The sequence below is a fragment of the Chiloscyllium punctatum genome, chromosome 16 (assembly GCF_047496795.1).
Source record: "Chiloscyllium punctatum isolate Juve2018m chromosome 16, sChiPun1.3, whole genome shotgun sequence".
Taxonomy (NCBI): domain Eukaryota; kingdom Metazoa; phylum Chordata; class Chondrichthyes; order Orectolobiformes; family Hemiscylliidae; genus Chiloscyllium; species Chiloscyllium punctatum.
The window spans coordinates 94,093,404-94,165,492 of record NC_092754.1 but is presented as its reverse complement, the minus strand read 5'-3'; positions in this window follow the sequence as shown (position 1 = coordinate 94,165,492).

The window sequence follows — 72,089 nt, the reverse complement described above, 5'->3', positions numbered from 1 at the left end:
GCTGTGTTTGCTGTCCAACTCCACGCTGAGGACATTTCCCCGCTCTGGTGTCATCAGGCTGGGATCAGGGTCCGCACACTCCAGGTCTCTCTCTGACCGCGGGGCTGTCAGAGGATCGCTGCAACCAGTTATCTGGGGTTGTGGGGCGGTGTGTATACCTCCTGGTTCTCACTGGGTGGGGGTTGGTCTTTACCAGACCCCAAAGAGGGTTCGTCTTTTACTGTTTGGGGGGGTGCTGCCCTCTTTTCTACCCACAGCGCTTTGTCTCTTCTTCTGGTGACTACTCTCCTTACACCCGTCCTCACCATTCGAAGAACTGCCCATATCCTCCTCTTGCAGGTTTCGTTTCCCCTTTGCTGGGTGTTTTTGGAGTCCTGGAGGGTTTTCCACTTCCTTTTTTTACAGGAATCCACTCCTTGCCCACCTCGCTTCCCTCCTCTTTCATTACCTCTGCCTGACCTGTAGGAGCTTGGATTGGCTGCTGCACCTCCCCGCTGGCTGCGCCCTACTATGCTCCAGCCTATCTTTCCTTCTGTGTTCCACCAGACACTGTTCCCTTGCTGGTTTGTGGTGCCTTTCTGATCTTTTGCCGTCCACCTCCAGCCATCTGTGCGTACATGGCGTCCGCTCATCTTGGGCAGGCCTTGTACATATGTTCTGCCTCTCAGCACAATTACAGTTCTTGTCCTCTTTGCATTCCTTGGTTGGGTGACCCTCCTGCTTGCAGTTTCGACAGATAGTCACCTGACAGTCTGCCGCCATGTTTCCTGACCTTCTGCAAGTTTGGCATACTTTCGGCTGCCCTTCCTAAATCATGTAACCTCGGCTCCCTCTGATTACAAAGCTGGAGTGTGGGTGGACGATGTTCCCACTTGCATCGACCCTCAGTGTTACGCTGACCTGCCGCTTGCTGGTCAAGATCCGGAAATGGTCGACCACATCAGTGCTTTCTCCCTCGACCTGGATATATCTTGTCAGGAAGGTCAGAACATCAGCTGCTGGGACGTGGGGCTTGTACATATGAATTATAACAACCTTACTCATCTGTGCAGGAAGCACATACAATGGGACCACCCACCAGATGGAGAACAGAGCCCCCCCCACCCCTTTCCTTCTCTTTAAACACCTTCTGGAGCTGCTCGCAATGCTTCACGCTCCCGAAGGTCACTTTGAAATAGCCTGCCCAAGGTAAAGCCAGCAGGCAGTACATGTTTGCTGCATCAAAACCGCAGCACTCGAGCAAAATCTTCTTGAGGGATACAGTCTGATCGACCGGTGTACATTCCTCCACCTTCTTTACAGTAACCCTGACTGTGCTGTGAATGCCCTGGCCTGGGCTGTGAGCGGTTGCTGAGGCCATAGCTCCTAGGTTGTCAGGTCCCTGATATGGTGTTCGGCTGAAACCAGCATGAGGAACCATCAAGAGCAAGTCAGCACAACCAAACGGTCCTCCAATCACAATCCAGCTATGATCTCAACTCGCTCTGACGATTCGCAACTCGACACACATTCTAATAAGAACAGACACTGATCCTAGACTCGTCTTTGGAAGTGCAACGTTATTGATCATGTCATCTTCCCTGCCAGGGAAGGAGGGAAACCAGTGATGGAATATTTAGGCCTTATGCACTCCTTGACACCAGGTTCATGCGTGCCCATGGAGGATGTTTTGCTGAGGTCTTGCCTCAGGTAGTGTTGACTGCACTGATGCAAATCTTCACCCTGATAGCCAATCGGCATTGTCGCATTCCTCTGGTCTTTGCTGTCGTTCTAATAAGAACAGATGTCACCCTTATTTAAAAATCTGCGCATCTCAGCCTTAAAGATATTTAGTGATCCAGCCAAAACAGCCGTCACGATTTTGCGCAATGGTTTCCCTTCCATTGATGTGAGACTTGGTGATCTTTAGTCCCCATGGATTTTTTCTTGCACTCTTCATTAGATTTTGTCCTGTTCAATCACACCTCCTCTGTGGCCAGAGGCAAAACAAAAAAAAGAACCACAAAATTTAAGAGCCTGTAATCTCCTCCGTCATCTTCCACATTAGTCTAATTTGTAGTTCATCCGGATCTAGGGATTAGCCCACTTTTATTCCTGCATCAACTTCCGATTCTTCCTCAGCATCTGTGTCAATCTGCTCAAAGACACACTGTCAGAAACTGACAGTGAATCCAGGAACTGCTTCTCCAAAGCAAAGACCGATATGTCTTACATGTTTAACATATTCTCTGGCTCTGTACACAGGCTGTTCCTCGGTCCCTAATACACCCCATTCTTTGTCTTGTTACTCTCTTACCCTTAATACACCGATAAAATGTCATTTAATTCTTGAAAGTTTTCCCAGCTAATGTTTTTATCACTACCATTTTTGCTCTTCTACTTACTTTCTTTAGTTTATCCCGATACATTCACTACTCTTCTGGGACCTCCATTGACCTGCTCACTTTAGAAGTGTTTTAAGCATATCTATAATTATTAATTCCATTCTGAATATTTGTAGACATTCAAGGTTCTCCTGTCTTGTTTTCCTAAATTTCATCTTCAGTGTAACATGTTGTGGTGACACTGGCATGGATTCTATTTTGAGAATGTGACCCCCCCCCCCCCCCCACCCCCCGACGCTCTTTTGCTACGGTTTCACCCAGAAGTAACTGTACTATGGCCAGATTATGATTTATTTTTAATACATCTGCCTCAGCAGTCCAAAGATCTTTTATTTTTCGGAGCTTTTTCATTTGAACTTTTCCTGAACAAGCTAAAAATGCATGAGTAACAGTCACTGGTGCTACAATGCTTTCCCAATCCTGCCTGCAATAAGTAACTGGCTTCGTTCCCCACAGTGATGCCCAGCACTATACCGCCCATTGGTGTATATGCTCCATGTTGATATAGGAAGCTGTCTGGATTAAATTTCAAGACATCTTCCACGCCTTAAAAAGTTATCCCTGCCCTAATGAATACTTGGAAATGAAATGCCTGAATATAATGATCCTATTGTTATATATACACACCTCAGTAAATTGGTTTTATCTCTGCTCCTGTATTTTCTTTTATGTGGGGTTCCATAATATATCCCAACTGTGTTTCTGTCATGCTTATGATACTGAGCTATACACACAAAGCGTCATTAGAAGATCCTTCCAAGGTGTTGTCCCTCCTTCCTGCAGTCATTGACTCCATAATTAACAATGCAATCCCACCTCCTCTTTTTACCCTCTCCTGCCCTGCCTCTCGTTCTTGTACCACAGAATATTGAGTTGTCAGCCCTGACCTTCCTCAGACACGTCTCTGTAATGGCAAAAATGTAACACTTCCACATGTCACCTTGTTCCATTATCACATCTGTCTATCTGATAATATTCCCAGCATTATGGTAAAGAACATCCAGCCTGGAATATTACACGTGGAATACACTGTAACTTGGAGTTCATCAATCGTTTACTGTTTGTTATCAAGCTGCATAATCCATGAAACAAACTGTAACTCTGGAACTGTGGAATTGTAATTTATTTTTTAATTATTGTATTCATCAAATGCAACATTCTAGTACTGAGCAGTCAGCTCCACATATAATGAATCCCTGGTGATTAATTCCCTGTTCAGTGTGCAGAGGAGTCAGTCCTCAATGATGGAGAAGTGAGGACTGCAGTTGCTGGAGATCAGAGTCGAAAAGTGCGGCGTTGGTCAAACAACAGCATCCCGAGGAGCTGGAGAGTGAAAACTATGTGCAGAAGACCTTCATCAGGAAGTTATTGGTGCCTTCACATTTTTTCCATTCCGTGATTCGCAGGATATTGTGAACTGTATTTGATCGGGAGGGCAGCCCTGAAATGAAAATCAGTCAAACAGTCAATTGGTTGGGCAGGGAGTAGACAATGTGAGGTGAAGTGCAGATTGATTGAAGTGCATATATAAGGATAGATAAAACCCCTGGGCCAGACAGGAAACACCCGAGGTTATCACAGGAAGTGGCGCCTTTGGCGATGATCTTTGCATCCTTACTGTCCGCTGAAGTACTGCCAGATGATTGGGGGGCGACAAATGTTAATCCCTTGTTCAGGAAAGGGAATAGGAATAATCCTGGGAATTACAGCTTTGGGCAAAGTATTGGAGAGGATGCTGAGTGTGGAGTCATGCGGTTAAGACAATTGGAATGACTAAGCAAATACGTAGTAGATGGAGAGCAATGAGAGAGATGAGGTGTTGTGCACTTTGATGGGAACAATAGAATGGCAGCCTATCATTTGCAAAGGGAATAGTGGAAAAATGTTGATCTAGAAAGGAATATTAGCTGCATTTCTGTTTTATTTCTGCGCAGCCCTCTGACTCCATGTAAGGCAGTGAGTTCTGAAGCCAGAAGTTAATACTGGGAATAGCTTTGGCAAACTGAACAGTGTATATAGACTCAACAAGTGCGGAGCTGTAACATTGAAAACGATCTGTATCTCCCTGTACCCGAATCAATGAAAGTAATATTGCAGGAGCAGAAAGCAGGTCGTCAGATAAATGGTGTATTCACCTTCATTTCAGTGGCATTTGAATACAGGAGTAAGGGCCATTTACTGCAGCTGTGCAGGGCATTAGTGGGACCCCATCTCGAACATTGTGCACTATTGTGTGCAGTTTTGGTCTCCTTGCCTAGTAAAGGAGAAACCTGACATTGAGGGAGAGCAGGGGAGGATGCCCAGACTGATATCTGGGATGACAGGCCTGTTGTGGGACCAGAGTATTGGGGTGACTTGGCCTGTATTTTTTAGGGATTAAGTAAATGAGTGGAGATATCATTGAAATATATCAAACTCTGACAGTTTGAGACAGATTGGAAGCAGGATGATAGTTCACTTTATAGAAAACAGTCAAATCGTATTAAATACACAAGTGCTATCAAAGAACCACGTGTATATTGAATAGAGGAGAAAACTTGATGGGCCGAAAGCACTACATTTGTTCTCGGTTTATTTTTCACAATGTTTAAAGGTATTATTGGATATGAACATTGTGTGGGGAAAACTGCATTGAGAAGATGTTCGGCCATGAACTACCATGGGGAAAGCTCACTGTATTGAATGACCTCCTCCTTTCCCAACCGTTTCTGTGCAGTCTGTGGGAAAGCTCTGTAAATGTTGTCACATGCTCTCAGATGTTAGGAAGGAGGTCTCTGCAGGGTCAACAGGACTATGTTTCCCATTCCCTTTTCTGATAACGAGGCTGGTGCCAGGTGTTCTGTCTGGTTATATCCTTTAAGACCTCAGAGCAGTTTGATACAATTGAGTGACTTATTTTGCCGAATCAGGCACTCTGCCTGTGCGTCTGGAGTCACTTTTAGACCAGACCAGGAAAGCACGGGAGATTCAGTTCCTCAAAGTTTATTGGTGTCGGAGGCCGATGTTTACAATCGACATTGGACATAAGATCACTATTAAATTCACCAGATTTTGGTCTCGATATTTTATTAATTATTTTTTAACTTCCACCAGCTGCCTGAGCATTATTCGGGTCTGGTATAGTAATCCAATGGTATTTCCACGACAGCACCATCTCCACATGGGGAACTATTGGAAACCACACTGACCTGATTATTTCGGTGCTACTTGACAGCTGTGTCAAAAAGAATTCTCACCAGTTTGACTGTCGTGATGGGACTGAGGGGGTGGTATTGATCAGATTGTTATTATTCTCCTCTTTGGGAACTGGACAAAGCTGAGTAATTTTCCACATTGCCAGGGAGATGTCAGAGTTGGCGCTGGAATGAAACAGCTTCCCCAGGGGCACGGCTTGTTGTACAGCTCAAGTCTTCAGTCCTATTCCAGGAATAGTGTCAGGACCCACTGCCCTTGTCGTATTTACTCTGTTCAGCTGTTTCTTCATGTCACGTGCAGCGGATCGAATTGCTGGAAGACTAGCATCTGTGGGCATCATGATGATTGTGACTTGGATCATTCACTCAACACTTCTGGCTGAGGATCAGACACCACACCCTTGAAGTTTTTTCACTGATGTACAGAGTTGTTCCGATATTTAGGATAAGGATACTTGTAGAGACCTCTCCTCTAGTAAATTGTTAAATAGCCCATCGACATTTATACTTGGATTTCGGAAGACGACAGATCTTATATCCGATCCGTTAGTCTTGTGACCATTTTCCCCTCTCCATCAGAAGTTAATTCTGCTGTTTGGAATGCAACCAGTCACGTGTGGTAGCTTTAATGGTTTGTCAACAGGTTTAGGTGCACGTGATTCCAACCTTGGCATCAACCCTGTATTCAGTGACCGAACCTGGTTTCTGATGCGGTAACACGTCCATTTTCATATTCTCATTCTGCAGATGGCATCTGCCTGGTGTCACGCCTCCAATTTGTTACTTTAACTCTATCCATTTAAGGTAATAATCTAAATCGTTTCTTTTCCACAATATCAGCTTCTGTATTTGAAGAGAATGTGTTTCTCTCTGTTTTTCTCCCTGACCATGATTCAGAGCTCTGTTGTGTCAGTGATGTCAGTCTTATGCAATTTCAGAGTCAAAGAACTTGTGCACCATGCGTTATTGTTCAGTTCCCAGTGTACGGCGCTCCAGGTTGGACAGGATTTTGAACATCTTTGACATCCTTCTTTGAAAATTGTACAAAAACAGAAATTGCTGAAAAAATTACTGAAAATGTCGCAGCATCCTCTGGAGTGAATGCAGAGTAAAACTTTCACGTCCAGTGACCCTCTACAAAGCTCCCACTTTCTCCGGCAATTTTTGTATTTTTACTTCATTATCCATAGTTATTTGTTTTGTGAAAATTTGTTCTGTTCCTATTCATTTCTGGAGTAACTCAGCAGGTCTGTCAGCATGTGCAGAGACAGAGAAACAACGTTAGCATTTCAAGCCCAGTGTGACACTTCTTCAGAACTGAAAAGGATTGAAAACTCGGATTTTTAGTCCCTTGACAAACGTGGGGATGGGTGACAGGGAAAAGAGGGTGTGGAAAAGATAAACGGGCGTTTAGCAGTAGTGAACGAGTGGATGATGGAAAATGGGTTTAAATTAAGCTGTGAATGGGGAAACGGGTTCTCTCTATTGAATGCAAGATAAAGAAGTCACAACCAAACAAGGTAATAGTGCGGCCAGGAGGGAGAATGTTGACTATGTGGCATTATATAGATCTGGCCATAGATACGTTTTCACTGACGAGATCATCACACCCTTTAGACAAAGCAATTCAGGTGTTTGACTTCTTATTGGCACTAGTAAGCGTTTCATGCTGCCTTAGTATTGTAATATGGAGAAAAACAAATCACCATATGAAGTTTGGGCTGAGTATTATTTACCTGTCATGTCTAATATTGTTTAAATTTGCAGTATTTGTCTTTAAATGCGTGTTCTTGAAGTTTCGTAGCAGATGGAATGTGGGAGGTTGGGTGGCAAAACTGTAAAGTTTACTAAAATCATGAGAGATATGGATAGGTTGAATAGCCAAGATATTTCCAACGGCATGGGGGAGTTCAGCCACAGTCGGCATAGGTTTAAGGTGATAGAGAGAAGATTTAAAAGGAATGAAGGGGCAACATTTTGCACAGAGGATGGTATGGGTATCGAATGAGGGAGAGTGGTAGGTGCATCATGTAAAGCTAAGAGATTTAAAACTCATTTGGACAAACATATGAATGGGAAACATTTAGGGGCATATGGGCCAAATGAAAGTAGATGGGACGAGGTTAATTTGGAAAGCCTGGAAAGCATGGACATTTAGAAAAATTTCACGCAGAGTCAGGGTGGTTTTGTGAAAGGGAAAATATACTTTGCCCTGTAAAAACATGCTAAGTATTTCTGAAGATGTCTGAGAATGTAACAAGCGGACTTGATAAAGGAGATCTGGTAGACACCAGGCTTTCCAGAGATTTTCCACAAGGTGTTATAAAATATAAGTTCTTACACAAGACAGAAGCTCGTAGGATGATGGAGAATGTATTAACATGGGATGATGATTGGTTAGCACATAGAAATCGGAGAGTCAGGATTAATAAATCTTCAAAATAAAGGTGTATCTGCTCGCGTGCAGCAGCTATTAGTCCGATGTCATCAGTTATTTACAATCTGTACTGATAGCCTGAAGGAGAGAGTTGAGTGCAATATACATCTGAGTTTGTGGATGACACTGAGAACCAAAAGGCAGGCCGTTATTTATTGGAGAGGACTTCTAGAAAAGGAGAAGTACAAAAGGATTGGAGTCTTCCTGTGTATGAAACATAAAGTCAGCATGCTGATGCAGCAAGTAACTATGTTGGTTCATTAGGCGGGTTCCTGGGATGAAAGAGCTGATTTATTAAGAATCTCTAAAATGGTGACGCAAATATTCATTGGGGTTTAAATGAATGATGAGCGATACTGCCGAAAAATACAAGACACAGAAAGGGCTTGAGAAGGTAGATATTGAGAAGTTGTTTCCAATCTTGGCCAAAGTGTCGAACTGGAGGAGATAGATACCGAATAAGGAACATCGATTTCAATCTGAGATGCAAACCGATGTCTTCTTTCAGAAGGTGGTGAATTCTGGAATTCTCTGACCCAGAGAGGTGTGGACGGATACAAGGAGTCAGCAAGAAAGTGGAGTTGTGCCCTGGATTAGATCAGCCATGTTCTTATTAAATGATAGGGCGATCTTGATGGGCGGAATGGCCTACTCGTGTTCCTATTTATTCATTTCACATTACGCTTTTGGAAAGTAACGGGTTATTTTCCGAGAAATCATATTGTAAAATGTTGCATTCAGGGAGAGCAGAGGATTTGTTGTTTTAACTCTGGATGGGGCAAGGGGGCTGTATTTCTAGCGTATCTAGGGCTGCAACATGACCCACAGTTGGAGCAGAAGTTACAGAGAGGGGAAGCCTGGAAACAGGGATTAGGGTGGGGGTTCACTTCCGGACCCAGCCTGGATTTTCCAACTAATCTCTCAACCTACACCAAACAATCGGAGTGGCCACGATCTGCCATCACATAGCAGGTCGGAAGGGCTGAATGGAACATCAGAACATAGGGCTGAGGGACACAAGAAGGCCAATCGGCCCTTTCACACGACTTTACCAGTAAATGAGGTCATGGTTCATCTCATTGTGGTCCCAGCTGCACGTTTCTCTCCATGCACTATTATCCCTGATTCACCTGCCTATCGAAAATTAGACAACGACAGCCTCGTTATAATATAAATGTCTGGCCATCCCAAGCTTTTGGGAAAGAGAATTCCCACTTTGTGAATTTCTCCTATATTCCCGAGGTTGGAGGGTATCACTGTTTCATTTTCTAGTCCCACTCCTCCACTACTCACAACAAATTTTAAAAGTAACCAGGTTGGTAATATGGCCGATGATAAAGGTCTCAGACTGGGTCAGTTCAGTGACAGGAACAAATCAGACAGATTTCTTTAATCAGCCACAAATAACTAATAGAACTAATGGACGTGCATGGTGGATCTGTGGTTAGCACTCAATTCCAACCTCGGGCGACCCTCGATGTGGATTTTGAACATTCTCCCCATGTCTGTGTGGGTTTCCTTCCAGATTCCTCCCATAGTCCAAAGGTATGCAGCTTAGAGTGGATTAGCCATGCTAAATTGCCCGTAGTACCCAGGGATGTGTAGGTTAGATAAGTTAGCCATGGGAACTGCAGGGTTACATGGATAGTGTAGGGGGGCAGATCTGAGGTGGCGATCTCAGGTGGCGAGGGTCAATGTGGACATGATGGATGGAATATCTACATCCACACTCTAGAGGTAAAAGTGACAAGAAGTTTGGACTATACAAATACACAGTCGGGGAATGGCAGGAATGTGCAGTGTTGGGGAAAAGCTGACAGTGGTACAAAATCACACTGCTCCAGAACATCCAGGAATATAGTGCAAAATAAAATGATGATATCGATAAAATGTTCAGTGGCAATCCAAGATGGTGGCGATCTGGAAAGTCTGCTTTGCTGGGCTCTGCATCACAGCACGGGCAAAGTGGTTCCCTAACCACTCCATCCCAGCCATTTACTTAAAATTCAACCCTAAAAGAGTGGTAGAATCTTTACTGATCCCGGTTTGTCAAGTGGAAATGACAAAGCACTGGATAGGATCAAGTAAGTCCCAACACACGGTGCACCCGTCAGAAACATCGAGCTTGCCTGAGGCCGCCACTGCAACCCACTCTGCTCGTTCAATAGACCCAGTTACTCACCCGGCCTTGGTCACTGAGTTCACCAAGTTACGTGAAATGATTGAAGGCATGATTAAAGAAAGGTTCAACCGTGGCTACAACCACTGGCACTCTCAGACACGCTCCAAAAACATGAGGAGCAACTTGACAGCCTTGGAAACATAACAGACGATGTCAAACTCCGATCAGCAGTGGCAGAGACCGCGATCGATTCCTCTCAGGAGAGGATCCAAGCCTTTGACAAACAAGTCCGTACCTTAACTGAACATGATGACGACCTTGAGAACAGGGGCAGAATGAAGAATGTTCACATGGTCGGTCTGCTGGCCCAGACAGCAGGTGGTCAGCCAGTGAGTATTTTTTGAGAACTGGCTGCAGCGATTCCTTCACTTCGAAACTGAAGAGAGACGGGTGAAGACTGAGACAGTTCATTCTGTTACGGTGCACATGTCAGACTCGGACCAGTGCTCTCGCCCTGTCCGCGTGCGGTTACATAGGTATGGGATAAAAAAAGACCAATGGAAGCTCCCAGAACTCAGGGAAAAGATCCGATGGCTTTAATTCAAAGGTTCCAGGATTATGTCCTTTCGGGACTTTAAGCAGCTGTGATTCAGAAAAAAAAATTGTTTGATGATATAGAACACAGAACATTACAATGCAGTACAGGCCCTTCGGCCCTCAATGTTGCACCGCCCTGTTATACTAATCTGAAGCCCATCCCACCTACATTATTCCATGTACGCCCATTTGCTTGTCCAATGACGACTTAAATGCACTTAAACTTATCGAATCTACTACCGTTACAGGCAAAGCATTCCATACCCTTACTACTATCTGAGTAAAGAAACTACCTCTGATATCTGTCCTATATCTATCATCCCTCAAATCAAATCTATGCCCCCTCACCGTCACCATTCTTGGAAAAAAGTTCTCCGTGTCCACCCAATCTGACTCTCTGATTATCTTATGTCTCTATTAAGTCACCTTTCAACGTTCTTCTCTCTAACAAAAACAGCCTCAAGTCCCTTAGCCTTTCCTCGTAAGACCTTCCCTCCATACCAGGCAACATCCTAGCAAATCTGCACTGCACCCTTTCCAAAGCTTCCACATCTTCTTTTAATGCAGTGACCAAAACTGTACACAATACTCCAAGTGCGGCCGCACTAGAGTTTTGTACAGCTGTAGCATAACCTCATGGTTCCAGAACCGATCCCTCTATTAACAAAAGCTAAAACACTGTATACATTCTTAACAACCCTGCCAACCTGGTGGTAACTTTCAAGGATCTGTGTACCTGGACACCGAGATCTCTCTGCTCATCAACACTACCAAGAATCTTACCATTAGCCCAGTACTTTGCATTCCAGTTACTCCAACCAAAGTGAATCACCTCACACTTGTCCGCATTAAACACCCTTTGCCACCTCTTAGCCCAGCTCTGCAGCTTATCGATGTCTCTCCGTAACCTATAACATCCTTCATCACTATCCACACCTCCAACGACCTTAGTGTCATCTGCAAATTTACTAACGAACCCTTCTATACCCTCATCCAGGTCGTTTATAAAAATGACGAACAGCAGTGGACCCAATACCGACCATTTCCGTACACCACTGGTAACTAGACTGCAGGATGAATATTTCCCATCAACTATCCCCTCTCTCTTCTTTCAGCAAGCCAATTACTGATCCAAACTGCTCTTTCTCCCACAATCCCATTCCTCCGCATTTTGTAAAATAGCCCACTGTGAGGAACCGGATCGAACGCCTTGCTGAAATCCATATACACCACATCAACCAGTTTAATCACTTCTACCCGTATGGTCACCTTCTCAAAGAACTTAATAAGGTTTGTGAGGCACGCCCTACCCTTCACAGAACCGTGCTGACTATCCCTAATTAAATTATTCTTTTCTAGATAATTATAAATCCTATCTCTTATAACCTTATTGTTGTCTGCAAATTTACTAACCCACCCTTCTATGCCCTCATCCAGGTCTTTTATAAAAATGACGAACAGCAGTGGACCCAACACCGACCCTTGCGGTACACCTCTGTTAACTGGACTCCAGGATGAATATTTTTCATCAACCACCACCCTCTGTCTTCTTTCGGCAAGCCAATTACTGATCCAAACTGCCATTTCTCCCAAAATCCCATTCCTCCGCATTTTGTACAATAGCCAACTTTGGGGAACCTTTTTGAACGCCTTGCTGAAATCCATATACACCACATCAACCGGGTAACTCTCATCTACCTGTTTGGTCACCTTCTCAAATAACTCAATAAGGTTTGTGAGGCATGACCAACGCTTCACAAAACCGTGCTGACTATCCCTAATCAAATTACTCTATTCTAGATGATTATAAATCCGATCTCTTCTAACCATTTCTAACACTTTACCAACAACCGAAGTAAGGCTCACTGGTCTATAATTACCAGGATTGTCTCTACTCCCCTTCTTGAACAGAAGAACCACATTTGCTATCCTTCAGTCTTCTGGCACTATTCCTGGAGACAATGACAATTCAAAGATCAATGCCAAAGTGTGGGCGGTCACCTCCCTGGCTTCCCAGATGATCCGAGGATAAATCCCATCCGGACCAGGGGACTTATCTATTTGAACACTCTGCATGATTTATAATACCTCCTCCTTGTGAACATCAGTCACACCTTGTCTTGTAGCCTTCTGTCTCAGTAATCTCCTCGACAACATTGTCGTTTTCTAGAGTGAATACTGTAGAAAAATATTCATTTAGTGCTTCCCCTATCTCCTCTGATTGCACACACAACTTCCCACTACTATCCTTGGTTGGCCCTAATCTTACTCTCGTTATTCTTTTATTCCTTAAATACCTACTGAAAGCCTTAAGGTTTACTCTGAACCTATCCGCCAACAAATTCTCATGTCTCCTCCTGGCTCTTCTGAGCTCTCTCTTTATGTCTTTCCTGGCTACCTTATAACCCTCAAGCCCCCTAACTGAGCCTTCACATCTTATCCTAACATAAGCCTTCTTCTTCCTCTTGACCAGAGATTCAACTTTCTTCATAAACCACATCTCCCGCGCTCTACAGCTTCCTCCCTGCCTGACAGGTACATACTTATCTCGGACACAGTAACTTTTCCTTCAAGAAGCTCTATATTTCCAACGTGCCTATCGCCTGCAGTTTCCTTCTCCATCCCATACTTCCTAAATCTTGCCCAATCGCACCCTAGTTGCCTTTCACCCCAGCTGTAGTTCTTGTCCAGTGGTATACACCTATCCTTTTCTATCAGTAAAGTAAACATAACAGCATTGTGATCGCTATCACCAAAGTGCTCACCTACTTCCAAGTCTAACACTTATCAAGAGAAGAGTAAGGGGACTCGGGAATCAGTATTCCCTCTGGTACCCAACGGTTCTCCGTACTGCATTTAATAGATTAATGAACCCGTCTGACTGCAGAGAAAGCGAAAACTTTGAGGACATTTTAAATTCCCTAATCGAGTTTGTTTGGTTTTTTTTGGTTTTTTGTATGTTTAGTTTTGGAAAGTTTTGAGAGCTTGTCCTTTGTACTAGTTTTAGTTTGTGTAGTTTTTAAGGCTCTATGAGACTTTGTTTATTCATGATCAGTAATTCGAGTTCCTCCTCTCTCAAATGTTGCTACAGTGTGTTCTGGATAACGATATGTTTAATTGGTGTACCTGGAACATTAAGGGGAGTCATTGCCCAGTCAAGAGGAAAAAATTACTTTCTAGTCTTTGAAAAGATGGGGTGGATGTTGTCCTGTTGCAGGAGATGACCAGGAACATTTGACGCTACAGCAGGGCGGGTTTGATCGGGTTTATTTCTCGTCTTTTAATACTAGGAGTAGGGGAGAAGCTATACTGGATAAGAAGAATCTTCCATTTAAATTACTACATTCTATTTGAAACTCATGGGAGAATCATAATCCCCAAAGCCTCGAATTATGGCAAATAATTCAATATTTTGAATAGTAATTGCGACCCCCCACCCCCCCCCCCCCCACCCCCAACTGCACCTGGCGCACCCTCTTAAAATACTGGTGGATGCATTATCCAAATTCAGTTATCTTGCATCATGGCATATTATCGGATAAGGAGATTTCAACTGCTTATGGACCCCACTGTTGACAGAATGTCCAAAGATCCTCCAATACTCTCGTTGTAATGTAAGCAATTAGTGGATTTGTGTGCAGAACAAGAGCTGCTTGATGTCTGGAGGCAGGTCTACCTCACAACCCGCAGAAATGCCACACGAGGATTTATCTCTTCCCCATCCCCGCAACAATCTTAGATTCGGTGGCATCCTGCACAATTGGGAATATTGCCATTTCTGACCATACTTATTGATTAACATTAAGGGCAATATGACAGATTATAGACACTGGCGAATGTATCCCTTTATTCTTAAGGCTAGTTCGATCATTGAGTATTTTTGTAATGAATTCAGAACTTTCTTAGCCATTAATTCAGATTTAACCGGTAAGCCATCCATTCTATGGGAAATTGTTAAGGCTTATGCCAAGGCAATAATTATTCCTTAGAATACTGCAGAAGCTGGAGCACGAACACTAGCTTGAGGCACAGCTGAGGGCAGCCGAGAGGGCATACTGCGATAGACCCTCAGTGGCTCAGCTGCAGAGGATCACACTGCTTCAGTCTACAGTGAATTCCGCGCACACACAGACAGCCAAGAAGGAACTTACTTTTGCAAATTCAAGATATTTGAACATGGTGATAAGCCAGGCAAGTATTTGGCCTAACCTGCCTGGAAAACGAGCGCCCGTCTCAAGCCATTACCTCAATTAGGGACGGTACTGGGACCCTTACCTTCGATTCCAAAAAGATTGATGCCTCCTGTCCGAGATTTTTCTCCAAATTATTTCAGACTGAACATTTTGAGGATAGATGGATTAAGATGGAGTCATTTTTCAAGAAACTGGGTCTTACAGGAGTAATCCCTGAATAGGTGTTGTGCCTTAATGAACCATTGTCAGCACAGGAGGGTGTGCAGCAGCTTCAGAATGTAAAGGCTCACGATGCTAACGGATTTCCTCGTGAATTTTATCAATAATTTATAAACCTATCGTCAGGGCTGATGATTAACTCGTTCAGTTACTCATACAGTCACGAACCCCTCCCTCCATTCTTAAGAGAGGCTCATATCTCTCTGATACTAAAGAAAGGTAGACCCCGTAGGATTGTGCTTCTTACACGCCAATCTCACTTTTAAATGTTGGTTTCAAAATCCTGTCTGACATTTGTGCATTTAGGCGGGAACCTTTGCTGCCTTCCATTGCCAATGAGGACCAAACATGCTTTATAAGGGGCCGCAGATCTTCCTACAATGTTAAGAGGTTACTCAATATGATCCAAGAGTGTCAACAACAATCTGTGCAGGGATTATTGATCTCTTTAGATGAGAGATGGCATTTGATTGGGTTGAGTGGCTGGATCTCTTCTGCACATTAGAACGGTTTAGTCTATGCAAAGTTTTTATCAAGTGGGTGAGGGTCCTTTACCACGATCCTCTGGCTGTGGTTCTCACTAATGGTGTGCCAACCAGTAATATTAATATTTCTCCAGGCAGCCGACAAGGTTGACACCTTTCACCATTGTTGTTTACGTTGTGGATTGAGCCACTGGAGGAGGTCATCCGTTGGGATGCCAACACATCTGACCGAGAAGTGGGATAGAAGTCACGTGAGATTACATTGTATGCAGATGAGGGTCTTATTTTTTTTGTCAAATCCCGCAATTTTGGTAGTTCACGTGATGCAATGCAATAATTCACTTACTGCCTTTCCGGGCGATAAGATTAATTTTACAACGTTGGCGGCCATGCCTATGGGAGATCTTAGGGAAATACCTGATACTGAGGGCAAATCCTGCTTCCTTTTAAATGGTCCCTGGTGTGGTTTCCCTATTTAAGTATATTCATTGCATCTGTCTTTGATCATTTATTTAATGTAAACTGTGTCCATTTTTTTGACAAAATTAAACAAGACCTTCAAAGATGGGAGGCATTTCCAATATCCTGGCTAGGTCGGATAGCTGTTATTAAAATGAATGCCCTTCCTCATTTCCTAGACCCCATGCGAATGCTTTCTTTGATTTTTCCCAGACAGATACTTAGGAACAGAATGGCTGGTTTAGCTCTTTTATTTGGCACCATAAGCGATTCCTTATCAAACTAACAAAATTGCGACTGCCCCACAGATTGTGGGGGGTAGATCTCCCAGATTAAAAGCACTCAATTAAGCTTGTTTTAATCATCCTATGTTCTTGCCTGGGCCGCTGAGGACTCCGCGTCAATATGGCTAGAAATTGAGCCGACTCAGACAAAGTGAACCCTGTTATTCTTAGATAAATGACAATATTTATGGAGTATTTTCAAAAACTAATGATTATCAATACTGTTAAAACTTGAAGAACAATGCGTCAGATCGAGGGCAATGCAGCCAAAACCATGTTTCTTACCCCTTTAATTGCTATACCAGGTAGTCAACCGGGGATAATGGATTCCAGGTTTAAACTGTGGGCAGCCAGGGGGGTACCTTGCTTGGGTGATTTAGAATTAGTAGAATCCCTAAAGTGTGGATACAAGCCCTTTGGCCCAGCAAATCCACTTCGACCCTCTGACGAGTAACCCACCCAGACCCATTCCACTATGTTTATCCTGACTAATGTCTGAACTTACAGATCCTTGAACACTTTGAGTGATTTATCATTGCCCAATTCAACTAACCTGCACATCTTTGTGACTGTAGGAGGAAACCTACGCAGTCACAGTTGAGAACATACTAACTGCACACAGCCAGTCACCCAAGACTGGAACCAAACCCGTGACCCTGCTGCGGTGAGTGCAAACCACTGAGCCACCACGTGTTACTTGAGGAAGAAACAATTATATCATTTTATCAAATTACTCGTAAGTATGTACTACTTAGTAGAGATTTCCTCTGTTTTTTTTTTCCAGATTAGAGATTTGATTTTAAAAACAGACACCTTTAACAGACTCTTACAGATCCGATACAAAGAAACGGGTGCTTATTGCTAAGAATATATTCTTTGTCAGTACCCTTTATCATTTGTTGAAGTGTGTCCCCTCATACAAGACTGTGCAGATTCGTGACGTCTGTGCGCGAGAGTTGGGGGGTTTAGATCTCTTTGGGGACATGGGAGGATATTTGTGAAAATGCTCGAAGGATTTTGATCTATAATAGGACCCATTCCATGTAGTTGCAAATTCTTCATAGGGTCTATCTGACACCAGATTTTCTCTCAAAATTCAATGTGGGATTATCTTCAGCATGTCCTCAATGCAGAATGAATAGAGGCACTCTTGCTCATTGAATGTGGTCCTGCTGCAGGCTTTGTATATATTGGAGCACTGTGTTAGGTGTGGTAGAGTGGGTCTTGGGGACCGAATTGGAGATGGACACGGTTTATCTCTTCCTGGGCCTGCCCAGAGTATCTTACGCAGTTGCACATAGGAAAAAATATATCCTTACTTTCTGTGCTAGGAAATAATATTCTGTTGTGTTGGATGTCTGACACTTCCAAGATGTGTTGGGTCGTTGTAAGCTGATCATGGAGAATATCCCTTTGGACTTTCTCACCAGAATGGTGGACCAAACAGCAGAGATTACTATAAGTCATAGAGTCATAGAGATGTACAACATGGAAATAGACCCTTTGGTCCACCCGTCTATGCTGACCACATATCCCAATACAATCTCGTCCCACCTGCCAGCACCCGGCCCATAACCCTCCAAACCCATCCTATTCAATATACTCATCCAAATGCCTCTTAAATGTTGCGCTTGTATCAGCCTCCCCCACTTCACCTGGCAGCTCATTACATACACGTAATGCCCTGTAGGTCTCTTTTATATGATACTCCTCTCACCTTAAAATTATGCCTTCCACTTCTGGACTCCCTGACCCCAGGGAAAAGACTTTCCCTATATACCATATCCATGCCCCTTATACTTTTGAAAACCTCGATAATGTCATCCCTCAACTTCCAAAGCTCCAGCGAAAACGGCCCCAGCCTATCCAGCCTCTCTCTATAGGTCAAATCCTCCAATCTTTATAAATCTTTTCTGAACCCTTTCAAGTTTCTCAGCAATTTTCCGATAGGATGGAGAGCAGAATTGCACGCAATATTCCAACAGTGGCCTAACCAATATCCTGTACAGCTGTAACATGACCTCCCAACTCCTGTACTCAATACTCTGACCAATAAAGGAATGCATGCCAAACGCTTTCTTCACTATCGTATCTACTTGCGACTCCACTTTCAAGGAGCTATGAACCTGCCCTCCAAGGTCTCTTTGTTCAGCAAACTCCCTGGGTTCTTACCATTAAGTGTATAAGTCCTGCTATGATTTGCTTTCCCAAAATGCAGCACCTCGCATTCATCTGAATTAAAATCCATCTGCACTTCTCAGCCGATTGGCCCATCTTGTCAAGATCCTGTTGTAATATGAGGTGACCTCTTCGCAGTTCACTGTACGTCCAATTTTGGTGTCATCTGCAAACTTACTAACTCTACCTCTTATGCTCGCATCCAAGTAATTTATGTCAATGAAAAAAGTAGTGAATCCAGCACCAATCCTTGTGGCACTCCACAGGTCAGAGGCCTCCAGACTAAAAAAACAACCGTCCACCACCACCCTCTGTCTTCTACCTTTGACCTAGTTCTGTATCCAAATGGCTAGTTCTCCCTGTATTCCATGAGAACTAATCTTGCTAATCAGTCTCCCAAGGGGAACCTTGTCGAAACCCTTACTGAAGTCCACATGGATCACATCTATCCCTCTGCCCTCATCAATCCTCTTTGATACTTCCTCAAAAAACTCAATCAAGTTTGTGAGACATGATTGCCCACACACAAAGCCATGTTGACTATCCCTAATCAGTCCTTGCCTTTCCAAATACATGCACATCCTGTACCTCAGGATTCCCTCCAATAACTTGACCACAACCAACGTCAGGCTCATTGGTCTATAGTTCCCTGGCTTGTTCTTACCACCCTTCTTAAACAGTGGCACCACGTTAGCCACCTCCAGTCTTCCGGCACCTCACCAGTGACTTTCCATATTACAACCATCTCAGCAAGTGGCCCAGCAAATACTTCTCTAGCTTCCCACAGAGTTCTAGGGTGGACCTGATCAGTTCCTGGGGATTTATCCACCTTTACCCATTTTAAGACACCCAGCACTTCCTCCTCTGTAATATGGACATTTTGCAAGGTGTCACCATCTATTTCCCTGCATGTTATATCTTCCATATGCTTTTCCACAGTAAATACTGATGCAGAATACTCGTTCAGTATCTCCCCCACACTTCCTGTGCTAGGAAAAGTATTCTGTTGTGTTGGATGTCTGAAAGAGCTCCCACACACCCCACCACCCCACCCCCACCCCCCCCCCCCCCACCCCACACACACACCCCCGGGTCTGTTGGCTCGTCTAAAGCTCGTCATGGAGAATATCCCTTTGGACGTTTTCACCTGCATGGTGCACCAGAAAGCAGAGATTTATATAAGGTACAGCAACCTTTTTTGGATGACGATGATTAGGCTTATGTGCCACTCTAAAAGGGGCTTTTATATAGCAATGACGATTAAATCTAATGAATCTAATATGTAAAATTGTGAACATATGAATGTGTGTCCGTTAATGTTCTCGAAGAACAAGAGCTATCGTTTGGTTATTCTGAGCCGTATTATTTATTTATAATGTATTGTTTGTTTTTGTTTTTTCTTCTGTCCTTTTATAGACTTTAACTTGTTTTGTATGTACATGCACATGGGTGAAATATTGTTCAGTTATTTGAGTTGTTTTGTTATTGGTTTAATATAATAATAAAAATCTATTTTTAAGTACAAAAAATTGTTTAAAAAATTAAACTGCTAACATTGATAGAATAGAGTTCCAAAGAACTCTCATTAGATAGACCACTCATGGTGGTTTATCCTGAGGGTCACGACATCTCGGGTGATGGGGTGAGGTTGAGAGAACATCCCCTTCATGGTAACCTCAGTCAGTGTGGGGAATTGAACCTGCGCTAGTGGTCTCCCTCTGCATCAGAAACCAACCATCCAGCCAACTGAGTGGGAGACTGTGTAACTGTTACACACAGAATCAGTCACAGACAAAGGGCAAGAGAAACATTCATGACAAGGTAAAAGGTATATTTGAGATAATCGTCATGGTAACAGCTGAGGATAAAAACGCTCTCTGCTAGAAATTGCATTTTGGCAAGTGTTTGGAAGATTTCTTTGGCTGAATACAATAAGGTGAGACAAGTGAAATAACCAGAATGACTAAAAGTGATTGGATATCAATAACCATAAAATAACTGCATGTTTTTGATTGGTCTGTGGAAAGCATGCAGACAATTGTATGAATTGAATTCAAGAGTCGTGAGGTGATGTTGCAGCTGTACAGGACTTTGGTTAGGCCACATTTGGAGTACTGTGTGCAGTTCTGGTCGCCTCACTTTAGGAAAGATGTGGAAGCTTTGGAGAGGGTGCAGAGAAGATTTACCAGGATGTTGCCTGGAATGGAGAGTAGGTCGTACGAGGATAGGTTGAGAGTTCTCGGCCTTTTCTCGTTGGAACGGCGAAGGATGAGGGGTGACTTGATAGAGGTTTATAAGATGATCAGAGGAATAGATAGAGTAGACAGTCAGAAACTTTTTCCCCGGGTACAACAGAGTGTTACAAGGGGACATAAATTTAAGGTGAAGGGTGGAAGGTATAGGGGAGATGTCAGGGGTGGGTTCTTCACCCAGAGAGTGGTGGGGGCATGGAATGCGCTGCCCGTGGGAGTGGTAGAGTCAGATTCATTGGCGACCTTTAAGCGGCATTTGGATAGGTACATGGATGGGTGCTTAATCTAGGATAGAAGTTCGGCACAACATCGTGGGCCGAAGGGCCTGTTCTGTGCTGTATTGTTCTATGTTCTATGTTCTATGTTCTATGTTCTAATTTATAAAGCAGATGAAATATATTGTTAGGAGAGTCTGTCCCCATGGGAAATGCCTTTGGAACACATGCTAGAAGAAACACGGGGTAAAAAGTTTCTGAGGATCATCTGCTCGCTAACAGGAAGCTGGGGGTTGAATGACTGAAAGTTCCTGTAACGTGGAGCTGAGAAAACCATCAGATCATCTCCAAATGTATTGAATGTTGGAGCATTTGTGAAGTACTGAATGGCCTCATGATGGAATTTAATTGTGTGTGATTTGAAAAACGTACATCTCTACTCATCCTCTTATGCGTCACACACTGGGGCACTGCCGCTTTACTGAAACTGGGAATAAGTTGGAACATGATCTGGAAAATTCCATAATTGTCATTGTCCAGTATATTCTATAACTGTGTGGGGGGCATTAGAGATGCAGAGAGAAAGTGAGGGAAGGTGCTGTATGCAGTAGTGAGAGTGGTAGAGCATGAGCCTTGTTCGGGAACCGGTGCTATACCAGGCATACAGTGAGTATGAGGGAGCAGAGAGAATATGGTGACCCTTATCCTAACAGAGTGCGGAAGGTTATTGAAGCTTGTCCTGTTTTGCTGGACATTTCGTCAGACCGCAGATACTGCACTGAGCTGGGTGGCGAGCTCAGACCATGCTCGGTGTGTCTGGTGGTGTGATCCCTCTGGGAAGAGAATGGTCCCCCTCTGTACTAGCTCATCCACCAGGACCCCCTGTCGACCAACCGTGATGTAATTTCCTCTTATCTGCCATGCTCGGGGTAAACTGTGCAGGGCAGCTCCAAACTGAGAAAGTTCAACCCTGTGCCCCTTGGCCTTTTAAAGATGGCCCCAGTGTCAGGGGTCATGGAATATCCAGGTGCATCCGGGCGATTTTGAGTACCTCCAGTCATGATGGGTGGGAGAATCAGGCTGGCATTGTATGAGAGGGACACCATGGGGTGAGGTGGGTAGTTAATGAGATGAGTTTGGTAAGATAGCATCAGGAAAGTAGTTCAGCCTCGTGCAGACAATCCCTCTGACACACTTAATGAAAATGTCACTGAGGCAGATTTTTGTTAGATTCAACCCAGTGAGGCGAAGACTCTGCTGTCCTCACTCCCAGTTACAAAGCTGCAGAACAAAGGCTCATCCAAAAGTCTCCATCGCCTGAACTCACAGCAATATCCCTTTCACTCACAATTCTTCTTAATATTGACCCGTGTTGCATGATACGATCGAAATGTCTTCATTTCCTCATTCTGAAACCTGTGAACATATCCTTCCATGACATTTTTTCTCAGTTTCGTCTGCATCCACTCCAAAACACACTCATTTACAGTCATATTGCACGAGACTGCCAGTATGACTGGCCTTTTGGCCCAGCTGGTCCATGCCAACCAAAATGTCCATCCACACTCACTACATTTCCCTGCCCTTGCTCTGTATCCCTCTAATCCTTTCCAATCTGTGTATTTGTCCAAATCCCTTTTCAATGTTGTTATTGTACGCACAACAATTACTTCCACTGGCAGCTCAGTCTGTATGCATTCCACACTCTGTGTAAAAAAGTGGCCCCTCAGGCTTCTTTTTTAAATACTTTTTTTCCTTTCCAAACATTAATGGGTGTCCTCTAGTCCTCGATTCCCCAACCTTGGGGAAAAAATTGAAGTATTCACCTCATGCACAACTCTCATGATTTTATAAGAGTTACACTTCTTTAGAACCCTCTCAGTTTCCTATGCTGTAAAGAAATAAGTTCTAACCTGTCCAACTTCGGCCTATAACTTAGAGCCGTTAGTCCAGGAAACATCTTTATAAATTCCTTCTACACTCTTTCTCGTTCAATAATATCCTTTCTAGAGCAAGATGAACAAAACTGATCACAATACTCTAACTGCAGCCTTACCAACATCCTGTACAACTGCAACATAACGTCCCAACTTCTATACTCAATGTGCTGATGAAGACTAGTGTGCCAACATCCTTCTTCACTGTCCTGTGTATCTGTGACTCAAATTTCAGGCAACCGTGCACCTGATGTCCAACGTCCTTTTGTTCCACGACACTCCTTAAGGCCCTCTCATTCATCATTAAACTCCTACCTGGATTTGACTTTCCAAAATGCAAGACGTCACACTTATCTGTATTAAACTCAAATTGCTATTTCTGAGCTCACTTCCTCAGCTGACCAAGGAACTGCTGCAATTTCTGATAATGGTTCTCATTGTAAATTATGCCACCTAATTTAGAGTCATCTGCAAACTTACTAACCTTGCGTTGTGCACTCTGGTCGAAATCATTGGTATAAGATAACGAACAGCAATGGGCCCAGGACCGACCACTGAGGCACTCCACTCGTCACAGGCCTCCAGCCCGACAAGCATACCTCCACCATAGCCATTTGCTTCATAAAGTCAGGCCAATTGTGTCACCAATTTGCCAGTTTACATTGGAGTCCATGCGATCTAACCTTCCAGAGCGGCCTACCATGTGGAACGTTATCAAAGGCATTACTGAAATCCATATAGACTGTGTCCACCACCCTGCCCTTGTCAACCTTTATGGTCACTTCCTCAAAAACTCTAACAAAAATTCTAAGACATGATCTGCCACGCACAAAGCTATGCTGACTGCTCCAAGTCAAATTCTATCTTTCCAAATGTATGCATATCTTATATCTCAGAACCTTCTCAAGTGGTTTACCGAAAACAGATATGAAGCTTACTGGTCTATCTTTCCCAGGCTTTTCTTTGCAACCCTTCTTGAATAAGGGCACATTTGTTATCGCCCAGTCTTCTGGGTCCTTGGCCCCTGAACTGTCTTCTCTCGCCACCGGCAGTGCTCTTAGATATATCTGGTCAGGACCAAGAGATTTATCTGACTTTATGCATTCTAATATGTCCAATAGCACCTCTACTGTGATATGGGACTGTACCAAGATGTCACAACTAACCTCCCAAAGGTCACAGGTCTTCATGTCTTTCATCATGATAAACACAGAGGGGAAATTGAGGACCTCACCCATCTCTTGAGGTTTTACACAGGCATGCCCATTTTGGATTGTAAGGTATCCTATTCTCTCTCTAGTTGCTCTTTTTCTTTACTGTACTGAATTTGGATTCGCACTAATCTGCTCAGCCAAGGCTATCTCATACACCCTTTTCGCCTTGCTGATTTCCTTCTTCAGTAAACTCCTGTATCCCCTGTGGACCTCCAGGGATTCCCTTGGTACCAGCTGCCTGTACCTGAGCCACGCCTCATTTTTTTATTGGTCAGAGCCTCAATATCTCTTGTCATCCAGGGTTCTCTCCTCCAGCCTCACTTTCCCTTCATCCTCACAGGAACATCTAGACCTTGACCCCGAGCTATCTCACTTTTAAAGCCCTCCCATTTGCCTGGGATCGTTTTACCTCGAAACAAACTTTTCCAATCATCCCCTGCAATCCCCTGTCTAATTCCAACAAAATATGCCTTGCACCAACTTAGAACTTGATTCTGTGGACCAATTTTGTCCCTACCATTACTATTTTAAAACTAATACAGCTTTAGTCATTATTCCCAAAATGCTCGCCCACTTTACCTCCATCACCTATCCGAACTTATTTCCCAACAGTAGGTCGAGTTTGTCCCTTCCCCAACAGGAACCTCTCCATATTGCTTGTGGAAGCTCTCCTTAACACACTTAACAAATTACGTTCCGTCTAAGTTCTTAATCAGTCTATGTTAGGAAAATTAAAATCACCTATTATGACAACCCTATTGCTCCTGCAAGTCTCACCAGTCTCCCTGAATATTTGTTCCTCTATTTCCCATTGATTATTTGGAGGCTTATCGTGCAATCACTGTAACATCACCATCCCCCTCTTAATTCTTTGCATCGTTCACAAAACCTCATTGGATATTATCTCAGTTATTTCAACTTTAAATGCTAGACTGATATGCACCTTAATCAGAACTATTGGTATTTAAATCGTTTCCATTTATATCTCTTCCTCACATTGATTTTCACATTCGCAGCACCCCTTGTCAAGGTACAGTGCAGATATGGAGCTGTAAATGGATGGGAACTGAACATCCTGTCACTTCCAGCATTGGTTACATTTTTTCACCACACTGGGCAGTGATCTAACACAGTGTTACCGAACAATGCAACAGCCTGGGGTTATATATGAATGAACCAGTGCGGTCTGCACAGCACCCCTCCCCCCCGGACATTTAGCCCACGATTATAGATCAAGCATTGGTGCGGGCTGCACAGAGTTTCACACTGGACATTGTTGGGTTGCATACAGCTGTACACCAGCCGGATCTACACAGTGCTTCATCCTGAATATGTCATGGATGGGTTGGATATCCGAGTTGGATTGCGAATGTGTGAGTACGAAACATCTGACAATACCTTTATTTTGTGTTTTCATTCTTGTCATTGAACCCTTCAAATCCTGACTTTTCCTGTTAGAGCCATCCTTCTGGATGAGTCATGGTGAGTGTTGTTGCAGCATCTGAGTCTGCAACATGACCAAGAAACGGAGCAGAGGTTGCAGAGAGGGGAGACTCCGTAAAATGGAATGAGGAAATCACAATCAGATCAGCCGCGGTCTTAGTGAATATTGGGGCAGGATTGAATGGACAACTAATGCAACCTATTCATGTATTTCTGTTTGTTCCAAGCAAACTCCCCTTCTCTCCCAGTGTCCCATACTGGTGGGGAGTGAGTCACCTCCTACTGTCGTTGCATAACAGGATGTTGGGCCTCACTAACCTCCAGATTTCCCTGTGCCCCAGTTTCGAGCTCTGAGAGACTCCCTCCTGTCCCTGCGTCACAGTCTCAAACAGTTGAATGACTGCGTCCTGTTATGTGTCCCAATCTTGAGCAGCTGTGTGACTGCCTCCTGATCCAAGGTTTGCGAAAGTAGATGTCCCCCTCCTGCTAGTGACTGACAGGTTCCAATATCTCTGTGCTCACCTGCTGCTCCTGTGGAATGGAGTTGAGGGCCTGAATGGTCTCTTCACATTCCTTACAGCTTCTCTTGACTAAAAGCCTTTCTCCTGTTTTTGTAAAATACCATCAAAATCTGAATGATGTATTTTTGTATTTTACTCTCAGCAATTGAACAAACAAGTTGCCTGACAGAATTCAGAAGCTGAATAGCCTCCTCCTGTTCCTGTGTTATATACTGAAGAGGCAATAGAGTTTCAGAGATGTACAGCACGGAAAATACTTTTCAGTCTGATCGCCCATACCGAACAAATATCCTACATAAATCTCGTCCCCCTTGCCAGCACTTGGCCCATCTCCCTCTAAACACTTCCCATGCATGTATCCATACAAATGCCTTTTTAATGGTGTTGACTCTACCTGCCTCCACCACCTGTTTTGGCTGTTCAATCCATACACGCAGCAGTCTCTGTGTGAAAATGTTGTCCCTCATGTTCCTTTTTAAATCTTTCCACTCTCACCTTAAATCTTTGTCTTCTAATTTTGGACTCGCCTATCCTGGGTAAAAGACGTTGACTGTTTACCTTATCTATGTCTCTCATGATTTTATAAAACTCTTTGACGTCACCCCTCAGCCTGAACACTTGAAAATAGTTCCAGCCTATTCAACCCCTCCCTCTAACTCGAACCCTTCAACACCTGCAACATTATTTTAAGTCTCTTCTGCACCCTTTCAAGTTTGACAACATCTTTCCGACAGCAGGGAGACCAGAATTAAAGGCAATATTACAAGAGTGGCCCAACCAATGTCCTGTACAGATGCAACAGGTCATGAAAATGTTTAGACTCAAAGCACGCACCAAAAAGGGAAGATCACCAAGCACCTTCTTCACTGTGCTGTCTACCTGTGACGGCACTTTCAAGGAACGGAGAACCTGCACCACAAGGTGACACAGTAGCTCAGTGACAAGCATTGCTGCTTCAGAGCACAGCGATCTGGGTTTACTTCCATCCTTGAATGACTGCCTGTGTGGAGTTTGCACATTCTCCCCATGTCTGCATGAGTTTCCTCCGGATGTTATGTTTTCCTCCGACTGTATAAAGATATATAGGTAAGGGTAGATTGGCCATGCAAAATAGCGTAAATAACCCAAGGATGTGTAGGCGAGGTGGATTAGCCAGGAGAAATGAAGGCTTAGAATGATAGAGTAGGGGGTTTGTCCAATGGGATACTTATTAGAGGGTCGTTGTGGCCTCGATGGGGAGAATAGGCTGTTTCCTCACTGTAGGGATTCGATAACATCCATGGAGTTCTCCTAGATTGGATGCTTTCGACACGACCATACCTACATGTCTTGCATGGAGTTGTCTTGCCAAAGTGCAACACCTCACATTTAACTAAAATAAACTCCATCTAACACTCCTCGGTTCACCTAAGCAAAGTCCCATTATAGTCTGAGAGTTCAATCTTCACTGTCAAGTACACCACCAAATCTGGTATTATCTACAAACTTACTGATCATACTTCATATACTCAAATGTAAATGATTTGTATAAGTGACAAAAGACAGTGGACCCACTATTGATTTTTGCGGCACGCCACTGGTCACAGGTCTCCAAGTTTAATGATCAAATGTCCACTGTCACTCCCTGTTTCCAATATTTAAGAAAATTTTGGATCTAACAGGCGAGCTCTGCCTGGATTCCAGGCAGTCTAACCTTATTAACCAGTCTACCATGTAGAACATTTTGGTTTTCTTACTGAATTCCATAAAGACAACATCCACTGTCCTGCCATCATCAGTCATCTTCATCACTTCCTCAAAAATTTCCACCCAGTCAGTGGGATGTGATCTCCAATGTACAAAGCCCTCTTCAGCTCTTGTCTTTCCAAATACATATCAATCTTTTTCCTCGAAATCCCCTCCAACAATTTAGTCACCATTGACGTCAGGCTCACCGATCTATAGTTACCTGTTTTTTTTTTCCTTAATTTCTTAAATAATTACATTATGTTAGCAGCCCTCCAGTCTTTTGACATCTCACCTGTGGAATTCAATGTTACAGATATATCACCAAAATGCTGAGAAATCTCTTTCCTAGCTTCCCACAAACATCTGGGATACAACTGATCAAGTCCCAGGGATTTGTTCACCTTTATGTATTTTAAAATGTCCAACACCTCCTTATAATATCGACACTTTCAAGGTATCACTGTATATTTCTTCATTCTCTCGCTCTTGTAACCTCCTCCACATTAAATACTGAGAAGAAATACTTGTTTAGTATCCTTCCAATCTCCTGTGCTTCCACACATAGGTAGCCTTACTGATCTTTAAGGGGCCCTATTCTCTCCCTAGTTAATCTTTTGACATTGAAGGATTTGTATAATTTCTTCAATACCTCGTTAACCGTATTTCTAAAGCCATCTCTTGTCCACATTTTTCTGGCCCAATTTCTCCATTGACTGTACACTTTCTGCCCTTATAAACCTCTCGGGGTTCACTTGATCCTCAGCTCTGTTTATCTAACATATGCCTCCTTCCTTACCTTGACCACAGCATCAATATATCTAGCCATCCAGCACTCCCTGCACCGACCAGCCTTCCCCATCTCACGAACAGAACACGTTGGCTCTGGACTCTCTGAAACCAAGTTTTGATGGCCTTGCATTTTCCAACCATCCCTTTACCTGTGAATAGGGTATTCCAATCAGCCTTTTACAGGGCTCAAGTAACACTTTCAAAGATAGCCTTGTTCAAAGTTAGAACTTTAATGTTTACATCAGGTCTTTCCTATTCCAAAATTAATTTAAAACTAATATTTATTCGTAACAGACTTGAAAGATACATAAACACTTCCTGTCCCTCCGTAACAGGCTCGAGAGGCTGAATGGGCTCCTCCTGTCCCTCTGTAATAGACTGGAATGGCTGAATGACTTCCTCCTGTCCCTGTGTAACAGACACGAGACATTAAATGATTCAGCAATCCATGGATTACGAGCAGCCATTAAACTGTATCTGATGTCGGTCCAACCTTTCTCAGTTCCAGAAGCACAAACAACACAATGTACTTACTCCAGGCGCCCTCTCAGTAGCACTTCATACAGCTGCAGCGACATATCTCTTCGTTTTGAATGATTATATTGGCATAATGTGCCAATATTTTAGATTTCCATCTTTTCAAGTAGCAACAGGCTAATATGGGCTGAATGGTCTTCTGTATCCCTTTGTAAGAGGCCCATAGGGACAGAATTGCTTTGGCCTGTTGCTCAGCAGCAATCTCAATGCTCTGTCTCAAGGTTATGGAAGGATTGGATAACAGGTCACTTAAAACCAGGAGTAGCCTCACACTGGTCAATAAGTATTATACTTTGGAGTAAGATATCTAGAAACTTGCCCACTCGACTTTTTTTATGCAACTGATCTGTTATTTTATAACTGTCTCCTTTCATAAACAGATTGGAACACAAAGAGACCACTGCAGTGCCTTTTAATACTCTCATATACAAGTTTTTACAAAAAATTCAAAAGATTTAAAGATTTATGGTCCATCCCTCAGCAACCCTCATTCATTCCTTCCAAACCGGGTATATGTTCCCTTTTATAGTGATATATAAAGTGATGTGTGGAACTGGTTAACTGAGCCTGTTTCTTTCGTCATGATTTGGAGATGCTGGTGTTGGCGTGGGGTGCACAAAGTTAAAAATCACACAACACCAGGTTTTCGTCCAACAGGTTAAATTGGAAGCACATTAGCTTTCGGAGCACCGCTCCTTCACCAGGTGATAGTGGAGGACACAGTTCTAAGGCACAGAATTTATCGCAAAAATTTACAGTGTGATGGAACTGAAATTATACATTGAAAAAAACCTTGATTGTCTGTTCAGTCTTTCATCTGTTCGAATACCATGATAGTTTCATTTCTTTCATGTGTAAATTACAAAACCTTTTTCTTTTGAAGTTGCATTCTCAGGATAGCAGAATCAACGAGTGTTAGTTAGACAATATTTTGAAGGTGTTAGCCCCTGTGTTCTTTGTCTATACCATAATGTTTCGATTGATTCTAATCTGAAAAGTGAGATAACAGAATTTTACATGAATTCATGCAGTTTTTGAGCTCAGAGTTCGACATGAATGCATGCAGTTTTTGAGCAAAGTACAATGTAACTCTGCAAGTACAAATTCGCCCCACAAAATATATGCGTGCATGTGGGTCTTTGTCTGTTTGTGGGTGTGTGTTTGTGTTGGTTGGGGGTTGTGAGTGTGAGAGGGAGTGTATATGTGTGTGTAGTGATGTAGAGTGTCTTAAGTCTGTGAGGGGGTGCACGTGTGAGTGTGGGGGTATGTGTGTGTTTGGGATGGGGCTTTGAATATCAGTGAGAGAGAGTGTATATGTGTCTCTGAGCGGATGCCTGTGAGAGTGTGTGTCTGTAAGGGTGTGTGTGTCTGTGTGCATGTCTGTGTACATATGTGTCCGTTTGTACGTGTGTGTGTGTGTGTGTGTAGTGCAAAGGTGGTCACCTGCAATGTGCCATTAACCCAAGGCCCCAGTTGACGCCCTCCCTATGGAAACCGAAATTTGTAATCAGCCTCTGCTCGGCCACATCGCTGCTGCCTGTCCTGAAATCCGCCTTGAAGGATGGTCACCAGAAGGTCCGAGGTTGAATGTCTGGGACCACTGAAGTGTTCCCCAACTGGGAGGGAACCATCCTGTCTGTTGATTGTTGTGCAGTGCCCATTCATCCGTTGTCGTAGCCTTTGCTAATTTTCCCAGTGTTTGTACAGTGACTGTGCTTAATGCCAATCTCCATGGATTCTAATTATCCCAGTGGAGGGTTTCCATCTTTTAACGATAAATGGGCGCCGTTCAATGTGTTATCCCATAACATGAGCGGTAGCATAACTGACAGGGAAGAGCAGACCCAGAGAGAGGGGGAGGAGAGATCAGTATCTGAGAACATTAGACTGGAATGTTCCAAAAATGGATCAGAACCTGAGAACATTAGACTGGAATGTTGCAAAAATGTATCAGAATCTGGGAACATTAGACTGGCATGTTCCAACAATAGACAGGAGTTTTTACATTTATGTTTGGCGTCTTTGTGTACTTTATTGTTTGTCATTATCATCGCAGATCTATTACGCTCTTCTCATTATTCAATATTTTTATTATCCTTTCCTGGCTATCGTTGGTGTTCCTGGTAAGTGTCAACGTCCAGATTTTTTTGATCTATAAACCGGTTATGACTGTATTACTGTTCTTTTATATAGTCTACACTTCTTGTCACTATTAATTTTCTGTTGAAACTCTCAATCCAGATATTCACTCTACAGATCACTACAAACTACATCAATGAATGTGTTCAATGACTGTCTCCCTCTCTGAGCTGGCATTGTTACTCTCCATGTTGACCGACTCAGTTTGAGCGGAGAACGACAATTCACTGTATCATTGCCTTTGTTATTTAAATATTAAGAGCAGGGAGGTCACTCTCCACTGTTCTGGTTACAAACTCCACTTCCTGCCACTGTTTCCATCTCATCCCTGGCGAATATCTGCGACTGAAGCAGACAAGTCACAACTGTGGGAGATCCCTTTTGAGCTGATTCATGACACCATATCCTGACCATTTCTAACTTGAAATGATCACCGCCCCAGAATATATCTCACTGGTTTAGTCCATTTGCTGTTTGAACCTTGAGCTATGAAATACAGTCTTAACAAAGCCAATAATGTGCTGCTGATGCTTCCGGTTTCAAACCTGCCGAAGCAATTCTGATTTGACCTCACACCAAACTCCCATCCATCTGTCATTCATGTGCACGCCGATGTGTATTGCTATTATGTCTGGCAATGCCTTTATTTTAACATTCTCATATACTTTACCTCATCTGTCCATGAACTTCTCTCTGTCTCTCTCTGTCGATTAACATAAAGACTGACAGCTATTCCTATTTAAAATAGTTTCCTCCATGTGCGTTCCTTCTCAAACAATGAGTTTCACACTCAACCACGCCAATCGCTTGCACAAACCCACTCTCTCTCAGTCTTTGATGAACACACACACAACAAATCTTCTCATTGTAAACATTATAGTAATCTGATGTGAGTATAGTTAGCATATGATAGTAAAGTTTGCAAGACTCTCTATGCTGGGCTGATAGTGCAGTTTACTGAGCAACACACGAGCATGCTCTGCACAGCTCTCCATGCTGGGCTGTCATCTTGTCCCAGTTTATGTTGTTTGTGGTGTTCTGTCAAGCAGATTCAGAATTTGATGTAACAAACCATTCCAGCTGATCTGACAAAGCCTTTATTCAATGTTCTCTCATTCTTGTAATTTTACTCTCGAAGATCTCACTTCTCCAGTGAGTCTCACTGCCCTGTCTTTTTCCAAATAATTCCACAACATATTTTCAGTTAATTAACTGTCTCTTTCTTTCTTTAATGTCACTCTTTCTGTCCCTTTTACCTGGCATTTGGTTTTGGCTCCCTAATGTATCGAGTGCTGGCATTGTGAAGCTCAAAAACAGTGAAATGTTGTGTGTCAGGCTGTTGTTCACTTCCTGGTATGTCCCATTTGATGGTCCATGGACAGGCGTGTTTCAGAAATTATGAGATACATCCTTGTAACTTGGTCTGTACCTGAATTTGTCCCTCTCAGGTGATCTTGTGATCGAGGAAGCCCCTTAAGTAAAGGACCAGGCAAATAAAGTGTGTGACAATGCTGTCAAATTTTTAAAAAAAGATTAATTTCTCTTTTTTTCATACAAGAGATCTTAAAGGCAAAACTGTCTACTGAAAACGGCTCAAGTAAATAACTTACGACGCTTTTACAGTTTTTCATAAATAGTTGTAACAACGGCCGAGAACTTATCCCTAGTTGCTACTCTCTCTGAAACCTGACTTGATGCTGTTTCCTCCTGAATTGGAGAAATATATGCAAGAATATATGTCTGAATGTTCCATTTTGCCAAGGGGTGTGTTTAGGGGATGTTGGTGTATTGGAACAGTTCATTTGCAGAAGGTACTGTATCCATTATTCGGTCATGGTTTCCAATAGTTAAATTATTCTAAATTCCTCTTCATTTTGTATGGATTTTCATTAGAGTGTTTGAGTATGTTATGTTTTGCTAATGGTGAGTGGTTTGAATAGTTTGACATCTGGAACATCCAACTCACATCTACCTTTAAAATAAGAAAAGATTGCCATCCAAGCTACCCTCTTAAACTAGTATGAGTCAGTCTAGTTCACCTATAGAAAACTAGGGACTCTTGTCTGGTTCTAAATCGATAATACCAAATTTTGTTCAGAATTACAATCCCAAAAGTATGCAACAGACCATTCGACCCAACAAGTCCACACCGACCCTGCGAGGAGTAACCTACCCAGACCCATTCCTCTATCCTATTATGATACATTTCCCCTTACAAAGGCTCCTAACCCACACATCCTGAAGACTACAAACAATTTAGCATGGCCAATTCACCTGACATGCATATATTTGGGCTGTGGAAGGAACCCAGATAATCCAGAATAAGCCCATGCATACACTGGAGAGCACGCAACGGGAGGCTATTGGTTTCAAAGGTCGCGTATGGTAGCTGTTAGCGTCTTTTGTTCCAGATGTTGAATTCGTTTGGTTTAAACAGTGTTTTGTGCGTTAAGATTCTTTCAGTCACTAAGAGTTCTCTGGGTGTGGAAGAAGTGAAGATGGGGGTTTTACAAAAGGTAATGAAGGCAAAGCTGTAGGAATTGGCAGACAAGCTGGAGTTGGGGTTGCGTTTGTCTGTGAGAAAATGAGAGATAATTAAAGCTATAGCTTGGCAATTGCGTTTTGTGGAAAAACCATCAGACTCTTTGCAAATGGCGAGAATTCAATTTCATGGAGGCACTTTTAACATGAGAAGGAATTGAAAGAGCTTGAATTATGATGAAAAGTAGAATAAAAGAAAAGGAAATTAAGAAAAAGAGAGAACAGGACAGAAGAAAAGCAGAGAGATTCAACTTAGCAGTTAGAGAGGAGAGTTGACATAGAAGGCGGAGATGAAGGTAGACGGTAGGCAGGATGAGGAGGATAGTGAAGTTGAGCAACCCAATTGTAACCAATTCCCGAATGGGGTTCTGTTTAAATACATCCAGGCATTATCTAAATTTGATGAGAAGGATGGAGAAACCTTTGGAATTTCATTTGAGAAAGTGGCTAATGCAGTGGCCAGTAGCCATGTGGATTTAGTTGATCCAAACAAAGCTGATAGGTATTTGCATCCCTATCGGAGGAGGTATCTGGCCAGTATGAGGTGGTGAAGAAAGCCATCTGAAGTGCATATGAGCTTGGTCCAGAAGCCGACAGACAGAATTTCAGGAATCTAAAAAAGGGTCGATGGTTAAACTCACATAGAGTTTGAAAGGATCAAACAAAGTAATTTTGAAAGGTGGGGAAGAGTATTAAAAACAGAGGAAACATATGACACTGTTAGAGAGATTCTTATTTTGGAGAAGTTCAACAATTCACTTCCTGCAGTCGTGAGAACTCGTGTGGAAGAGCAGAGAGAAACAATGGCAAGATTAGAAGCTGCAAGAGCTGATGATGATGATTGAGTTCAGAAATCAAAATTTGGTTTCTGCGAGAGATTCAAAAGAATGTGCGAGATCTTCTTAACACATATACCCGTGAGAATAAGGTTTACTGGCATAGGCCAGGAGTAGCAGGTAAAGAGATTAGAGCATTAAGAGGTACAGAAGTAGTTAACTATTTTATGCTGAGGATTTGGTGACGCAACTCTGGATGGAGCATGGGGACTGTAGTTACAACAACATCTAGGTGTGTAACATGAACTCCAAATGGAGCAGAGGCTGCAGAGAGGGGAAGCTCTGAAGCCACGCAGTGAGTGCGTGTGGTAAAAGGGATCTGCTGTACCCACACCGGATTTTCCAGGAACAGCTTCCCAAGCTTCACTTGACCCAGGAGCAGAGGGGGAGGGGACACTGACTGAACAAGGAGCTGGTCACAGAGCGGTGTCACCTCCTTTAACATGACCTGCAGCTTCACATCAGGAGGAGGTCAGTGTTGCCAGTGGCTGTTAGGGTCACTGTTTCATTCAGTTTCTATGATCCAGAACTTTCCAGGCAGGACTAGATGACATATCCATCAGTTTCCAGTATCTCAACATCAATGTCACTATTCAGTTATGGAGGATATATATGGTGGATGAGGTAAATAGATTGTTTCTCCCTCAGCAGAAAGCTGCCGGGTGTATCCACTATAATGGGATTCCCGATGGCGTACATGCCATCTGCAGAGTTCCCATGTCAATGGGGAGAGGTAGAGGAACTGAAAGAGCTCTCTCTCTATTAATGTTAGAGTGTTCCCATGCACAGTACATCATGTTGGTGAATACCCACTGCCCTGGCAGCAGTCACAGCCTCTTCATTCCGAAGCAGTCAGCCATTCCCATCGTCATCAGGTCTCCACGTAGAAAGAAATGAATATATCTTGCATAAAAGCCGTCCCCATGATGCATGTGTCAAAACACCATCCCCACCACCAATCAACCACATCAAAGTATTCCATGTGTCTGGGAGCTGACGATCAGGGATGGAGCAAAACCTCCCATGTCTGAACGGATCTGAGTGAACCCCCCAGTACACAGTATCTTAAGTCCTGTAATCCCTCTCCATTTCAATAACATACTGCCTTCCATTATTCCTGTAAATGGAATGACAGGTTATATCATGTTTAATTCCACCTGCCAAACATTTATCTATTGTCTTTACCTCTCTGAATATATTTGCAGACTGTCCGCATTCTCTTGATAATTTAACCTCTTGCTTATCACAGCGACATAACAATTATTTGAAGAGATGACAAGTAGATTAGACCAGGGAAACCCAGTGGATGTGGTCTATCTAGATTTCCAAAAGGCCTTTCATAAGGTGAGGGCCCATGGTGTTCGAGGTGAGCTACTGGTATGGATTGTGGATTGGCTGTCTGACAGAAGGCAGAGAGTTGTGATAAAAGGTTCTTTTTCGGAATGGCAGCCGGTGACAAGCGGTGTCCTGCAGGGTTCAGTTTTGGGGCCGCAGCATTTCGCATTATATATTAATCATCTGGATGAAGGGACTGGGGGCATTCTAGCGACGTTTGCCGATGATACGAAGTTAGGTGGACAGGCAGGTAGTACTGAGGTGGGGAGGCTGTAGAAGGAACGAGACAGTTTGGGAGAGTGGTCCAGGAAATGGCTGATGGAAATCAATGTGAGCAAATGCGAGGTCTTGCACTTTGGAAAAATGAATATAAGCATGGACTACTTTCTAAATGGTGAGAAAATTCATAAAGCCAAAGTACAAAGGGATCTGGGAGTGCTAGTCGAGGATTCTCAAAAGGTAAACATGCAGGTTGAGTCCGTGATTAAGAAAGCGAATGCAATGTTGTCATTTATCTCAAAAGGGTTGGAATATAAAAGCAGCGTATTGCTACTGCGACCTTATAAAGCACTGGCTAGGCCCCATTTGGAGTACTGTGTGCAGTTTTTGGCCCCACACCTCAGGAAGGACATACTGGCACTGGAGCGTGTCCAGCGGAGATTCACACAGATAATCCCTGGAATGGTAGGTCTAACATACAAGGAATGGCTGAGGATCCTGGGATTGTATTCATTAGAGTTTAGAAGGTTAAGGGGAGATCTAATAGAAACTTACAAGATAATACATGTTTTGGAAAGGGTGGACGCTAGGACGTTGTTTCTGTTAGGTGAGGAGACTAGGACGCGTGGGCACAGCCTTAGCAGTAGAGGGGGTCAATTCAGAACAGAAATGCGGAGACATCTCTTCAGCCAGAGAGTGGTGGGTCTGTGGAATTCATTGCCGTGGAGTGCAGTTGAGGCCGGGATGCTAAATGTCTTCAAGGCAAAGATTGACAAATTCTTGGTGTCACAAGGAATTAAGGGCTACGGGGGGAATGCGGGTAAGTGGATTTGAAATGCCCACCAGCCATGATTAAATGGTGGCGTGGACTCGATGGTCCAAATGGCCGTACTTCCACCCGTATGAATTATGGTCTTATGGACATCACCAAACTCAGCATCTGTATATCTGTTCCATCCTCCTGATCATTAACATACACTGTGGATAGTTGAGAACGCAGCACTGGTCACTGTGTGACCCTCATGGCTACGTTCTCTCTAAATGATTTGTCCTGATTGTCTGCTTCCTTTATGATACCCAGTCCTCCACCATTCCTGGGCAACAAAGTAGAAGAGTTGAATAAGAACAAGGAGCATCTGTGAGTTATCCAACCGCTCGATGAGGCAGATGTCAACGGGGCCTCTGTTCCACTTTCCTGCCATCTCTGCATCCTAAAACTCTAGTCTCTTGTTGTAGATTGCGCCAGATGAAAGAAAATCCACTCCACATCTACACTTTCAATTACTTTTAGCATTTTACAGACCTCAATGAGATCTCCTTTCATTCTTATAAACTCGAGAGTATAGGCCTAAACTGCTCAATTACTCTTCATAAGACAAACACTTCAAATATGGAATCAATCTAATGAAGCTCTTCTGAATTGCCTCCAATGGAAATACCTCATTCTGCAGGACACCCAAACTGTTCTCCAGTTGCAGCCTCACTAATGCCTTACATAGCTACACTAACACTCCCGACCTTTCTACTCTATCATTTTATAAATAAACACTGAAATTATGCTTGCATTTCTCATTACTTGCAGTACCCCCAGGCAGGTTTTCTGTGATATGCAAGCAGGCACCCAGATCACTCTGCACATAAGCACTTTGAACTTTCTCTCCATTTAGATAATAATTTGTCTTTCTATTATACTGGCCAACTTGAATAGCCCGATATTTATTCACTTTAATTTTCCTTGCTAAATGTTGGCCAATTCACCCAACCTATCCATATAGTTTTTAAATCTCTTGCATCATCATTCCGAAGTAATTTCCCATCGATGTTGATGTCATCTGAAAATGTGGCATTGTGTTTTCTCTCCCGTAAACCGAGTACAGTAATACCATCGATTGCAAATAGTTGAGGCATGAGTACTGAAATCAGTGGCACAAACTGCATTTGCCAAAGGAAAATGACACATTTATTCCACCTGACGATATTTTGTTGGATAACCAATCCTCCATCCAAGCTAATAAATTACTCCTAAACACATGTTGTCTGATCTTGCCAGTTACTCTTTGGAGAAGTGACATATCCGATGCCTTCAGGAAGACCGGATATGTTCCATTTCCAGGATTCCCACGAACCACCTTGTTTGCGACATCTTCAAATAATTCAAGCAAACAATTCAAACACGGTTTAGCCTTCATAAAACCATGTTGACTCTGATTGATTGTGGTTTGAGTTTGCAAATGTCCTGAACAATGAACTTTAAAATTTTGCCTTAAATTACAATAGTTTATTGTTACACTTTACTCTGTAATGCATATCATTATTACAAGTTCTTCCCTTTTGAAAACCATTACGTTTTCTTTGAATTCCTGTTTAATGGGCACAAGGCTTTAAGAGATCTGCACCAGTTGCTGAGTAAGAGCTACGTGTGGCTGAATGGACTCATCATCCTGCTGATGTACAAACTCGATGGGCTGACGTCTTTCTGGTGTTCCCATGTTGCCATCTCCAAGGCCAGAATAGCCTCCTCCTTTTGATGCTTTAGAGGATTGGGAGATTATGGAATCTTCCTGTTGCTGTGTAACATTTTGAGGGGCTGATGGATCTTCTCATACTTCTCCATAACAGGTGGATATACTGAACGGTCTCCTCATGTATCCCGGAGATGAGACCGAGGGATTGGGCTTCTCTTGTTCCCATACAAAAGACACGTGTCTAAATTACCTGTTCCTTTCTCATTAAAGAAGTCTCAGATAGTTTTTATCCTATCCAATTCCCTTGCAATAGCCTCGGTCGGTCTGAATGGCCTCCTGTTATCCCAGTGTAACAATTTCGAGTCTCTGTGTGATCTCTTCCAGTTCCTATGTTACAGACTTGAGGAGGCTGAATGGAATGGTGCTGTTGCTCTTTAACAGGATACTGGTGCCGCATGGCCTACTGTTATAGGCTCGAGTGGCTGATTAGTCTCCTTCTGTAAATGTATCTGGGTTGAATAGCCTCGTTCAGTTTTGGTGAAACAAGTTCGAAGGCCTGAATATCCTTCTGTTGTTCCTGTATAACAGGCTGGAGAACCGAATAGATTCCTCCATTATCTGTGTAATTCACTTCACTTGTTAACTCCTTCTGTCAGCTATGTTCAAATAAGATCATCTTTAATTTTTGTAAACTCCAATGGCTACTGGGTCAATCTGATCATCCTTTCGTTGTAAGCAAGCACTTTCATCGCAGGATTCAGTTGGGGGAATCATCTCTGAGCTGTTTCCAATATAACAACATCCTTTCTTCATTGAATACATTAAATCTGCACACACTACTCCAGATGTGATCTCACTAAGACCCTGAACAGCAGCAGCAACACTTTACCAGCCTGCTGTAAAGTTTACACCCAGGCTAGAGCAGTCTCAGCTCTCTGGGGGAATACAGAGCATTGTTGGAAGATCATTGTCCTTCTCTACTCCATCAGCATCATGGGAGATCTGGAGAAATTAAAGCTTGAGAAGATCATAAATGATGTGGCGATATGATCTCTACCATTAATCTCCCCAGAGTCCAAGTCGCTCAGATTCCACAGAATCTAGTTAGGCGGAGCCCAAAAACAGCAAGGAGGAGCAAACATTGATGGGAGTTATACATTAAAGTGAAAGATGCAATACGAATGCTGGACTTTTAATAAAACAGGAAATGAGATATAAACATTTGTGGGTACTTCAGTAATAATGAGCTGTTTAAATTATATCTAAACTGTGTTAACCCAATTGAATGCTAATGCTGGGAAAAATGGATTCCATGACCACGTGTGAGATGGTTTAAAATTAACATTATGTCGAGCACTGAGCTCAAGATCAGGTTATTTCGGAATTGGTGTTGAGTGATCAGAAGAGCTAATTGAAAATTTTGCTGTAAAGGACCTTTTGGGGACAGTGACCACAATGTATTGGTTTTCTTTTATGCTGTTTGAGTACAAGACCATTTTTGTTTTATTTGACAGAACCATTATAAATCTGAGTCATGCAAGCCATGAAGGTGTGAGGAGAAAGTGGGGACTACAGATGCTGGAGATCAGAGCCGGAGAGTGTGGTGCTGGAAAAGCACAGTCAGGCAGCATACTAAGAGTAGATAAATCGATGTTTCGGGCATAAACCCTTCATCAGGAATGATTCATCTGGGCCAAGGGCGCTGAGAGAAAAATGGGAAGGGGGTGCAGCAGGAGGGAGGTAGCTGGGATTGCGATAGGTAGGTGAAGGTGGGGTTGAAATTTATACGCGACGAAGGGAGACAGAACGCCTCATCTACTGCATGCTTTAAACCCAATGTGGTTTTCTCTACATTGGCGAAGCAGGAGGTCAACTTGTGGATCATTTCAGAGAACACCTCTGGGACAACCACATTGAACAAATCCATCACCTTGTGGCTGAGCACTTCAATTCCCCTTCCCACTCTGCCAAGGACATGAGGGTCCTGGGCCTGTTCCATCGCCAAACCCAAGCCAGCAGAAGCCTGGAGGAAGAAAGCCTCCTCTTCTGCCTTGGGACCCTCCAACCACAGGGGATCATAGTGGATTTCCCCATTTCCCCTAATCCCACCTTATCCTACTCCAAACTTCCAAATCACCACCGCCCTTTTGAACGTTCGTATGTGTCAACCTTCCTCTCTATCAATCTGGTCCACCCTCCTCTCCGACTATCACTTTCAATCCCACCTTCATCTTCCAATTAGATGAAAGGAGGCAGCTTCGAAAAATGCCAAGTGTTGCAGTAAGCTAGTATATTCAGAGAAATGTAGGACCCAGCAAAGGATGACCAAGAAACTGAGAAGAAAATCAGAAAGAGAAAAAGCGTGCAAATGAAAGAAAAACATGAAGACTGCTAAAAAGCGTCTATCAATGTATGAAAAATAACTAAAAACAAGGTCAAATGTGGAACAGTTGGTGCGCGTTCAGGATAATTTATTGCAGAGAACAGAGAAATCGCAGGGGAAAGAAACATTTTCTTTGTGTCTATCTTCATGGAAGAATGTCCAGAAATTCTCCCAGAAATACCAAGTGACCATGGGACTTGTGTAAGTAAAGTCTAAGGTCATTCTTATCAGTGTTGAGATCATCATTGAAAAGAAAGCTGGATTGAGTATTTATAAATCTGACAGACTAGATGCAAATCATACAAGAATTTCAGAGGAAACAGCAATAGACATGTTGATTGCATCGCGGATTTTCACTTTATTTTCTGACACATTCCCAAAAGGCATTCAGCCAATCTGGATAAGGCAAAGTTTATAAATATTATCCAACAGTTTAAGAAAGGATGAATTTGGAGAGTGGTGAACCACAGATCAGTTATTTTCTCATCCGCAATCATATATCTGTTGGACTCGATTACAAAGAACATGCTACTGATATTTAGAAGATAATAACATAACTGGGGAGTGTGAGAATGTACCGATGACAGGAAAACCTGAAGTGGCAAATATAGTTTTGGAATGATTTGAAGATGAGTCTTGTGGACATAGGCAACGATGAACCATTGGATAACGTATAGTTGGATATTCCTGAGCTTTTTCTAAAGAACTCACACAGCAAGTTCATAAGAAAAATTAAAGCGAGAGGTATTGGGAAGAACATATGCAAATGGGAAAGTAAAAATTAGGTTTACATTCATGTGAATGTAATTGGAATATAGAGGATGTCGTACACCAGTTGCATCGAGCTTTGGTGAGACTAAATGTAGAATATTGTGTATCGTTTGGAGTCCCAATCTAAGAAAGAATATATTGACTACAGAGGAACTTTAAAAGGTATTATCTAGATTAATCCGTAAAATGGCAATATTGTCTAATGGGGAACCTCAGCCTGTAAACTCGAGTTTCAAAACATGAGAGTTGATTGTAGTGAATCTTAGAAACATCGAACGGACTGAATAACAGAGGGACATGAGGAAGTACAAGTTGGCGAGATAAGGGAGAATCCCACGATATTCTACACGGACAAGTAGAACAGAATAATCAGCAAACAGCTAGTGTCCATGAGAAACCAAAGGGGCAATCTGTGTATCAAGCTGGAGAACATTGATGGATTGTTACATGAGACCTTCACATCTATTTTACTTGGGAGAAGGAGGATGCAGGTACAGAATTCAAGAAAATGGACTGGACAACTCTTGAAAAGATTGATGTAAAATACGAGCAGGGATTTGGGGTTTTGTTCTGTACAAATTTGGACAATCTCCATGTCTGAATGAGTTGTATCACAGGCGGCTGTTGGGGTCAAAGGAGGAAAGACCCTGACTGAATATTTTAATTAGGATCTGGCCATAGGGGAGGTGCCGGAGAACTGGAGAACTGCTAATACGATTACACTTCACAGTAAGGGTGGGAGAGATAGACCAGGGAACTATAGACGAGCTAGTATTAGATCACTGTTAAGGAAACTACTGGATAAAATACGGAAGGAGAACATCGAACTCCAATCAGAGTCACAATGTTTGATCAGGGATAATTATCATGACTTTATCAGAAGGAGGTCACATCCAATGGATTTGATTGAATTAGTTTGAGGAGATCGATTATATAGTTTTGTAGGAAGGCCTTTGACACATTTCCACCTGGGAAACTGAAAAATAAAGTAAATTCTCACAATATGATGGATAACTTGACAGGTAATAACGAAAATTGTCTTAGTGGCAGGAGACAGAGGGTGGTGGTAGAAAGCTGTTTGTGTGACTGGAGATCAGTGTCCCCTGGTGTACCACAGGGATCAGTGATGTGCCCCTTATTGTTTGTGTTATTCATAACAAAATATAGATCTGAATGTGGAGGGGGCTAGGTGGAGAGTGGGGAAGGTGTGATAAGTAAGTGTATGTTTGACATAAAGATTGGCTGGGTGGTTCGCAGTGAGGAGGAAGACCTTAAGTTACAGGAAGATACAGATGGAATGATCAGATGGGTACATCAATGGCAGATGGAATGTAACCCTGATAAATATGAGGTGATGCACTTTGGGAGAAGGAACCAGGCAGGGGAGGACTCAATGAATGGCAGCGCACTGGGAAGCTCAGATTGTGCTTCTCCACACATCCCTGAATGTGACTGGACAGGTTAATGCTTACAAATGTGTTGCTGGAAAAGCGCAGCAGATCAGGCAGCATCGAAGGAGCAGGAAAATCGACGTTTCGGGCAGATTCCTGAAGAAGGCTTATGCCCGAAACGTTGATTCTGCTGCTCCTTTGATGCTGCCTGTCCTGCTGCGCTTTTCCAGCAACACATTTTTTAAGTTCTGATCTCCAGCATCTGCATTCCTCACTTTCTCCTGGACAGGTAAATGGACTAGTTAAGAACTGGACCTTGGGTGTAGCGTTTCCTAATCAGGGTGTAGATTATAAGAGCAATACAGGGCTTTGGTTCGGACAAAATGGAGTACTGTACGTAGCTCCGGGAACCACATTCCAGGAAGGATGTGATTGTACTGGAGAGGGTGCAGAGGTGATTCACCAGGATATTCTCTGGGATGGAGCATATCAGCGGTGGAGAGAGGCTGGATAAGCTCGGGTTGTTTACGTTGGAGCAGAGAAAGCTGAGGAGTCAGTGTTTCAGAAGGGTAAGATTATAAGGGACATGGACAAGGTGGATATACAGCAGCTGTTCCTTTTAGTGAGAGGGTCAAGAACAAAGGAGCACACTTTTAAAGTGAAGAGTTTGAGGTTCAGAGATGATTTGAACATTTTTTCACCTCGACGTGTGGGGTTATGGGATTACTTCCTGAGAGGGGAATGATCACCTCACAATCGTTAAAAAGTACTTGGACGAGCAATTGGAAGTGTTATAACATTCCAGGCTATGGGCCTGGTGTAGGAAAGTAGGACTAGTATAGATCGTGCTGTATTTGTGCTGGCACAGAGACTATGCCGCAGTGAGTGGATGGTGTGGAAGGTGAAGTATTGAGCAGTTTTACGGAGGAATTGATGGATTTCTGAAGAGTTATATTCATAAGGGTTACAAGAGTGAACTGTAATAGCTTGTTAAATTATGTCAATGTGAGAAATATGAGAAAACAAGTGCAGTTTCCTTACAGTTTGAGACCAGAGAATGGAGAATGGGGAACAGTGAAATGGCAGAACTATGAAGCTACTACTTCAGTTCTGTCTTCACAAAACCTTCTAACAATACAAGGAAAACCGAGTCTGGTGTGGGAAAATGATAGAGTACATGGAACAATAAACATAGTAAGTATATGGTTTAGCAGAAATTATTGTGGCTGAAAGTAATGGTCATAGACAACACTAACATGGATTTTTGAAATGGGAATTATGTTTGAGAAACAAAGTGGGAGACAAATTAAAGTGAAGCAATGGATGTAAAACATTTTGATTTTTAGAAAAATGTTCATAAAGCTCCAAGCCCAATTTGCAAAATCAAATCTGAGTGGATTGTGGCTAATATATGGCCATGTTTCTAGAATGGGACATCTGGCAGGAAACAGTGAATAGAAACAAACAGGCTCGTCAAGTTATAGCCTGACATTTTCTGAAAGGTATGATTCTGTGAGTATGACTATGTCCCAGACTCGCCCTTACCTTCCCTAGATATCTCCTGTCTCATCAGCAGGACGGACACAGCAGAAGTGGCGGTACAGTGGGATACATTTGGAAGGGAATTGCTCTTGGAGTCCTCAACAGTGACTCCGTATCCCATGAAGTCTCATGGCATTAGTTTGCACATGGGAAAGGAAACCTCCTGCTGATTACCATGTACCAGCCTCTCTCAACTGATAAATCAGTACTCTTCCATGCTGACCAACACTTGGAGGAAGCACTGAGGGTAGCAAGTACGCAAGATGTACTCTGGGTGGGAGATTTCAATGTTCACCACCAACAGTATCTCAGCTACAGTATTACTGCTCGAGCTGGCCAGGTCCTAAAGGATAAAACTGGCAGCGGTTGGTGAAGGAACCAACAAGAGGAAAATACATACTTGACCACAGCCTTACTAATCTGCCAGTTGCAGAAGTATCTTTCCATGACAGTATCGGTAAGAGTGACCACCACATAGTCATTGTGGAGACAAAGTTACACCTGCATATTGAGAATAACCTCTACCATTTTGGGTGGTACTATCATAGTGCTTAATAGGGCCGACTTCAAACAGATCAAGCAGATCAAATCTGGATGTCCATAAGGTGTTGTGGTTCATCGATAGCAGTGGAATTGTACTTCCACATAACCTCATGGCCTGGCATATCCCCCTCGCAACAATTGCCATCAATCCAGAGGATCAACATTGGTTCAGTGGAGTGTGCAGGATGGCAGGAGCAGCACCAGGCATACCTGACAATGAGATGTCAGCCTGGTGAAGCCACCAAACAGGACTGCTTATGCGCCAAACAGCATAAGCAGTAAGTGATAGACAGAGCTAAGTGATCCCATAAGCAACGGTTCAGATCTAAGCTCTGCAGTCCTTCTACATCTAGTCGAGAAACGTTGGGGACAATTAAACAGTTCACTGGAGGAAGAGATTCCACAAATAACCCTTTCCTCCATGATGGAAGAGCCCAGCACTTCAGTGTATAAGATAAGGCTGATGTATTCGCAACAGTCTTCAGTCAGAAGTGTTGAGTGGGTGATCCATTTCAGCCTCCTCCAGTGGCCTTCAGCAATTCAGTTACCAATAATCAACCAATTTAATTCAGTCCACGCGATATCCACAAACGATTGGAGAAACTGGATACTCCATAGGATCCATAATCTAACAACATTCTGGCAATAGTACTGAAAACTTGTGCTTCATAACTTGCCACTCCCCGAGCCAAACTGTTTCAATACAGATACAACAATGGCTTTTCCTCATTATGTGGAAAATTACCCCAAGTATCTCCTGTATATAAAAAGCAGAACAAATCCAATCCGGCCAATTACCACCCCATCAGTCTACTCTCGATCATCAGTGAAGTGGTGGAAGGTCTCAGTGCTTTTAAGCAGCACCTGCTCAGCAATACCCTGGTCAATGACGCCCAGTTTGGGCTCCACCAGGGCCACTCCTGACTTCATTACCGTGGTTCAAACATGGACAAAAGAGCTGAATTCCAGATGTAGGGTGAGAGTGACAGCCCTTCAAGTCAAGGCTGAATTCGACCCTGTGTGTTATCAAGGGGCCTTTGCAACACTGGAATCAATGGGTATCAAGGGCAAAGTTCCTGCTGGTGAGATTCATACCTGACAAGTAGGAAGGTTGTCATGGTTGATGAAGGTCAGTCAACTCAGCTCGAAATCTTTAGGATCCCTCGAGCAGTGACCGAAAACGTCTTCAGGGCTGCTTCATCAATGACATTGCTTCCATTTTAAGGTCAGAAGTGGGGATGTTCGCCAATGATTGTACAATGTTCTGCAACAGTTGTGGCTCCTCAGATACTGAAGTAGTCCATGTTCAAACGCGACAAGATCTGGAGTGTATCCAGGCTGACAAGTGGCAAGTAATATTCAGCCCACACGAATGCCAGACCATGACCATCACCAATAAAATACAATCTAACCTGCCCCTTGGCATTCAATGGTGTTACTATCACTGAATCCCCCAGTATCAGATTCCTGGTGGGTAATCATTGCTCAGAAACTCACTGGTATCGCCACATGAACACAGTAACTACAAGAGCAGGTCCGAAACTAGGAATACTGCGGCGAGTAACTCACATCCTGACTTCCAAAAGTCTGTCCATCGTCTATAATGCATAAGTCAGAAGTGTAATAGGAGACTCTCAGTTTGCCTGGATGAGTGCAGCCCCAACAACACTCAAGAAGCTTTATACCATCCAGGACAAAGCAGCCAGTCTGACTGTCCGTTCATCCACAATGGTCCACCATCAACGCTCAGAAGCAGCAGCAGTGTTTTACTATCTTCATGCTGCCATGAAATGATTCACCAAAGATCCTCAGAGACCATTTTCCCAACTCACGACCATGTCTATCTAGAAGGACAAGGGCTACAGATGTATGGGAATACCATCATCTTCAGTTTCCCTCCAAGCCATTCGCTATCCTGACTTGGAAATTTATCACCGGTCCTTCACAGTCACTGGGTCAGAATCCTGCGATTCCCTCCCTAATGGCATTGGAGGTCAACAACAGCAGGTGGACTGCAGCGTTCAACAAGGCAGCTCACCACCACCTTCTCAAGGGCAACTCGGGACAGGAAATAAATGCTGGCCCAGCCAGTGACACCCAGATTCACGAAATAAATAAATAGAAATTAACAGAGGATGGTTGCTGAGGTGTCGCAGGGACCGGTGCTTGGGGCCCAGCTGTTCACAATGCCCTTTAAACATTTGGTTACTGGAATCAGATACAATATATCCCAGCCTGCTGACAGCACTACAGGATGTGGGATTGTGAGTGGGTGAGGAGGATATAAAAAACCACCGAGAAGACTAAGACAACTGGAGTGAATGGGTAAATATGTGACAGATGGAGAACAATGTGGATAGAGGTGACTGTGGGCCCTTTGGTGGAAATGATAAATTGTCAGCCTACCATTTGAAAGGGATTGGTTGAAACATGTTGATCTACAAAGGGCCGTATGCTCCTTTTTGTTGTTTCCTTCTGCATAAACCTATGAGGTCCCTGCAGCGCAGTGAGTTCTGCAACCAGAAGTCAATGGCATTGGCATGTTGCCCAGTGCACACAGACCCACCAAGTGGGGAGCTGCTACACTAAAAAGGATCTACATCTCCCTGTACACCAGTCGCTGAAAGTAATATTGCAGAAACAGAAAGCAGTGAGGAAGATAAATAGGGTGTGGAACTTCATTTCAGGGGGATGTGAGTCCAGGAGAAAAGGTGACTTACTGCAGCTGAACAGGGCCTTGGTGAGATATCATCTTCCACATTGTGCAGTATTGTGTGCAGTTTTGGTCTCCTTACCTAATAAAGGACAAACCTGACATTGATGGAGAGCAGTGAATGATGACCAGACTGATCTCTGGGATGACGGGCTTGTTGGGGAGCAGAGTTTGGGGAGACTGTATTCCATGGGGTTTAGGAAAATGAGTGGAGATCTCAGTGAAATATACAAAACTCTGACAGGGTGAGACAGATTGGAAGCAGGGAAAATAATTCCCCTGGCTGGGACTTCTAAAACAAGGGACCACAGTATTAGGTACAGGCAGTCACTCTGCATTGAGATGATAATAAATGTCTGCTCTCACTGACTGGGGAACCTGGGGGATTCGCTCGCACCTGGAAACCGAGACACTGATTATAAATAAGGATTTAGAGACAGTAAAGTATGGTGGGAGACCAGGAGTACGGTATGGAAACGAAGGGCCAACCATCATTATATTGAATTGTTTAGCAAACTCGATGGACCAAACGTACTACTGCACCGCCTATTTTATAGCTTCCCAAGGTTACTCACATTAACGGATATGTATATCGTGTGGGGTAAGTGCATTGAGGAGATTTTTTCTATGAACTACAATGGAGAGGCTAAATGTGTTTCCCATTCCCAATGTTTCTGTGCAGTCAGTGGGAAAGCTCTGTAATTGCTGTCACAAGCTCTCAGATGTTAGGAAGGAGGTTTCTGCAGGGTCGACAGAACTGTGTTCCCAATCCCTTTTCCGACATTGATGCTGAGGACGGGTGTTCTGTCCGGTTTCATCCTTTCAGACCTCGGAGTAGTTTGATACAAATGAGTGTCTTGATTGGGGTTCAGAGACCATTGAAATGTTTATCACATGTCAGGGTCTTTGGAGTCACTTTTTGGCCAGCCCAGGAAATCAAGGGAGATTCACTTCCTAAAAGTACATTGGAGAAGGAAATTCTGTTTACAATTGATATTGGCCTCAAGGTCACTGTTACTGACCCCAGATTTTAGATCTCGAAATCTTATTAATTGTCTTCAACTTCCACCCGCGGCCAAATCATTAGCCTGGTCTGGATTAGTAATCCAGTGACATTTCCACAACAGCACCATCTCCACATGGGGACCTGTCAAAAACCACACTGAGCAGGTTATTTCTGAGCTGCTTGACAGCTCTGTCAAAAAGAACTCCCACCAATTTGACTGCCATGATGGGACTGAGGAGGTGGTAATTGGTCAGATTGCAATTATTCCCGTTTTAGGGGATGGGACTTAGCTGAGTAATTTTCCTCATTGCCAGGGAGATGTTAGAGTTGGAGCTGGAATGAAACAGCTTCCCCAGGGACACGGCTTGTTGTGCAGCACAAGTCTTCAGTCCCATTGCAGGAATGGAGTCAGGACCCATTGCCTTTGTCGTATCTACTGTGCTCACCTGTTTCTTCATGTCACGTAAAGCGAATCAAATTGGTTGAAGACTGGCATCAGTGATTTTGTGGGCATCATGATGTGGGTGAGGTGTATCATCGACTCAACACTTCTGGCAGAGGATGGTGCAGATAAAACATCCTTCTCTTTTACACTGATGTGCAGGTCTGTTCCATTACTTAGGATGGGAATGTTTGTGGAGCCCTCTCCTCCAGTCAATTGTTTAATCGTCCATCATCATGTGGCAGGACTGCAGGGCTTCGATCAGATCTGTTGGTCAAGTGTTATAGTTTAAATGAGTTCGCATCAGGTTAAAGTTCATGTGATTCTGACTCTGACATGTTCACCCACACTCATGACTAAGCCATAAATGGTGCTGATGGTAATGACAGACTGAGGTGTTACCCTGGTAAAAAGTTACAGGTTGTGGTTGAATGCAGGTTTGCTTCTTCTGCTGCTGTGGTCTACATTTACATTAATACGCAGTTTCAAGCGGCAATATCTGCAATGCAATTCTGCTGCCTGTTTCCCAATTCTCACTAAGACCCATTCACCCATCAGTCCTGCACTCAGTGACCTAACCTGGTTTCTGATGTGGAAATGCTTCCATTTTCATACTCTCATCCTGCTGAGGGTCTCTCTCCCCGGGTCTTGCTTCCAATCTGACACATTCCGCAAAAGCATTTAACTGATCTTAATGCAACTGTTTAATTCACCTGAATTTTTTCCTTGAGAAATACCATCTTCTGTGTTTAAAGTGAATGCGTTTCCTCTGTTTCTTTCCCTGACCATGATTAAGAGCTCTGTAGTGTCAGTGATGCTAGCGTTATGTAGTTGCAGAGCCAATGAATTCTCTGGATTCCCAATCATCTTCACCACATTGTATATTTTCTCTTTTGGTTTGATGCCTTATCACTCATGGCTGCCTTGTTCTCCCATGAGTATGTTTCATGTTCTTGGGGTTGCATTTCTGGTATTTTCTTCCGAATTATCCCCACAAAATCCTCCCTTTGCTGCTCCATGGTCTTTCCTGCTCAGCTCCCCTTCCAATTAACTCTGGCCAGCTACGCCCGCATGCCCTTGTAGTTACATTGCTTAATTATAACCACATTACATCTTGAAGAGAGCGTTAGATATCAACTGAAAGAAGGGGTTTTGGGAGCTGGGACACTAAGAATAATTAGTGGATTTCTTAACTAGATACAAAGGGAGAACGAGAGAGAGGATATAGATATGGAGATGTGGAAAATGAGAAAACTACATTATCGAAAGAAGTAGATGAACATCCTCCAATGTTTTGGCAATACCTGGGTACTGTGGTCCTTTGTACAGTGCATGAACAACAGAGTAATATGTTCAAATGCTGAGTATGATCCCAGAATATTTATCTCCAATAAGGTGACTGACACTAGCTTTGGAAAGAACCCAGCAGGCCAACATATTGAAGTCCCGGTAGAAAGGGGATTAACTGAAATAAGTTGGGACACCAGAATCAAGAATTTGGAGCACATATTCTGGTAAGAATGAAGATAAGAGTTTGGAATCCCAGAAAAGGAGGGAACGTTGAGAGGATCATATCATGTTTGAATCTTTTATCAATTTTATACATCATATGCATCATTTTTTGTTAACTGTGTCTCTGTTGTTCATTTACAATGTGTTGTGCACATACGAAAAATGCGACTTATCTGCACACACACACATTGATTAAACAGTGTATATAAAATCATTTTTCCACCATTGAAACTCTCCTGTTGTCGTGTTACGAGGATACATGAACACCAACTAGCCACCAAAAGACATGACGCCGTATCACTATGTTCCATACATACAGACAAAGACGGGCAGCACTTTGACTGGGACAAAGCATTCCCTTGTTAAAATAACCGGAAATGACATCACCCACTTGAAGAAACCAAGACCTATAAATATAGAGGCGGGACATACCACCAGCACTTCAGCAGAAACTCTCACTGATTATGTCACCTAGTCATGGTGACGAAACTTCTGAAAACATACCTTCAAACTCAGAGCTAACTTGCACACATTTAAATTGTTACTTTTTGTTTATTGGTGGAATTTAGGAGTTCTCTGTCGCACACGTTTGTCAGATTATGATGTGAGGTGAGCTTTTCTAGGTGTGTGGTTTTAATTAACAGAGGGGTTCGACATTGATGTCACAACAGTTTGGGGCCTTGCTGTCTGGCACTTGGACCGACTTGAACAGATTTGAGATACAACAGGTCCCAGCAAATTCCAACTCATTGCAATTAGTGACTTTGATCTTCAAATAAAACCAGTGGGAAAATCAAGGTGAGCTTTTCTGGGTGTTTGGTTTAATTAGTAGAAAGGTTCACCGCCATATTGTAACACTGGACGTATTAGTGGAATGTACCCCTATCAGGGAACTCCAGACCACTCTGTACAGGGAGAACACCTGTACTGACCAGATACTGAATTATAATAGCAACCACCCCAGCACCCACAAGCAGAGCTGTATTAGGACATTATTTAAATGGTCAAGAGCACACAGCAACAGGCAGAACAGGAACACCTATTCAAAGGATTTAAACAAAATAGTTACCCCAAGAGCACTACCCTCCGGTACTTAACGAGACAAACCCAAAGAAGAGAACACTTCATGACCAGACACAATAGTGACCATACCATACATCAAGTTTATAAAGACAGAAGGAGGACATTTTTTAAAAATTAGCAAATAGGTTGGACTTGGGTATAACCAGGGAGAAAAGAGAAGTTGAAATTATAATGGAGTTGGTTAAGCACTTTGATGTATCAGAGACATAGGCAATTGCAGTAGAGTTATAAAAACTTAAATTGCAAATGTGGCAACTGGAATTAGAAGATAAATAAAGGGACGGAAACAGAGAGAGAGACGGAAGAGAAAGAGAGCTAAAAGAAAGAGAGAGGGGATTTGAAATGCAGAAGTTGGAATATAGACAAGAAATTTAAATTAACAGGATGGAGATGAAGGGAGAACGTAGGGATGTACACAATTATGTTAGTAACTTGCCATATTTTGGTGAGAAAAATGTCAAAACCTTTTTTATTTCATTTGAAAAAATGGCTAGGCAGATGACGTGTCCAGTGACCTTGTGGGTAATACTAGTTCTGAATAAGTTGGTGGGCACAGCTGGTGAGGTATGTGCAGCGCTATCAGATGAGGGGTCAAGAGATTATCAAGATGTCAAATTGGATATTTTGATTGGTTATGAATTGGTACTAGAAGCATATAGACAGAAATTCAGAAAAGTCGAGATGGAACAATGTCAGACTTATATTGAGTTTGAAAGAATTAACCACAGTCATTTTGACAGGTGGGTGCTGGCCTTAAAAATGGATAAGACCTGTGAGGCTTGAAGGGAGATTAATCTGCTGGAGAAGTTAAAAGACTCACTTCCAGAGATAGTAAGAATTCATGTGAATGAATAGAAAGTTCAAGAAGTGAGAAGCGCGGCAGAAATGGCAGGTAAATATGTATTGTGGCATGTGATGAAATTTAGCTTCTGGCAGGAATTTCATCCTGTCAGGGATAGAAATTGGGAGAAGGGACGATCACACATTACAAGGCGAACAGTAGCTCACAATAGTTTACCACAGGTGAAGAAAGAAGCCCAAGGGAGTTGAAAAGTGGTGAAAGGCCTCAGGTGCTCTCACTATAAGGGAGTGGAACACATAAAATTACAGTGCTGGTGGTTTAAGAAGGGCACAGGGAAAAAGTTGTTTTCACTGCAGTACGTTGGGTCACACCGTGCTGGTCGTTAAAGGAAGACACTTTGGGGAAAGATGTGGTAGAAGAGGCTAAGCCCAGTGGCATTAGTGAAACTAGTAAAGCAGACCCCAAGTGGAGCCGAGGAGCTGCAGGAAATTGCACAGCCGAGGCCAGGGCTGGGTATGGAGGCAGTGCCTGATCTCTCGAAAGAATTCACCTCTGTAGATAAAGTTTACTCAGAAAGAACAGGGGGAGAAGGACAAGAACTGATAATTTTGTGAGATACGGGATCTGCTCAGTCTCTAATAGTTGAGAAGTGAGGCGCTGGAAAAGCACAACAGATCAGGCAGCATCCAAACAGCAGGACAATCGAATATCAGGCAGAAACCCATCGTTAGGAACATGGTGAGGGGACAAGGGGACTGAAAGATAAATACGAAGGTAGTAGCTGGGCTGGTGGGAGGTTCACTGGGAAGGCAATAAGAAGTTGTAGGTTGGAGTGATAGGGTGATATGTCGGAGGGTAGGGTGGAGTCGATAGGTGGAAAGGAAGATGGCTAGTTAGGGTAGTCCAAGAGGGCAGTGCAAGGTTGAACGGTTGAATCTGGGAGAGGTTGGTTGAGGGGAGATTTGGAATTTGGTGAAGTCAACGTTGATGCTATACAGTTTGAAGGTTCCCGCTGTCCTACCACCGATAGGAGTCCTATCACCCTCCTGTCCGACCTATCACCATCACACCCTCCCTGCATCTACCTATCGCCTTCCGAGCTCCCTTCCACCCAGCTCCACCCCCACCCTCCCATTTATTTCTCAACCTCCTGCCCCATCCCTTACCTCCCACTTTCCTGATGAAGCATTTTTGCCTGAAACGTCAATGCTCCTGCTCCTCGGATGCTGCCGACGTGCTGTGCTTTTCCAGCCCCACATTTTTCAACTCTCATCTCCAGCTTCTGCCGCCCTCACTTTCTCTCACCCTCTAATAGTAAGAGATGAAAGTTTTTTTCAGTCTTTCTGGCAAGTTAATCAAGAGCGTGTTAATTTGTGGAATGGGGACACAAATTAAGCTTTCCCTTGTGTAACATCAGGATGGAATGCCAAATCAAGATTAGGGAAGTAACAGTGACAGTGGGTAACAGAGTGTCAGTTCTAGGAATACAGTTTGTTCTTGGGAACGATTTTGCAAAAGGCGAGGCGGGCTAGGCACCCCTTGTGGTAGAGAAGCCAAAGGGAGACTAGGGATTTGCGGAGTTAAAAGAAAATTACCCAGGAATTGTTTCAGACTGTGTAGTAACAAGATCCCATTGTCATAAGTTACAGCAGGAAGGAAAAACGGACGAAAAACACAAATGGGTTGATGCTCAGTGAACTGACACCCTGTTTGATGTAACGGTGCAGGAAAACCCTGAACAGGCAGAGGATCAGGCAGAGGTGTTTAGTCCAGAAAGGGTAATGGACTTACAACAGATATATACTCACACATTCACACACACATACACATGCACACACAGAGAAAAGGAATCAGAATATATTGTTGAACGATATTAACTTAAAGATAGAATCATAAAATGGAAATGGAGCCCCCGATATATTACTGCAGAAGGGAAATGGTCAGAAGTGCACCATATTGTGTTAGCAGTAACGTACAATGTTACGGGTAGCTCATAAACTAATTGCAGGCGGTCACTTAGGTGTACAGAAGACTCAGGAAAAGGTACAGAAGCATTTCCACTGGCCTAGAATGCATAGGACGCTGTTAATTTTTGTTGTACATGTCATACATACCAAATTGGAAGATAAGTAACAGGCAGTAATAAAACCAGCACATTTCTTGCCAATTCCTGCATTCGAAGAACATTGCACGAGGGTTATGATTAATTGTGCAGCTCCCCTTTCTAAAGTAAAAGTGGAAACCAATATTTGCTGACCATAATGGATGTGTCTACCAGATTTCCAGAGGCAATTCCATTATTGGAATGTCAAGGGAAAAAGGGAGGTGGAGGAGTTGGTAGCTTTCTTTACATGCTGTGGGCTACCCAGAGAGATTCAGTCAGACCAATGGTCTCATTTTACCGCTCAGCTGTTTAAGGAAGTCATGGATGGCTTAGGCATACAGCACTTCAAATCAAATGCGTCCCATCCTGAATCCCAGGGAGCCTTGGAAAGTTAGCATCAGACGCTGAAGACTATGTTAACAGCGTACTGTCAGGGTTGGCCAAATGATTGGGATAAAGGTGCCCCATTAAATTGTCTGCCATTAGCGATGCCCCAAATAAATCTACTCACTTTACTTCCTTTGAGTTAATATTCGTACATGAAGTGAGAGGTCCTTTGAAATTAATTAAATATAAATTGACAGGACAGAAGTCGGAAATCTCACACCTGGATTATGTGTATGAGGTGAAGGAGAGAGTAGATGGAGTAGGTGCGTTTGCTAAACAGTATCTGAAGAGCACAGCATAGAGTAAAGCAGGTGGCAGATAAAAACACCGAAACGTTGACGATTTCCCGTGGGGATGATGTATTAGTATTGCCACCAGTGATAAGAAATCTCTTCAAAGCTAGGTTTAGTGGCCCCTTTCAAATAAAAAAAATGTGGAGTCAGTTAAACTTTCAAGTAAAGATACCAGAGATGACAAAAAAACTTTATCGAGTATTTCATGTGGATGAATAATGCACCAGCCACATTTAAGACTCAAAACAGAGTTGTGGCCATATGAACAAATGATGCAGCTTATCTGTATGATGTAGTGATCTTTAGCAAGTGATTGAAAGCTCACATGCTACAGTTGACAGAGCATGTTGAACGATTACAAGAAGCAAACTTGGTAATAAACTTAATGAAAACAGAATTCGCGAAGGCAGAGGTGACGTTCTTGGGACATTACATTGGATGTGGAAGGTTGACCCCATGGAACACAAAGACGAAGGGCTTTGAGGAATTTCCGCAACCATCCTCGAAGAAAGAGGTGCTTCGATTTTTGGAACTGAGTGGATTCTATCGGAAGTTTGTGGCAACCTTCAGCAGCGTATTGGCACCACTGATGGATTTATGAAAGGAGAACACAGAATTGTGGTGGACAGAACAATGCCAGGAGGCATTTGAGAATTTTAAAGCAGTATTAATCACCACACCAGTTTTCGATACACCAAATATTCTGAAACCCCTTGAAAATTGTGTTTGATGCTTGGGATATTGGGGTCGGAGATGTATTGATACAGAAAGATGATGATGGAATTGAATGGCTATTTGTCTCCTTGTCGATAAAACTCAATATCCACCAGAAACAAAATACAAAATCTCCATTATTGAACAAGAATGATTAAGTTTCACACTGGCCTGACAATATTTTAATGTGTATATGACAAACAAATTGTCGGAGATGGTTGTGGACAACGACAAATCTCTTGCATTTTTTGGAATATTTAAAAACCAGAATATGAGACTATTTAATTGGAGTCTTACCTTACCGACTTTAAACTCACAAAATGTACATGCTGTGTCTCCGACAATGTGATAGCAGATGGGTTTTCGCGGATTTAACGGAAAGCAGTGTAGATAATATTTGACTTATTCCAGTGTTGTACTGGTGTGCAGAATTAATATGAATGATATAACTGAGTTTAATACTTTTGTATTTCATATAATTGGGATTAAGAATTACAGGAAAAGGAATGTAGCCATCTTTTCATTCTGCTGGTTCCTTTTATTTTCTGAAGCGGGAAGATGTTATGAAGCCAAAAAACATGTATGGGCACTTTAAGACACATCGGGCTTTGTTGAATAGAAATTATAACCACAGATGCCAGCTAAAGGTCACACTGTTCCACATGTCACCATTAGCTGAGAAATGGATACCTGAGTTTTGGTTGCTGTTTTGACAGCCATTCAAATGCAACCAAAGAGTTTAACTAACGCTCAGGATACCAGAAACCAACAGAATGTGAATATTATTGTTTGGACACTAGGACAGCAATCAAATTATGAGAATTATTATATCACGGGGAGTATATAAACCCAGCATTTTGAACACTGGAGGGAGAGCTGCTGCCATCCAACAGTAGAGCAACTGCTGTAGAGCAGGAGTGCTAACTGGCCATCTCAAACACTCTCTATCAAAGACACATGTTCATGTAAACCTACTTGCAATTAAAAAAAATGACCCAGGGAGAGCAGCAGCTGAAAGAGTGAACACAGTGGGGAAGATAGAGACTGGATGGTTTTGAGATTTTAATGCTTCATATGTGGGTTGTTGGAACAGCATATTTTTACAGAGTTGGAGACAGATAGTAAGGAGCTAAGAAAAGAGGGTTTGTATTTGAGAATTATTGTTGTTTAGTGTTCACTATTAAAGTTAAGAAGCTAACTTGATAATCTTTGTTTAAATAGTGGAATGTAGGAGATCTGTGTCACTCATATTTTAACAGATTACAAGGTGAGGCGAGCTTTTCTGGGTGTTTGGGTTTAATTAACAAAGGGGTTCGAGTCCATCTTGTAAATGTCCATCCACGGTAACCCCATTTCCCTGCAGTTGGCCCATATGCTTCCAGTTCTTTCCTGTCCACATATTTATCCAAATGTTTTTGAAATGTTGTTAATGTACCCCCCTCAACCACATCTGCTGGCAACTCATCCACGTACCAGCCCTCTGTATAAAGAAGTGGCCCCTCAGGTTTCCTTTTATTCCTTCCCCTTTAACCTTAAACTGATCCCCTCTAATCCTCAATTCTCTACACCTTGGAAAAAGACTGAGAGCATTAACCCTATCCATACCCCTCGTGCCTTTACACAGCTCTATAAGGACTCCCTCAGTCTCTTTCACGCTAAAGAAAAGGTCCTAGCTTGTCCAATATCTCACTATAACTCAGAACATTGGGTCCTGGCAACATCTTTGTAAATTTTTTCTGCACTCTTTCTAATTTAATAATATCCTCCCTATAGCAAGGGGACAAAAATGAAAACACGACTCCCAGTGCGGCCTTACCAAAGTCCTGTGTAACTGCAACATAAGGTCCCAACTTCTATACTCAATGTCCTGCCTGATGAAGGCCAATGTGCCAAAAGCCTTCTTCACTGCCCTGTCTACCTGTGACTCCACTCTTAGAGAACCGTGCACCTGAACACCAAGGTCCCTCTGCCCACTGCACCCCTTAAGACTCTCCCATTCATCATGAAACTCCTACCTTGAGATGAGTATCCAAAATGCAAGACCTCACGCTTTCATATTAAATTCCATTTCCCATTTCTTGGCCCATTTCCCACCTGATTAAGGTCCTGCTGCAATTTCTGATAAACTTTCTCACTGATCATGCCCCCAATTACTTTAGTGTCATCTGCAAACTTACTAAACATACCTTGTACATTCTCAACCAAATCATAGATAACAAACAGCAATGGACTAAGCCTCCAGTCTGACAAGCATCCTTCCACTCAACCCTCTGCTTCCTACCATCAAGCCAACTGTGTATCCAATTGGCCAGTTCCCCACACATTCTACGTGATGTAACCTTCCTGAGCAGCCTGCTATGTGGAAACTTATCAAGGGCCTTACTGAAATCCATAGAGACTACGTCTATCACTCTGCCCTCATCAAACGTCCTGGTAACTTCATCAAAGCACTCTAAGAAATTTGGGAAGCATGATCTCCCACTCACAAGTCTATGCTGACTGCTCCAAATCAAACTCTGTGTACGTAATGGGTGCAGCCAATGGTATGCTGTCCTTCATTGTAAGATGATTCCAGTACATAAGTAAAGCCATCTTCCTGCTGTTGTAGAGCCTTGCTGAGAGAGCATTTGGGGCACTCTGTACAGATTTGATGTCCTTTGTAAGGAATGATCCCCTTACCACAGACACCGGTGATGGTAACATGAGGATAGAGTGAATATGCTGAGTGTTTAATCTATAGAGCTGTGAGAGATGACGAAATGGTGATGCTGAAACACGAGGAGTGGCAGCGATGTCTTATTTCCAAAAGAGACATTGACAGGGAGAGAAATTCCATACTTTACCCAGGATTGATTGGTGTGATTTATTGTCACATGTACCTCAGTACAGGGAAACACTATGTTTATGAGCAGTGGAGGCAGATCATAGTAAGCATGACCAGACAGATCATAGGGTGGAAATAGACTTGGACAAAGTAAGGCATACAGGTTACACTGCACAGGACATGCACTAGACAAGATCAACATGAACAAGATCACCATTATTTGAACTTACAGAGTCCATTCATCAGTCTAACGTGACTTTCCTTATAGTTTATATGCCTAAATTAACTCTCCCCATGTTACTGTGCAGTCGGCGTGTGAACCCTGTACTGAACGTCAGTTTGCTCACAATCCCCAACAGCAGGCACATTACCTTTCATCTGAAACAGGTAGCCATTCCCACCAGCTTCCGCCCTACATAGAGAACACCAGGATGTCTTCTCGGAGATGGGAGGTGCCTTCTTGAGACTTCACACGAGACATATGGCTTCCCTGCTCACCACTAGAAAGCCACGTTAAAGTCGCACATGTGTATCATAAGCAACAGAGCCAAGAGGAACAACGTGGAGCAGTCTGTCTCTGCAGCTTCTGCCCCACTTGTTCATCACGTTAGAGCATCAATTCGGAGACAGTGAGGACTGCCGATGCTGAAGATCAGAGTAGAGCATCAATTGCTGGAAAAACACAGTGGGTCAGGCAGCATCCGAGGAGCAGGAGAATCAACGTTTTGGGCATAAGACATTCATCAGGAGTCAGCAAAAATTACCTCATTCTGCCCCCGTGTAAGTGCATTGAGGTGGGAATGGCCTCCTGCTGTTCCTGTGTTAGTGACTCAAGGGAGTGATTGGCTTCAACCGCCTCCAATTGGACAGGGCCAAGGGCTTCACTGGTTACCCCGGTTCCTGTTTGACAGCTCATTGTACTGACTAGTGTGACAAAGCTGCAGCTTTAAGAGGTTATTTTGTCTTGGTTTCTTTTAAGAGAGAGATTGAATGATCATTACCAAGCTGGTTAGTTAAGACCACTTGAGTAAACAGCTAGGGAGGCCTTGTGTTAATATTAATGCAGCATGAATGGATGTGGCCAGCTCTCACAGATTAGGATCTCTGGGTTTTGGTTTGTCGGCAACATCAGAAACTATTGGTGTCTTCACAGATTTGGAAGATTCAGTGAATGTCTCCTAGTTGCTAAGCTCTCTGAAATTTCTCTTGATGCTGTTTTTAATTCCTGGATTGGAGAAATGTTTGTGACATTCTGTGTCCAAATATTTCTTTTTGCCAGGGGCTGTGTTTATGGGATTTTCCTTTATTGGAACAGTTCATTAGTAATAGTTCCTAGATCTATTATTCTCTTAACTTGTCCAATAGAATTACGTTATTCTAAATTCCTCTTTCTTTGGTTTCATTTTCTCTTTCGTGTTTAAGTAGATGGTGTTTTGCTTCACAGCGAGTAGTTTGATCAATTACATTGCATCTGGAACAGACAGTTTACATTTCCTTTAAAATACGAAAACGTTAGAGTCAAGGCTACCGCCTTCAAATATTTTTGAGTGGCTCTCGTGTGGTCCATCACACTAGACTCCTTCTCTTATACTGTCAATGGGCTGAATGACTTCGTCATATTCCTGTGAAAACAGCGTGAGATGCTGAATGAACTCTTGTTTTACTGTGGCAATGTGCAGTGCCCACCAGTGCTGTTACATGAATGTTTCGGACACTTTAACAGTACAAGTCTCAATCGAGTCTGGATCCTGCTACACATGGACACTTCTGATCTTGTGGTGGGGAGGGTGGGGGCGGGGAGACATTGATGAAGCAGCTGAAGATTTTTGTGAAGAGGAAGCTACACTAGGGCTCTCGCACAGAGGTGATCCAGGACTGAGATGATGAACATCTTCCTTTGTGCCATGATTGACCCCACACACTGGAGAGGTTACTCTGATTCCCATTAAGTCCAGTTTTGTTAAGTTCCTTTATGTCAACAGAAGTCAATCACTGCCTTGATATCAGGGCCAGTCATTTTTACCTGAACCCTTGTGACAAACTCTTTTGTTCATATCAATAGGCCATGATATAGGAGCAGCAAGAGTTTTCTTCAAACAGGTGGTATTGAATGTCAGGATTTCTCTTCTAAAGATTGTTCGGGGAGCAAGATGACTGAACGTATTTGAAGAGGAGGTAGATGGAAATTGAGTGTCAGAGAGGTGAGGGCTATGTAGAATTGGATATGAAAGAGGAGTTGAGATGAAGAGCAGATCAGTCATGATCTTAAAGAAGGGCAAAACAGGCTTGGGGCGTTAACAACATGCCCCTCTTTCTGATATTCTCCCATTCTGTTATTGGAAAGTTAGTGGGTGTTATTTTCATGAGTGTTCTGTTATTGACTGTTGCAGACAGGGAGAACAGAGGATTTTGTGAGCCAACTCTGGGTGCGGTATGGGGGCTGTATTCACACTGAATCTGGGTGTACAACATGACCAACAAATGAAGCACAAGTTGCAGACAGGGGAAGCTCTGTGAAGAGAGATGAGGGGCCTCTTTCCTATCCAGCCTGGGTTTTCCAATTACATTCCCAATTCACGTCAAACCATGTGGGACAGTACTGAGGGGCTGAATGGTCTCCAGTGTTTCTGTGCAACAGGTTATAGGAGTAAGTCGCCTCCAACTGCTCCTATCTAGCAGGTTTGAGTGGCTGAATGGAACACAGGAACATGGGACTGAGGAGCAGGAGTGGGTCATAAGATACTTTGAGCCTTCTGTATCAGGCACTAAAATTGTAGCTGATCAGGTTGTGGTCTCAGCCCCACTTTCCTGTCTGTATCCATTTGTGCATGACTCACTTCTTTGTCAAATATTTAACTAACGCAGCTTTCAATCAATGTGAACATAGAGACACGATAAACTTCCACTGAAGAGAATTCCGACTTGAAAAGTCCTTTCAGAATTATTTGTCATCCCTCTTATAGAATCCGAGAGTCATTCAGAATGGAAATAGACCCATTAGTCTAATTTGTTTACTCCGATCAGATATCAAATCTGATTTAGTCCCATTTGCCAGCATTTGGCCAATATTCCTCCTGTGATTGTAACGGCCTTGACAACTTCCTCTGACTGCACTTTCTGTACACACACCACTCTATGTGTGAAATATTTAACTTCAGGTCCCTTCAAAATCATTCGCCCTCTCCCCTTCAACCTATGCTGTCTTGTTCCTGACTCCACTATCCTTGGGAGCAGAACATGTCTGTTCAGAATATCCATGCCCCTGATGGTTTTATAAACCTCGATAATGTTGCCTCTCAACCTCTGACACTCCAGTGGGAAACACCTCAACGTAATCAGCCTCTCCCTATAGCTCAAGCCTCCAGTCCTGGAACATACGTGTAAGTCATTTCTGCAGACAACCGAGTTGTACGCATTATTCTTTAAGTGGCCTCACCAACATCCTGTACAGATGCAACAGGCCACCACAACTCCGATGCTCAATGCTCTTACTGATTTAGGCAAATGTGCCAAATGTGTTCAGCACCACTCTGTCTACCTGCGACTCACTGCTCCAGGTAATCATGTACGTAAACATCAGAAAGTTAACATGATGGTAGTGCCAGCAGATAGGAGGACCAGTGATACATTGATCATTATTGACATTAGATTGTGTTGGGAACATGAGCGTAACATGTCAGGAAGTGAAATCACATCAATGGGTGCAGGGTAGTTAATATACAAAATAACAGATACCCCGGAGTGAGTTACAATCTGGAATCTAATCAAGGGGCTCAGGGTGGTTTATATACGAATAACAGATACCCCGGAGTGAGTTACAGCCTGGAATCTAATTGCAAGTTTCAGAGTGGTTTATATACAGAATAACAGATAGCCTGGAATGTGTTATAGGTTGGAAACTAACCGAGGGGTTTATCATGGTTTAGGTACAGAATAACAGATGCCATGGAGTGAGTTACAGTCTGGAATCTAATCGACGAGTTCAGGGTGGTTTATATACAAAATAACAGATAGCCTGGAGTGTGTTACAGATTGGAAACTAATCGAGAGATTTAGGATGGTTTATGTACAGAATAACAGATACCCTGGAGTTACTTACAGCCTGGAATCTAATCGAGGGGTTCAGGGAGTTTTAGATATAGAAGAACAGATATTCCGGAGTGAGTTACAGACTGGATTCTAATCGAGGGTTTCAGGGTGGTTTATATACAGAATAACAGACAGCCCGGAGTGAGTTAAAGCCAAGAATATAATCGAGGGATATGTTAACCTTTTTATGTGAAATAACTCGTAACTGGGAGTGAGTCACAAAGTGTACTATTGGCCAACTGATTTAAAATCTTGACTCACACAAACATAATGCAGTCACAAACTACACAACTTTACTGACTCCCGACTTTCCAAGTTTGAGGACTATCCTCCTCTGTTTTCCCTTTCACTGAAAGTATTAAAATACGTTTTATACTCCACTGCCATTCTGGTTACAGTGCTGCCTCTCTCTCACTGTCTCATTTATCTTGAATCCTGTTGTAAGATACTTAAACCAACAGATGCACAAAGTTCCAGAAAGAGTTTTGTTCAATTGCAGGTGCATTATTTTCTTTTATTTGTGGACAACACGCAATTTGAACCCACAGAAGGTCAGTGTGGGATTTGAGAAACCCTTCAATTTGGGATGAGGCCGAGTCAGGCAGGATTCTGATCCAATGCTGCAAATCTCCAATTCAGTGGCTGAGCTCTACCAGGTTTTGGATATTATGTTTCTCTCATATATTTGGAGCTTAGAAAGTAAGGCAGACCTTACTGGAATGTCACATTGTCTCTCCGCATTCACTGTAAACAGGTTCTGGGATTTGCAGTTTAATCACCTTCAAAGAGCTGTTTCCATTTCCTATCTCTGCTAGCATCAATGAATGGAAATGACTTTTGACACATTGCCCCCTTTCCCTTGCTGAAAGTATTCCTGACACAAATCAGTCAGGCAGACATTATAGATTTGTCCACAGCCACCATTTTATATCAGCAAAACGATGACATTAAATTTATCAATAAGGAAAAGCAAGAGAGACTGGCAACATCAATACAGTTCGAAAATATATGGAACAGTGAACACGCACACAGAATCACACACAAACAGACATGCACAGACATACGGAATCACACACAGAGAGATACAGACACCTTCCAGGAGCTGTTTCCATTTCCTATCTTGCAAGAGAATTCATGTTATGATGATGCATTCATGCAGGACAGTAAACAGCTTTTGAGACTTTCCCCATTGTGACAGAAATTCAGCTCCAATCTGAAACTTGGAGATATGTAACAGGACAGAAATGAACCAGCAGCTTTCTGTGTTCCTGCTCCCAATGTAACATTTGACCATTTAGTTTATCTTTTCTTCAGTCTAACATCCAACAAGGATCACTTCACAGATCCAATAACAGATCCCCAGGAGTGAGTTCCAGACTGGAATCTAAATGAGGGGTTTAGGGTTTACATACAGCATAAGAGATACCCAGGAGTGAGGGACAGAGTGGAATATAATCGAGAAGTTTGAGGTGGTTTACATACAGAATAACAGATAACAAGTAGTGAGTCACAAAATCGCGGAGTCATACAGTCATTGAGATGTGCAGCATGGAAACAGACCCTTTAGTCCAACCCGTCCATGACAACCAGGTATCCTAATCTACTCTAGTCTCTTTTTCAAGCGCTTGGCCCATCTCCCTCCAAACCTTCCCATTCATATACCAATTGGGGATGCATTTTCAATGTTGCAATTGCACCAGCCTCCACCACTTCCTCTGACAGTTCATTCCATTCATGTATCGCCCTCTGAGTGAACAAGTTGCCCCTTAGGTCTTTTTCATATTACCTCTCACACTAAACCTCTGCCCTCTAGTTCTGGACTTCCTACCCCAAGGAAAAGACTTTGTCTATTTATCCTATCAATGCCCGTCATGACTTTATAAACCTCGATAATGTCACCTCTCAGCCTCTGATGCTCCAGGGAAAGCAGCCCCAGCCTAATCAGCCACTCCCTGCAGCTCAAATCCTCTAACCCTCGCATCCTCCTTAAAAATCTTTTCTGAACCCTTCGAAGTTTCACAACATCCTTCCGATAGGAAGGAGACCAGAATTGCACGCCATCTTCCAACAGTGGCCTAACCCATGTCCAGTCCAGCCACAACATGACCTCTCAATGCCTGTACTCAAAACTCTGACCAATAAAGGAAAGCATATCAAACGCTGCCTTCATTATCTTATCCACCTTCCACTCTACTCTCACGGAGCTACTAACCTGCCCTTCAAAGTCTCTTTGTTCAGCAACTCTCCCTCGGACCTGACCATTCAGGTATAAGTCCTGCTTAAATTTGCTTTCCCAAAATGCAGCGTCTCGTGTTAATCGAAGTGGTATAGAATTGGAGGTTTTGGGGTGTTTTTGAAACATACCAGTCACACATACATGGAAGTGAGTTACACGTTGGAATCTAATCAAGAGGGTTCAGGGTGATTGATTTATTCCCGACAGTGGGGAAACAAGCCCTTCAGCCCAACAAGACCACACTGACCCTCTGACGAATAACCCATCCAGACCCATTTCCCCACATTTACCCCTGACTAATGCACCTCACCTACCCATCCCTGAATACCATGGGCAATTTTAACAGGGTTTGAATAGGATGGTTAATATACAGACTAACAGATACCCAGGAGTGTGATACAGACGGGAATCTAATCAAACGATTGAAGTGGCTAATGTACAGAGTCCCTTAAAATTGGAAGTCAGTTAGAGATTGAAATTTTATCAAGGGGATTCAGGACGATTATGTGTACAATAACAGATACCCCAGAGTAAGTTACAGACTGGAACCTAATCGAGGGTTTCAGGGTGGTTTATATGCAGAATAACAGGTAGCCCGGAGTGAGTTATAGAGTCATAGAATCAGAGAGATGTACAGCATGGAAACAGACCCTTCGGTCCAACCTGCCAATGCCGACCAGATATCCCAACCCAATCTAGTTCCACCTGCCAGCACCTGGCCCATGTCCCTCCAAACCCTTCCTATTCATATACTCATCCAAATTCCTCTTAAATGTTGCAATTGTACCAGCTTCCACTACTTCCTCTGGCAGCTCACTCCATACTCGTACCATCTTCTGGGTGAAACCGTTGTCCCTTAGGTCTCTTTCATATCTTTCCCCTCTCAAACTAAACCTATGCTCTCTAGTTCTGGACTCCCTTACCCAAGGGTAAACCTCGATAAGTTCACCCCTCAGCCTCTGACACTCCAGGGAAAACACGCCCAGACTGTTCAGCCTCTCCCTGTAGCTCAAATCCTCCAACCCTGGCAACATCCTTGTAAATCTTTTCTGAACCCTTTCACGTTTCACAACATCTTTCTGATAGGAAAGAGACCACAATTGGACGCAATATTCCAAGTGTGACCTAACCAATGTCCTGTATAGCCGCAACATGACCTCCCAACTCCTGTACTCGGTATTCTGACCAATAAAGGAAAGCATAACAACCGCCTTCTTCACTATCCTATCTACCCGCGCCTCAAGGAAATATGAACCTGCGCTCCAACGTCTCTTTGTTCAGTAACGCACTCTTGGACCTTACCATTAAATGTAGAAGTCCTGCGAAGATTTGCTTTCCCAAAATGCAGCACCTCGAATTTATCTGAATTAAACTCCATCTGTCACTTCTCGGCCATTGACCCATCTGGTCCAGATCCTGTTGTAATCTGAGGAAACCCTCTTTGCTGTCCACTACACCTGCAATTTTTGTGTCATCTGCAAACTTACTTACTGTACCTCTTATGCTCGCATCCAAATCACTTATATAACTGACAAAAAGTAGAGGTCCCAACACTGATCCTTGTGGCATTCCACTGGTCACAGGCCTCCAGTCTGAAAAACAACCCTCCACCACCACCATCTGTCTTCTACCTTTGAGCCAATTCTGTATCTAAATGGCTACTTGTCCCTGTATTCCATGAGGTCTAACCTTGCTAATCAGTCTCCCACGGGGAACCTTGTCGAACGCCTTACTGAAGTTCATATGGATCACATCTACTGCTCTGCCCTCATCAATCTTCTTTATTAATTCTTCAAAAAACTCAATCAAGTTTGTGAGACATGATTTCCCATGTACAAATCCATGTTGACTATCCCGAATCAGCCCTTGCCTTTCCAACTTCATGTACATCCTGTCCCTCAGGATTCCCTCCAACAACGTGCCCACCGCCGAGGTCAGGCTCAAAGGTCGTTAGTTCCCTGGCTTGTCTTTACCACTCTTCTGAAACAGTGGTATCACATTTGCCAACCTCCAGTCTTCCAGCATCTCATCTGTGAATATCGATGATACAAATATCTCAGCAAGAGGCCCAGCAATCACTTCTCTAGCTTCACACAGAGTTCTCAGGTACACCTGATCAGGTCCTGGGGATTTATCCACCTTTAACCATTTCAAGACATCCAGCACTTCCTCCTCTGTATATCTGCAACATTTTGCAAGATGTCACCATCGATTTCCCTGCAGGTTATATCTCCCATATCCTTTTGCACAGTAATTACTGATGCAAAATATTCATTTAATATCTCCGACATTTTCTGTGGCTCCACACAAAGGCCGCCTTGCTGATCTTAGAGGGGCCCTATTCTCTCCCTAGTTACCCTTTGTCCTTAATATATTTGTAAAAGCACTTTGGATTCTCCTTAATTCTATTTGCCAAAGCTATCTCATGTCCGCGTTTTGTCTTCATGATTTCCCTCTTACGTATACTCCAACTTCCTTTCTACCCTTCTAAGGATTCATTCAATCTATCCTGTCTATACCTGACATATGCTTCCTTCTTTTTCTGAACCAAACCCTCAATTTCTTTAGTCAGCCAGCATTCCCAATAACGACCAGCCTTGCCTTTCAACCCTGACAAGGAAGTTACTGCCTGGAATCAAATCGCGGGGTTCAGGGTGGATTATATACAGAAAAACAGATAGCCCGGAGTGAGTTACAGCTTGGAATCGAATCGAGGGGTTCAGGGTGGTTTATATCCAGAATAACAGATATTCTGGGGTGTGTTACAGACTGTAATCTAATTGAGGGGTTCAGGGTGGTTTATATGCAGAATAACAGATGCCCCAGACTGTGTTACAGCCTGGAATGTAATCGAGGGGTTTAGGGTTGTTTATATACAGAATAACGGATACCCCGGAGTGAGTTACAGCCTGGAATTGAATCGAGGTGATCAGGGTCGGTTATATACAGAATAACGGATAGCCCAGTGTGTGTTACTGCCTGGAATCTTATCAATGTCTGTTCTCTTTAAGATAGGATAGGTTTTGCTGAATCGAAAGTACAGCCACAGATGCCAGCTAAAGGTCAGACTGTTGCAACTGTAACAATTAGCTGGGAAATGGAAGTCTGAGTTTTAATAATGCTCAGAATATCCGAAGCCAATGCAATTTGAATATTATGGCTCGTACACCTGGAAATCAATCAAATTATGAGAATTATTCTCTCATGGGAAGGAACTAAACCCAGCCTTTTGAAAATAGAGTGAGAACCGCTGCCATCCAACAGCAGAGTAACTGCTGAAAGAGTGAACACAGCGGGGAAGATAGAGACTGTGTGGTCTTCCGATTGTAACGTTTAATATGTGGGTTGTTGGAACAGCATATGTTTTACAGAGTTGAAGTCAGATAGTAAGTAGCTAAGAAAAGAGGGGCTTGTATTTGTGAATAGTTTTTGCTTAGTGTTCACTATGAAAGTTAAGAAACTAACTTGCTAATTTTTGATTAAATAGTGGAATGTAGGAGATCTGTGTCACTCATATGCTAACAGATTACGAGGTGAGTTGAGCTTTTCTGGGTATTTGGTTTAAATTAACAGAGGGGTTTAACTCTACCTTGTAAATGTCCATTCACACTAACCTCATTTCCCTGCTGTTGGCCCATATCCTTCTAGTCCTTTCCTATCCGCATATTTATCCAAATGCTTTTGAAATGTTGTTAATACACCCCCCTCAGCCACATCTTCTGGCAGCTCATCCACGTACCAGCCATTTATGTAAATAAGTCATCCTTCAGGATCCCTTTTATTCCTTCCCCTTTAACCTTAAAGTGGTCCCCTCTCGTCCTCGATTCTCTAAACTTTGGAAAAGACTGAGAGGATTCACCCTATCCATATCCCTCATGATCTTATACAGCTTTATAAGGTCCACCTCAGTCACCTACACTCTATAGAAAAGGTCCTAGCTTGTCCAACCTCTCCCTATAACTCAGACCATTGGCTCCTGGCAATGTCCTTGTAAATTTCTTCTGCACTCTTTCTAATTTCATTATATCCTCCCCATAACAAGTTGACAAAACTGAACACAATAATCCAAGTGCGGCCTTACCAAAGTCATGTGCAACTGCAACATAAATTCCCAACTTCTATACTCAATGTCCTGCCTGACGAAGGCCAGTGTGCCAAAGGCTTTCTTCACTGCCCTGCCTACCTGTGACTCCACTCTCAGGGAACCGTGCACCTGAATTCCAAGGTCTCTCTGCCCACTACACCCCATAAGGCCTGCCCACTCACCGTGAAATTCATACCTTGATTTTAGATTCCAAAATACAAGATCTCACATATCTATCTTAAATTCCATTTGCCATTTCTCAGCCCACTTGCCTACCTGATTAAGGTCCTGCTGCAATTTCTGATAAACTTCCTCACTGATCATGCTCCCACTTATTTTAGTGTCATCTGCAAACTTACTAATCATGCCTTGTACATTCTCAACCAAATCATAGATAACAAACAGCTATGGACCCAACCTCCAGTCAAACAAACATCCTTCCACTAAACCCTCTGCTTCCTATAAACAAGCAAACTGTGTATCCAATTGGCCAGTTCCCCCAGTATTCTACGTGATGGAACCTTCCAGAGCAGCCTGCATGTGGAACCTTATCAAAGGCCTTACTGAAATCCATAGAGACTACGTCTATCACACTGCCTTCATCAACATTCTTGGTCACTTCACCAAAGGACTCTAAGAAATTTGGGGAGCATGATCTCCCACTCACAAGTCTATGTTGACTGCTCCGAATCAAACCCTTTGTAAGTAGTGGGTGCAGTCAATGGTATGTTGTCCTTCATTGTAAGATGATTCGAGTACATAAGTAAAGCCATCTTCCTGCTGTTGTAGAGCTTGCTGAGAGAGCGTTTGGGGCACTCTGTACAGATTTGATCTCCTTTGTAAGGAATGATCTCCTTACCACAGCCACCGGTGATGGTAACATGAAGATAGAGTGAATAAGCTGAGTGTTTAATCGGTAGAGCGGTGATAGACGAAGAAATGATGATGCTGAAACACGAGGAGTGGCAGCAATCACTTATTTCCAAAAGAGACATTGACAGGGAGAGGAATTCCATACTTTACCCAGGATTGATTGGTTTGATTTATTGTCACGTGTACCTCAGTACAGGGAAACACTTTATTTATGAGCAGTGGAGGCAGATCATAGTAAGCATGGCCAGACAGATCATAGGGTGGAAATAGACTTGCCCAGAGTAAGGCATACAGGTTACACTGAACAGGACGTGCTCTAGACAAGATCAACATGAACAAGATCACCATTATTTAAACTTAGAGAGTCCATTCATCAGTCTATCGTGGCCTTCCAAATAGCTTATATGCCTAAATTAACTCTCCCCACGTTATTGTGCAGTCAGCGAGTGAACACTGTACTGAACATCAGGTTGCTCACAATCCCCAACAGCAGCCACAATACCTTCCATCTGAAAGAGATAGCCATTTCCACCAGCTTCCGCCCTACATAGAGAACACCAGGATGTCTTCTCGGAGATGAAAGATGCCTTCTTGAGACTTCACACAAGACATATGGTTTCCCTCTTCACCACTAGAAAACCACGTTAAAGTCCCACGTGTGTGTCATGAGCAACGGAGCCAGGAGGAACAACATGGAGCATTCTGTCTGTGCAACCTCTGCTCCACTTGTTCATCATGTTCAAGCGTCAGTTAGGAGACAGTGAGGAATGCCCATGCTGTAGATTGGAGTAGAGAGTGGATTGCTGGAAAAACACAGCAGGTTAGGCTGCATCCGAGAATCAGGAGAATCCACGTTTTGGGCATAAGCCATTCATCAGGAATCAGCATCAATTACCTCATTCTGTCCCTTTGTAAGTGTGTTGAGGGGAGAATGTCCTCCTCCCGTTCCTGTATAAGAGACTTAAGGGGCTGAATGGCCTCATCCTCTTCCTGTGTAAGAGACTAAAGGGCTGAATGGCCTCATCCTGTTCCTCTGTAAGAGACTGAAGGGGCTGAATGGCCTCATCCTGCTGCTGTGGAAGTGACTTAAGGGCATGAATGGCCTCCTCCTGTTCCTGCATAAGTGACTCAAGGGAGTGATTGGCATCAACCTCATCCGATTGGACAGGGCCAAGGCCCTGACTGGTTACCCATAGTTCCTGTTTGACAGCTCATTGCACTGACTAGTATGACAATGTTGCAGCTTTAAGAGGTTATTTTGTCCTAGATTACTTTATGAGAGAGATTGAACGATCGTTACCAAGCTTGCCAGTTAAGTCCACTTGAGTAAACAGAGAAGGAGGCCTTCGGTTTATTTTAATGCAGCCTGAATGGGTGTGGCCAGCTCTCACAGATTAGGTTCTCTGGGTTTTGGTTTCTCAGTGACATCAGAAACTATTGGGGTCTCCACAGAGTTGGAAGCTTCAATGAATGTTTCCTGGTTGCTACCCTCTCTGAAATTTCTCTTGGTGCTGTTTTTTATTCCTGGTTTGGAGAAATGTTTGTGACAATCTGTGTCTCATAATATTTCTTTT